Source organism: Apteryx mantelli, chromosome 18, assembly GCF_036417845.1.
Source record: "Apteryx mantelli isolate bAptMan1 chromosome 18, bAptMan1.hap1, whole genome shotgun sequence".
Lineage (NCBI taxonomy): Eukaryota > Metazoa > Chordata > Aves > Apterygiformes > Apterygidae > Apteryx > Apteryx mantelli.
The window spans coordinates 12,101,425-12,173,513 of NC_089995.1; the positions used below are offsets into that span (position 1 = coordinate 12,101,425).

Consider the following 72,089-nt stretch of genomic DNA (forward strand, 5'->3'; position numbering starts at 1 on the left):
AATAAATTGTACATGGAATCCTTCTATCCAATTTCCTTTTGTTTACTAAGATGTATGGCAAAGGATCGATACGAAGCTGAGTAGATAATTAGGAGGATGGTGGTCACTGGCTAAAGCATGCAGCGTATGAGAGCTGCACACACCCAAACTACCCATGCTGCATAGATATTCACTTTAGTTAAGCTTTCAAAGGAAAAAAAAAATCAATATAATCTCTTTAAAGGAACCTTATGTGTAGTCTGGGATTTGTACATGTGTCAAAGGATGACCAAAACTAGAACGTGGCACAAAGTGCGCAGAGGACACGCTCATCTTCAACCTGCAGATACACGTTTTTGCAAAGGATGAGGCTGGCTGCAGCCTGTGCTCCTGCTGTCACCATCTCGCTGCCAAAGGTTACTGTCCTGACAGGTGTGAGCTGGAAGGGTCATGAAGCTGCATTTTAGTGTGCTTCCAGCTGTGTTAGTTTAAGTAACCCATAAGAGTTCCCTGTTAGATGGATGGTATAAAGTTATATATGGAAAGATGTTACAAAGCTTGAATACAATGATTGAAGTTTCAGTAAATGGTTTGTTACAGGTTATGCAGTACACGGATTGTGCAGTGTGTCAGTAACTCTTCAGTACTACAGTTTATAATAATTTATAACCTTTTAGCTTAGTACTTTTTACCATCCAGCTTCACATATTATTAATATCCATTTAACATTTCTTAAAGTATTGCAAATTACTTACTGAAGGAACATTAAGACAAAGTGGGATAGATGAGTCTGACCACAAGCAAGGCCAAAGTTAAATTTGTATTAATCTAACATTTAAATGTCAGAAAGGAAATAAAGACATTGCTGACAAGACATTTTAATGTTATGCACTGCATGTTTCTCAAGTTGTCTTTGTTGTTTTTTGTTTATGAATGAGTTTATGCCTGTGCTTTTCTCCCTCTCTCTGTTCCTGCTAATCAGTGTGTAAAATCCCTCATTTAGGACAACTGATGAGTCCCCAGAGCCAGCTGAACCTTGGCAAGCAGTCACCTGTGTTAATGAATACTCATTTGAAATAATTTACATGAGAGATACAATTTACAATATTTTTAATGTAAATTTTATGAAAATCAAGCATAATTGGGAGTGAAGTCATTCTTTTCCGTTCCTTGGGGAAATAGCTGTGTGGGAAAGGTCCGCGTATTCCACCCAGTGCAAGCAGATATTCGGTTTCTGACAGCTTTGTTAGAAAACTCCATAAACTTTGGGCGATATTAAACAAATACTTTTATTGACTTTCTCTACAGTCAAAAAATCTGACTTTTTCTCATTGCTTCCTAGTGGCCTGACGTATAATTAAAGTTAACCCTGTCTGGCAGACTTCTGCTGTTGTGGACAATCCGTGCCTGGGCTGGAGCCCAGTCCTCACAACCGCGAGCAGCAGCGACGTTGGCGGCGCTCGGGAGGAGCGAGCGGGGGGATGAAGAATTCCCACACTCCTCCCGACCGAGGCTCTGGGAGAGCAGAGAAATCACAGAGCCTCTGAGAACCCTTCCCCTTCGCATACCAGGCTTGCTGCGGAGTTTAATAAAGAGACTAGTAAACCCAGTGGCTGGTATTCCCACTGTGTTAAGATCTGAACCCAGGCGAGACCCTTTAAATCTTCGGTAAGGCTTTAATTTCTTTGTCAGTGCAAACACAATTAATAAATTGCCTTTCGCAATGGAAGGCCACAAGCAACTCGATTTAAGGTACTTGCCGTCGCTGGGCTGTTAGCAGAAGTTTACAAAATCTGTATTCTGTACAGAGCCTCTCGCTACACGCTGGTGGGGATTTAGGCAAATGGCTCTGATCACTTTTTGAGCAGAGTGCCTGGCATTTGCCTTTTACCAGTCTGAAAGTGTTCATAATATTTGGAGTAAATGAACCTTCCCAATACCGAAATACAAATTCCAGATCTTTTTGCTTGTAGTAAAAAGAATGACACTATTTGATATCTTTTCAAAATGCCATCTGCAAATACTGTAATTAGAAATATACTTCTTTTCTAACTCAGTTAACGGCAACAAAAAGATCAAAAAACTTTGAGGTATAAATTTTCAGTAGACATGCAGCAATAAATGCTTAAATATGCACTGACTGAAGATAAGAATTTGCCTGTAGACACATTGTTAACACAGACATCAAATTAGCTTGACATTGGCTCAGTAATGAGTATTTAGGGCAAAACACTGAAAAATAAATGTCACTGGAATCAATCAGTATTGGAATATCTATAAATATATACACAGAAGTCTAATCCAGAAACAAGCAACTTCTACTCATGTTTAAAACTGTGATATACTGTAAAGAAGCTTCTATCGAAATTTTCAAGGGAAACTAACGTTTGGGTTTAAACTGGAACTTAGCTGATGCTTTTCTTGCAGCATTATAACAGAAAATGATTTATTTAAATACACGATAATAGGAAGCGGCATCCTGCTATAGTGCTAGCTAGGTGTATCGCAGCCTCAGTGCGGATAGTAACTCCAAACCTTTCCCCGGACAACGTTACCAGCAACAAGGTCTAGATTCCTACAGAAAGTCCTAAAAGATGCCAGCCATCAGCTGCAGCTCTGAAGGATTAAGCCCTAAGCTGACACCGTGCCAGCACTGCTTGGTTTGCTACTAGTATGTCAGGCGATCGTATTCAGCAGAGAGATTTTGAAAACGAAGCTGGGGGGTTTGGCTGGGCCAGCCCCAGCGATAACCGCGTAGGCAGCGCGGTCGAAGCCACCGACGCAGGCAGCGCAGTGCAATGTGGCTATTTCACGTGCACGTGGTACAGTCTGGGCTCGGCTGCTGCTGAGGTCGCCAGCATCGCCGCTCGATCAAGCCTGCAGGCGCACGTGTTGGGATCTGCCCTGGGAATACCGTCCTTGTGCTGGCTCCGGCTGGAAAGAGCGAACCGGCAGCGGTGGCGGGCAGTCGGGGAGCTGGAAGCGCGCGGGCGGCGTCGCTCCAGCCCTGCACAGCCAAAGGTCAGAGCGAGCTGTCACTCCCGAAGCTGCACGTGGACACGCTGCAGACTCCGATAAATTACATATAGGAAAAGGAGGGATGGACGGTGACCTGGCGCCCTGCTGCTCAGCCCTGCATAACCCCTCCGTCCGTGTTCTGCTGATGGAGGAAGGTCCCCTGATGTGCGTCTTCGGGAGAGGGAGGATGAAAAAGTCGCGTAGATGCTTGCAGGTGTCACAGAAATACAAAGCAAGCAAAATGAATGTTACATTTTTCACGAGCTAACATTACCCTGGATTCGCTTGACTTGCAGATGCAGTCAGTGTATATTTATTTCTATCTTAACATTCACTGTGTTGACAGTAATTTTGTTATGGACAAAATATTACAATCAGAACCAGAGTTTCCAATAAAGGATGCATTTCATTTATTGCTTTTTTTCCCTGCTATCTTCTCTGCTTCTCACCACCTTGGCCTACATAAAACAAAATTATTTGAGTGAATCATGCAGAGGCAAGGTAATTTCAGTGCCTGATACTGCAATATTACTATACAAAATGACATGTTAGCCTGGTTAATGGTTTATTTATTTTCATTAAATATTGATTATCAGTTGTTTATGCTGAGAGACACTTTCCTATTTACTGTGCAAGTAGCTATATACCTATATTCTTTTATGGCATTTTTTTTTCCAAGTTAACCATTTAGTCTCACGAATTTGCAGGTTTGGGCACTGGCTGATATCTGCCAGTAAGTTATGTGTGCCGTTCGCTATTATAACTTTATACCTAGTGTATTCAAAATCCGTGGACTGAATGAAGGTGTTTTTCATTAGGAGTCCTGCCTGCACTTTTCCAGGTGTAAAGGAAGCTGGCTCGGAAGGCTAGCCCAAATTTTGTGAAGGTTTCGCGGATTCTGTGACCCCCCCCCACTGCCCCCTGCCTGCAGTCTCACTGCGCGGGAGCCCCCGACGCACCGGGAACGGGACCGGGGGGGAAGAACTAACAGCACAGAGTATTAGAGAAATCTCTTCATTCCGGTAGAATTCATTCACTAAAATCAATTAGCACAATAAAAAAACACATGGGGAAGGAAGAGAAATTCTTAGCAGTTTTGTGCTGTGGGACCAGCTTATGGTTTTGCATTAGCATCAGCAGTAGAACTGGCCACAATTTTAAGACCAAATGAATCAGATGTCTGCATTTGGAAATACAGTATATCCAAAGTAATCTTTTTTGTTTCTTTTTCCAAAATCAAATATGGCTGACCAAGATTTGCATAATGATCCAAGGCAGCTCTACAGATTTGACTTTGCATGAAAAAGGAGAATAAGGGATTTCAAAGTTTGGAATAGCATAGAAAAAAAATCCACATTTACTGAAGAATGACACCTTTTGATTTTTAGTCATTAACAATTGTGCTTTCTTGCAGCTTGAACTGGTCCAAATTCAGAATTTCCATTGCAAAAATCAGAACAAAATATCAAAAAGTTATCTCACACTGAAACAAAATTAGATGTACAGAATGTCAAAAGCTCTTCATAGAGATATTACATTTGAAATATTGCATTCCAGGAACCTTGAAGTACTTTTTATAAGGTCAGAACACTTCATTGTCACATTATCCTTTCTAAGCTAGTCTGAAAAATCAAAACAATAGTGAAAAAATGATGGCATTTTGACCTTATCGAAACAAAACGTTCTGGGAGCTTTTCATAAAAAAAAATATTGGCACATGTTACACATTTGCAGAAAATCATTTCAGGGCGATCAAATCAGAAACTTTTTGTCAGGCAATGTTTAACCAGTACGAGCTCCATCTGTTCAAAGAAATATCTTCCATAGAAAATACTGCTTCCTTAAAATGGCCTCTGCAGTTTTCATCTTCTTTAGCTTGGCAAGTCCCGGAGATGCTTGTCAAGGATCGCCCTTAGACCGTGATGAAATAATGTCATGGGCACTGGGGGTGACATGCTGCACATATAATACGGTGAATGTAACTTCTTTTTAAAATGCCACTATGGCATTTTGAAAAAAGTAACCGATACTTTAATTTTCAGTTAAAATGTATAACCGTGATTTCTGTTTCCAGAGCCCTAAAAGTAAACAAGCTCATTGTAGAGTAATCTAATGATACGTTATTATGAGATTAGAATATAACAATAATCCACTTAAATTATTAACAACAGGCTAGTACTTCAGCATGACCCTTGACTTGATCTTCATTGGAAATAATAGCAATAACTGTCATTATAACGAGCAGAATTTGCATTTCAATGAAAGCTTATTAAAAAGGTTTTATATATTTTTGAATATAGATAAACATGTGCAGCATTTGCTTATAGGGAGTGCAAATGGTCAATAGACCCCTAGGGAAATGAGAGAAGGACTCCTGTCAAAACAATTAGAGCACACATTTGCATCAATATTGAAAACCCAGTAAACAAGTTTTTTTGTAGTGATAATACTGGGTTGCAAACCTGAACAATGAGATTTTCTGGCACGTTCTTGAAATGTATTGCACACACGGGAATTAAAATGCATTTTCTCTTTAAACCCTAGCATGTGCAAGGGATTTATGTTGTTCAAAGTCAAAACGTTAAATGGACACTAACTTCCTAATTCATCGAAGGATAAACACATGCTTAAGTCCACCTCTCCTTAGCAAAGCTCTTAGGAATGTGTTTGCCTGTGAGAACATGCTAGCGTCTAATGAAACCGACAGCGTGTGTTCCCAGGTACTGGAAAGGATTAGAAGAAAGGTCTAAACCTGGTGAAAAGACATCTACTGTGGCTTTATAATTTGTTTCCTGCTACAGATATCGTTGAAACCAAAATATATACTCTCACTATTTTTTCTGCATTTTGAATATACTCAATTCTTCTAGCATTAGTATTTTATGGTGCTTGAGACTGTGAAATATGTTTGCGCACTGAAGGCACACTTCTATACAAGATGAGCTGGCTGGGTGTCAACTCTTCTCAGCTTTCAACTAGCAGTGAAGTCTAACGAATGGTATTATGGGGTTGGTATCAACAGTGTTCTTGGTTCTGCATAATGTATTTAGCGAAAATATGGTACTTGGCAAATATGCAGTTAGGTACTGACCCTTTGTAATATATGACATCTGTGTTCTTTTGGGGACATATTATTCTAGTGGAAGGACTTATGCATCTCAGAATAATCTTCTAATTTCTGGGGTATTCTGGTGCATGGGTCTGGAAGTTTTCATTGTTTCTGGCTGAAGCTGCTCTATTTTATGCATTCCGTAAAATAGCACAGTGCAAAGGAGAGGGAAGTGTAAAATAATAAAGTCTGCTGTGAGGCAAGGACTGCAAACTTCTCTCTTTCATCTTAAGTGAATTAGCCCTTCAGCCAGAAAGTCTTACACTCTCTCTCTGTAATCCACTCCATCAATTAATACTTGGTAAAGCCCTGCAAAGCATAATCACCTCTTCAAACAAGAACCGAAAGCACCACACTGTTTCCACAGCAGAACAACCAAGATCATTTGAGGCTGCTCCTAGGATGAAGGAGCTACGTATTTAAACCAGAGAGAGGCCAGTTTTATCATAGGTGAGTTTTGTAGTCACTGAACAGCTAAATCTGCCTGGACATGACTTCCACCTCGCCCTGCGTGGCTGCGAGGTGCTCGGTCTGCCTGGCTGCCCGGGGGCTGCAGGAGAGCCAGGGTGTGAATCCCGGGAACAAGGAGGTGCTGCAGGACTGGGCGCCTGCAAGGCTGAGAAATGTCAAGACATTCCACCAAATGGAGCTTGAAGCATGGAGGGAATTTTACTAACAAAAGTTCAGGCGCTGAAAAGACCTAAGGCCCTCTATGGTCAGGCAGCAGCTGCGCAAGGGGCTTTAGTAGCTAAATGTTCAATATCTAAACCCAACGGCCCTTTTATGCTGCTTGGAGATTCCCTGGGCATTCCTGCTCTGCCTGCCACCTTGCTACCCTGCTTGCAATTCCCATGGCATGATAATCCTCAAAGTCATCTGGCTGACTTCCTCCTCAGACTCTCTATATTGGGACTGCTATTAAAAGATGCGATGAAAAGATGAACAGTCCATTTTTCCAGGACCTAGTATTTATAGTGTACCACTAACAGATAACCTGTGTAGAGCAAGCGGGAGTCCCTGGAGTCCCCTCTTGCACAGGCTCCCTAGCACACTCAGCAACCTTTGCACATTCTTGGAAAAGGAGAACTCGGTGGATGCAGAAGGCACCGTGGGGCCAGGTGAAGGTCTTTCATTAGCACAACCACGCATTGCCTAGAAAATGCGGCATATGCTTGTGTGACATTTCCACGACGTGAAATGCACCCTAGGACAACAGCTCGGGTTACCAGTCTTTAGCAGGAGATCCTGGAGCTGAGCCATTTGGCAGTCTTGGAGGTATCTGCAAGACTTTCTGGGAAACCCACTTTCCTGCAGAAAACCAGAGGTCCCGGCTGCTTCGCCTCGGCCTCGCAGGGCAGATCCGATCACTGCCAGCCGACCCGCCTGCAGCTGCGCGGCCGCGGGCTCGATCCCCTGCGCGGTGGCTGCAAACATTTGCGCAGCCTTTAGCACAACTCCCGAAGGAGCCCGCGACCTGGAGCGGGGGGAACCCTTTGCTCCTCGAAACGACTTTTTTGGGGGGGACCACAAGCCCTACGGGAGGGGGGCTGCGCTCGGCGGGGCGCCCGAGCCGGGGGCTGCAGCGAAAGCGGCGGGGGGGATAAGAGGGAGGCGCAGCGCGGGGGCGGTGCCGCCGGCAGCCCTGCCCGCGCCGCGGGGCTGGGGCGCTGCGCGGGGCGGTGCGGAGCAGCGCGGCCGCCCGCCCGCAGGGCTGCGCGGCTCCGTAGCGCGGCCGCCCGGGCTCGCGGAGCGGCGCCTCCAACTTTGCGCGGAAGGATGGCCTCCAATTTCAACGACATCGTGAAGCAGGGCTACGTGCGCATCCGGAGCAGGCGGCTGGGGGTGAGTGCTGGCCCCGCTCCGCGGCTCGCCTGGCCGGGGGGTTGGGGGGGCACCTGCCTCGGGTTTTTATTTTTTTAAATTTTTCTTTGCCCTCCTCTTCTGCAAACTGCGCTCTGCGGGTGCCTCCAGAGAGGAGACGCACACACGCGCAAAAACTTGGGGGGGGGGGAATGGAGAAAAAGAAGGCATCTAATTGCATATATATATATGCGTTGTGTACATGCGTATATGTACTATATGTGTTTTTCCCCACCGCCGAGATACGGGGGTCCTGCCTGCGGGGCAGGCTGCGCTCCCCGCCCGTCCCGGCTCTGCGCTTGGTGCCGCGGCCGGGCAGCGCTCGGGGCAGCGCCGCGGCCGGTGCCCGCCCGGGGGGAACGGGGCAGCGCCCGGTGCCGGCAACTTTGGGCCGGGGGAGGCTTGTGCGAGCGGGGGGCTCTGCCCGGCGCCGGGAGGAGGAGGATGGCCGGGAGGAAGGCGGCGGCTTGAGGGGTCGGCGCCCCGGGGGCTGTGCCGGGGGTCTCCCGCCGGGGCGGGCTGCAGCCGCTGGGGTCCTGTTCTTCTTTTACTACCATACGTTCATAGTTCTAGTTGTAGCTGCTGGATATACAGTAGTGGCAGGTCGGTTCCCTACGGTACCTTTTTTGGTGTTAGCTCTTTTAAAGCACAGCCTGTGCCTGCCCTTCCTGGGGTGCTGCTACCTGTCCTCTTTAACAAGCTACCCAAGCGGCTGGAGATGAGACTTGCGTGCTCCATGCCTCCTGTCTTGCTTCCCGAGCCTGCGTGGCTTGAGGGGGACTTGGAGCCAAGGAAGGCTTTGTGTATATAAAATGCTCTAACTGGTGTATTTGCCTCAGGACAGGAGAGTAACTCATTTCTAGTGGTTACCAAGAACTGATAGGTTATTGAACTGGCAACTGTGAATTATTCATAGCATGAATTTTACATTGGGATTTGTTACAGGGGGGTTTAACTGGAAGTTTTTTTTCCTGGCTTCTTATAACTAATGTTTCATTATCTTGCTATATCCATGTTCAATGGTTTCTGTACGGTTTTGGTAACCTCTATCTCTGTAGTTTGCTTAGAGACTGGAAAGCATTTTAAAATATTCCAGCAGGTAGCTTTTTAAGTGGAAGATGATATACCTGGATTTGCTGGGTGTAATTCATTCTTTATGAACTGTGTGATTCAGTGATAGATGGAGATAACTTTATTATGAGAGAACTTGCAGTAAATCTGGCAGGATTAGCATATTCTAACTATCCTGTTCTAACTGAAGCATTCAGTTTGTTCCATCATAAATGAAGACTAAGATTAAACGGTGACACATCTCTCCATACTGTAGCAGTGATACCTCATGGACCTGTGAATAAGGCACATCTACTGAGATAAGCTTAAACTCTGTTAAAGCATCTGACCTTCCTTTATCAAAGCTTTCCAAAACCCTCTTCTTGTGGGAGGATGAGGAATGTGTTCCTTGTCCTCTCATTATATGCAGATTTGACAGTCGAATGACAAACAGAGGAAGAAATGGAGAACCACAGTGAGCTTGTAGAAGTGGAACAAATGTTAAATGCTTTCTTTGAAAAGACAGTTTCTTTATTTAATCTTACTTCTTATTCCAAAGGCTTGTATTGTATTAAATGACTGAAAAAGAGTGAAAAGGGTGGTGGTGGTGGAAATTGATTCTGTGAAGAAGTCTAAGCAAAGTGCCAGGGAGTGGCCGTGGCTGTAGACCTCCTAAAATGAGGAGCTCTGCACTTGCCCTTAGCTCCAGGCTTGCTGTCCTGCTGGTGCTCCAGTGTTGCGGAGAAGGTCAGGAGGCAGCTCCGGCTGACCGTGACCCAGCTGTTGCCACTTTAAATCTGGTGGTAGAGGCCCGGGGCAAAGAAGCTGAGGTCACCTGTGCAAATCTTGATGCCTCCACATGTTTGAAAATAAATAGTCTTATTAACTGTAATGCTTTTCTCTCCTTGTAGCTCTCAACTTAGAGTATTGGTTCACTCACTAATTACGTGGAAATAAACAGTTGAAATATGGTCACAGATTCCTTCCTGTAACTTGCACTTTCTATAAGCTTAAGTTCAGAGTGCCCTTACTTACAACATCTAAGTGAAAGTGAGTACTTGGGTTAATTATGATTACCCTGAGCTCTTTAAATGCAATGTGTTGATTGCTGCAGCAGCCTAACTGTCAGCACTCACTTCTCAGGATGCAGCCGCAGCTATGGTGTCCCCTTGCTGCTCTGGGAATTGCTTTCCCTCCTTGATGCAGGTGTGTGTGTGCAAGGCTGATACTGAAGCTGGCTGAGCACCTGGTGTTGCCACTGGGCTTTAGGAAGAGCTTTATGCAATATTACTAGGTGGCAAATGAGAACTCGGCTCTTCAGAGGAGAAGGAACTATGCAGAGTTTGTTTTCTAGTAGCTAGACTGAGGAGGGGCATTACACCCCTGGGAGTTTGAGGTGACATGAGAAGGGAAAATATTTTTACAGACTTGAAAGTTTCCAGTTGAACACATTAAAAGAAGAACTTTATCCCCATACCATGAAAATTATAGGAAGGAGAAGCTTGCCTCCAGCCTTATGTAGGACTCCTGTTTAATTGAGAAGGATTTCAATACTCTGTGTGTGGTGAGATGTAAGTGGGAGTTATTAAAATACCTTCCAATATTATGGTGGCACAGCTATAATCAGTGAATTGTCTTTGTAGACTGAATTCAGCTCCTGGGTTTTCCTCTGTAATGCTATGGTAATTCCATCACCAAGGGAACTAGGAGTGGAGCTTGCATCTACAAATTATCTCAAGAAGTGACTTTTCAGAATAACTGGGGTGCAGGTGCTTGATTTGGAAAGAAAGGGATGCAGAAAAGCATCTTGCTCAAAACCAAGCTGCACTCCTGTAAAAGAAAAATGACAATTCTGATAGGCCCTACTTAATTTTAAAATCTAATTTGGGCCAATTATAGTTTTGTACCTGGACTATTTATGTACACTTTAAATATTAAATTTGCATATTTAATTTAATAGAATAGTTTCCATAGCAACACTGGTAGCACATGTGTCTTCTGCAGAGCCAAATATATCCAGAAGAAAGGGTGCTGTTCTTGATTCTTTCCACCCTTATAGGGGAAAATATAAATCCCTCAGCCAATGATATTTCTGTTATGTCATTAGCACTGACACACAGAGGAGACTGTCTTCTAGAAAACTGCTGGCAGTATAAATGCGCAACATTATAGGCTTCCTTTAAAAAAAAACTTTATATATATATATATATATATAATCAGCTTTGTTCCATGGGCAGTACTTCCTAGAGTGACCACTGGGCCTGTCTTTTGAGTAAGCAAATGCTCCGCTATGCTGAGTGCTTCTGCTTGCAGTCACCTTTGATCAGCTCGAAGTGCTTTATAACAATATGGGAAACACAAGAGTTTTGGTGGCTTCTGAACCTAAAATGATTTTTTGTCATTGTGGTTGTAATGTCTTGTTCTGTGATACAGATGTGACCTTTACGGGGGGGGAAATATATTGTGGGGGATGTTTTCTGTCTTTAATAAAAAGTCTAATCCCTATATCTTCATTTTTAAGGAAAGGTCCGTGTGTACTTTTTGTGAACACACTTGGACTTTATTTTGGGCTGGACTGGTTCAACTGAGTGTTTAAAAAATTGGAACAGGAACAGATCTTTGAAACAGAGGACTTTGTTATGCTGGCGAGCCTGACTCTCAGCTGCTGTCGTTCTCAGGTTGTTAAACTGGTGCTGACTCAGATGCTCCCCTCAAAGGTGGTCCTCATCCACTGAGCAAGTAGATTGTGGTGCTCTTGCCCAAATGCTTGATTGCAGCACTCTGACACCACCTAAAATCTGTTGCTTTTATGAAGAGCAGGATGTGATGACTTAAGATTCCCTGGAAGATTTTTCAGAATGAAAACTTGCCCAAAGAGCCTTAAAGGGAAAGGGGCCCTCAGACTCTGAGCTCCCTTCCTCCCAGGGTGAGCTGTGTGCACTGGTTGCAACCTAACACTTCCACTGAGCTGCCTGTGATTAAGGGCTTAGCTTGCCATTCCTGCACCCACACCTAAGCTCTGCTTTGCTGGAAGGTGTGTTTCAAGTTTGAGGATTATAGAGCACAGAAGCTGCTCTAAGGATGTCTTCTCCTGCCATGATTGCAACTGTAGTTAGAAGTAAGAGCTGTAGGCTCAGAGGGACAGCAGGTAATTCCCTGCAACCTTTGCCTCAGGCTCTGCCAGGGCAGGAGTGTCCTGGGGTGCAGGCCCAGAGCTGAGGTGCCATCTGTCCCCCACACAGGGCCTCGAAGATGGTGCTGTTCCCCTCAGAAGACCCCGTGGAGCCCATAGGCATCTGGGCTGTCCCTGCCTCCTGATATCTGAGAGATTGCTGGAGCAAGACGCCATGGGGTTAGCTGTCAATCCCTAGCTCTTGGTTGCTAGTAATACACTTGGAGTGTCTTATTGCATTAAGTGACACAGTGCTATTAGTGTCAGAGGGAAACATCTTTGATGAACTGCAACTGCCTTAAGCTGTATCCAGCTAAAAGCAAAATAGTGCTGGTCAGACAGAAGTGCCTTGGAGAACCAGCTGAGATGGGCTGGTGTGGAGCAGAGATGTCTCGGGTCAAGCTATGCGTTTTCAAAGCTGGGCAAAGCCTTGCAGAGTCTGGTTTGACTCTGCACAATACTTCAATGACTAGAAGCATTGGCTTCCAAACATGTTCTCTCATCTCTGCCTTCTTAGGAAACTAAGTACCTTCCTCCCATTTGATGGTTTGGCTGCAGTAGCCTATGTTACTGCTTTCCAGGAGATGTAAAATACCTTACTGAGTATACCTTAAGATAGTACAGGTTTGACTATACCCTTTCTCCCAAGCTTTGTCTACTATAAACACATCTGGCTTGGGTGCCAGTATTTCCATTGCATCCCTGTTTCTCTTCCCGAAAGCATTGATTTTTAAAGTCGTCAATAGAAAAGGTATATAAAGACTTGAACTTCATTCTGCATATGGTGATGTTTGACCTCTTGTGGTACAAGGTGGATCAAAGCTCTGCATAGGCAATATGGGGAGACTGAGTTACTGAACAATCTTCCAAGAAAAATCCAAAGGCAAGGATAGACTACATCCCTTAAAAATTTAAGGCTTAAAATAGATGTGGAGCCATCTACAGTAGTTTGTGCTCTCGTGCTCTTTCCGCTGTCCTCAAGCTTCCCTGTGCTGAAGCAGTCCCATCTGTCTTGCTAGTAAAGCCCTTAAACTATCTTTATTCTGAAAAACTGTCTATATGAAAGATCTGTGTCCTAACCTAATAGTAATCTAGGCTGAAATAAGGAATGAATTATGGTTAAAAATTTGAATGTGCAGTTTGCATATTGTGTTTCAGTTATTCTAAAGCAAAGGAAATATAATTCAGCAGTTGTGATGCTTTCTGCTTCAGCAAGCTTCTCTTTAACATGGAAACTACTTATGTTAGCTGGCTGACTGGCAAAATGATATTTCAGGTTGTCTGTGTCTTGATTCCGTGGCAAAGATGTAAGAATTGTAATTTTACAACTTCAGTTCACACAGTCATCAGAGAAGTAGCCTATCTGAGCTTATATGCACATTTTCAAAAAGGATTCAAGAAAACACTAAAGTTCAAACACATCTTAAAGCACAATAGGAAATACTAAAATAATTTGCATATGAGAATTAAGATTTGTATTCTAGAAGAAGATGAAATTTTTTTCCTTTAAAAAAGCATGATTATTAAAACTGGAACTGTCTAAGACAACATATGCGGTTGAATTAATATACATAGATTACTGCCTCTGCATGGCAAAAGTATTTAATACAAATAATCCTGGCCATTTGATGTATGTTAGAAAAGCCTTACAAAGCATTTGTCTTTCTGGAAAATATATTACCTGTAACATGTGATGTTTACAACCCAGAAAAGAATCTTAAACTAAAAATAATGTGTAGAACTTTCAAAATTGGACATTATTAACATGGAGCCTGATTTATTTTATGATCTCCATGGTTTTATGAAGGTACTTCTGCATATAATCATTGGAGGTCTGGGAGTTTGCTCCACAGTTTATATTACTATCGTATTGCTACAGGCTATTAAAAAATACTCATTTGGGAGGATCCATTGACTTTAATGGAGCTGTGCTAACAGCTAAATATCTGTTCCTAAAAACCAAAGTCTCTGGAAAGTCTTCATATATCTCTTTATCAGAGAATAAAGCACATGGAGAGGAACAATGTGGATTTTTAACCTAACAGTTTCTTGTACCTTTGTCTGGCAAAGGAGACGCTGCTAATGGATTTCTGCAGATTCCTCCAAGTCTCATGAGGTGTCTTCCACTTTGCACTTACAGACGAGCCTCAGCACTGTTCTTGCAGTCATATCTGTTTAACAACACTTCTAATTAAATCCACAGTCTGCACAGCCTGCTCTGTGTTGTGTGTAACCCCATCTGTTGGAGGCACCTCCTTGTTATGCAAGGAATGATCAGCCTCATCTGTCTGTTAGAAAGTGGGTCCTCCATGGAAATTTGGGCCAGATCCACAAAAGGATCTGAGCACCCAGAGCGAGGGTTAGCTGGATTTTAGTAGCTGAGGTCCACAAGTGTGTTTCTGATGCTTGTGTTTGTCCATGCAAGTTTCCCAGGGATGCTAAGATCTGCCAATGTCCCCCAGGATGCTGACAAGCGTTGGGTTGTTCAGCATCTGGCATGTTCCTACAGTCCTGACTATGGGCTTTTGTCCCCATTTGTTGGTGGGGGCTGATTTTGTGGAAGCAAATGTATAGAATGGAGTTTTAAACAGCTTTCACTATTTTTTTTTTTTCTCATTATTTCTTATGATTAGGGTGCCCTTGTGTAAGTGGCAGGGGACAGCCTCCAAATACACACCTGAGCATCTGGCTGCCCTTTCCAGAGGGGCTGGAAACAAAAATCTGACTGCTAAGAACTGACTCCTTGGAAGGGACGGAAGGGGAAAAATCAGAAATTGTGCTTCTGAAAGGAACTGCATGCATCTTGCTGGTCCATGGATCGGCACGTAGCATGACATGAAAGGCGGCTGTGGCTGCCAGTGTTCTGAACATGGTCACTTAACGCTGCTCCAAACCAGTTTAACCATTTGTTCAAGTCCTGGTCATAGGAAAATTGGGGAGATAAAAATCAGTGGTAACTGTAAGAAGGCCTTTTATGAAAGATGTGATGACTGGAGCTACAAAAGTAGAGTTGTTCCCTCTTTAGTATTAACCTTGTTAAGGGCAGAAACTGGATCAGACTTCTTTGCTTGATGGGGCTGACTAGCCCAAAAAATCATAATCATGTCAGTGTGAAGGAATGTGGTATATGTGGTGTCCTCTGCTGCAGAACTAGGGCTCTCTTATAATATCCCATAATAGAAATTTGTAATAATTTGGTCTTCAGTGGGGCAGAGAATGGAGCTGAGTTCATGACTTCGTTGCTAGTTGCTTATTTCTAGGAAATGCTTGCTTGAGTGGAGTAATGTGAGCTGTGCTAGCTGCCAGATATTTCTGGACTGATTTTTAAGAACTCAAAGAAAAAAGAGTTGTTAGGTTTCTGGACTGCTTCCTGTCTTGACTAATACTTTACCTGCAATACTGAAGAATTTTACTATTTTAAAAAGCAAAAAAATTCAATGAAAATCAGGAGGTTTTTTTTTTTGTATTTTAGAGTATTGCATGAAAACAGTGGCAGCATGCTGGATTTAAGAGGAGAAATGTAATTTTTTTTGCTGTAGATTGTTTCTTAGAAAGTTTACATTAATGTTTACTGCACCCACTTACTGTAGAAGTAGATGTGAAAACTTCTGGTTATTGCATAGAAGTTTGGAAAAACTTTCATATAAGGCTTTATTTAAGAAATCAAAAATGAGAAAATGGAAGTTTTTAGCTCCAGTTGAAATTGATGGTTGTCAAAAACTGGAAAGAGTTGAAGCTTTCAGGGTTTTCTGCTTCTACTGACTTCTGTAGAAACACCATTGAGAAGATTGCTGTTGAACAGTTAAAATGACATGCACTTTTACAAGTTCTGCCTAACACGGTTTCTGCAAAGCCTTGTGGGAGGAGCGATAAGATGGGGGGAGAGACAATCTGCAGGACTGGAACCATATGGTTAGAGACTGGTGTTTGAATAAGCATGCCAGAAACCTAATATGAGGATTTTGGAGTATGAGCTGTGAACACTGGAAACAAGAATAAAGCAAGACCGGGGTGTGGGGGGGGAGTTGTCTGCCTGTACCTACACTTGAAGCAGCCTCATTAATCACGCTCTAGTGTTCACCATACAGCTGCTCTCAGTCTGGAAGTACTGAGACAGCAGAGAGAAACTGAATATTTTCTCTGTACCAACTTCAACCTGCAAGATATTAAGCCTGTTGGATACTCATATTTTTAGAAAACTGCTAAATAAGGTGTTGGAACAAATTCACATATATTAAGATTTCTTGGTTCATTTCAGTGGCAGCAGGGATAGGCTCTAGGACTCTTTTGAGCCTCTGTCCCTGAGCTGGGAAGGGGAGAAGTACCAGCAAATGTCCTGTGAGACCTGCTGCAGCTCCATCTGGCTGCTGGAGCTGGGTCTGTCAGCCCATGGACAAGTTGGTTCCAGACGTCCTCTGACACAAAGTTAATGTGACGTTGAGTCTAATAAGTCAGTAGCTATCTTGATGGAGTTACCTCAAGTACTGAAGCAAAGGTCCTTGATGCCAAGATTGCGTTTCCAGAGTGAGCGGACAAGAGCTCTGTTGGGCAGCAGCTGTTCGGCTTGCATCATCTGCGCGTTGGACAAGGGACTGGCGCTCGGTGCTGTGTTCAGACCGAGCTGAAAGGAGGCTTTGCCTGTCTTTGTTTCTTATGATATCTTGACATTGCCTTCTAAAACAGAGCAGAGAAGCAAGCCTCTGATTTCCTTCCCATGGCCCCCACTTTTCATACTGTTTTTTCCTGTCTTTGAGTTGCATTTTGGGGCAGCACCTGAATTTTTTGGGAAATCATTCATAGTCCAAGATGTTGTGATCCAAAGCTGACTCAAAACTGAGCTGGCAAACTTTGAGGTTTGTGTGCCTTGAAAATAGGCAAACCTGATCTTTGCGACTGTGTGCAGGCAAGCAAGACAGCCTAGGTTGGTTCAAGGAGACAAGCTTAACAACTTCTCTAACTTTTCCTGTGAAAGACAGAAGGTGCAAGATTATGTAGATCATGGTTTGGAGTCTGAAATAGCAGTTTTGATGGTGACCTTTTAGGAATAGAAAGAGCAATTTTCTTTTTTGATTTTCCAGCATATGTCTTCCACTAAATTAGCTTCCATGTTTTCTTTCAGGTTCTCATTGTTTTGCTTCAAAAACAGACTGTCTGCCTGCCAAATATGGTTCCCTTCATAAAGGAGGTAACTAGTAAACAAGAGATTCTTGCCAATGCTCTATCTAGTTTCAAGGGTGGAGTTCTTGCTTCAAGTCCAGTGCACACCTGAGTGGGGTGCCCATGTTCTTCTGCTTTTATCTCAAACAATTCCCGCGTCTTCTGTCAGTCACCTTTCCTGGCTGTTCTCCTTTCCTGCTATTTGCTTTTTCTTTGTTAGACAAAGGTCTGTACATCTTCTGCAGCTGGCTTCTAGCTGCTGTGCGTACAGAAGAATGCGCCAAGAATAACTGAATGGTGGGAAACCAATTGTTACAAGGTGAAGTTTCCCCCACCCCCGGTTGATGCCTTTCCATCGTCAATTTGTTATATAGTGTGAAGCTAATTCTGCTGCTGGTGTAAACTGGCATTACTTGATTGAAGGTAGATCGTTGATAAATTAGTACATCTTGCAGTGTCTGTGAAAGCCTTTAAAAGAAAAGCAACAGATGTAAGGTCTGTGCCTGAGACTGACATCTTAATTTGATGTTTCTGTAGTTTTAGGTATACAGTGAGTGTTGATGGACTGTTCCTATTATCTTCTTGTCTGACTTCAGTGGTATTTCTGACAGCACTTGATGAAGGTTCAGGCTATTGGAATGAATATAAATTTTTTTATTTCCTTTACTGAAGATAATGTAACTTGTTTCAATTAAAAATATCAATACAGTAAAATCACTGGTGCCCCCCCCCCACATAACCTTAATGTAGTAGATTAAGTTGTCCCTTTACTTCCTGTATAATGTTTATCTGGGGAACCATCAATGCTGTATGATCAGCAAAGGGAAAAACTACTCTTAATGGTCTGACTAATGCATCAGCACCGATGAAGATAGATGTTAACTGATTGTGCTGAATTTACCGCATACGAGTGAGCGGCATGCTCTTGGCACAGTGCTTCCATGGTAGAATGCAAGTAGCCATTCTGTTTAATGAAGCAGTGCAAAGTAAGAGGACAGTGTTGTGCTTAGCTTTCGTAGACGCTTTCTAGGCAGCACTCATACCTTGCTGAGGCTGGAGTCTGCCTAAATGTGAATGAACTCTTGAGCACTTTAACTTCTGCTACACTGAAGTGACACGAAAAATTAACGGAAGCTGGATTTGTCCCTTTGAAGTAATGTGAAGTCTGAGCAAATGCCATAGGACTGCAAGAGCAGGTGGGAAGTTATGTACCAGGGAAATATGGCTCCGGAATCCTTATTTGATCCGTCTCTCTTAGGAAGTAATTAAGAGTTTAAAAAAAAAAAAAAAAAAAGCTGGCCTCAGTTACACCTTTGGTAGAAATCCTAGTGTCTAGTCGTTTTGCTTTTCAAATCATTGCTGAGAAGAAACTTGTGTGCAAGTTTTGGTTTACACTGTCTAAAAGCCTGGCATTATACTTGGAATGCACTCTGACTGGAGAGAAGCAAGATGCTTTTAAGAGGAGACACTTTTCATCTGGTTAGTAGCTTTAAACATTCTGGCAGGGCAACTGCACTCCGTTATACGTGGGTTCATCAGTTTGTGCGCAGGAGCAAGTCCAGCTACTGAGAGCAGGCCCATGGGTTCGCTGTGCGACTCGAACCCTTTTGTGCGCCGGCCTTCAGTAATTCAGTGCGTTTGAGATCGCCGCTCTGAAGTCAGTGCGCCGTAGTGCTCGAAATGGGACGTGCGCTTCGATTGCTGCGGGCTCTTTCCTGCAGCAGCTTTGAGCAGAGCCTCGGTCTGTCTAGCAGTCTAGGCCAAATGATTTCAATTACTTGCTGCAGTCCTGTAAGGTAATGCTGAAGTGCTTGTTACCATGATTTAAGGGGCTGCAATTCTGTCACTCTTAACAATGCACTGTATTTTGGTGAAGTCCAACTTGCAGTGATTCACTTGGTAGCAATATTTGCTGTTTCATGCAAATTCATCTTAATTTTAAAACTGATCCAGCTCCCAAAGGGGTTGGGGGAATGACCCATGGCTTGCTGCGGGGTTGTAATGTCAGGAAAGAAAATGTGGAAGGAATAAGATAGGCTGACCTTGTGGCAGGGCAGTAGGATGGATTAACGGATACCTTGAGACTTATTTGAGGTGTGGAGAGAGAGAGAGAGTGTGTGTGTATGGGGATGGGAGGTAGTGTAAATTGTACTAAAGGATGTGACGTTTTCTGAAGCTTGCAGTTAAACTAGCTGGTGAATGGCAAAGAATGACAACAGACCAAAAAATACTGTTATCTCTGTTAGTTATTGGCTTATACAGCATTTGTCATCCTTGGCTCTCCAAGCAACACCTAAGGCATAGTGAGTGTCATTAACTCAACTTATCAGGTGGGCAGGTGGTGACAGGTACAGCTGAACAGCTCAGGTTATACACTGAAGACTGAGGAATTAAAGCCCTTCTCCCATTTCTGGCTTTGGGCTGCTGACAGTTTGGGGCGATCGGCAGAGATAAAGGCCAGGTTTGCATATACTTCCTGCCTTTCTCATCTCAACTTAGGTAGTCTTGAAACTGAGTCCAGCTCTGAAATGCAGCTCTTACAAATGATTGTGTGCTGTAGGAGGCTGAAATGAAGCCTGTTTCTCAGAGCCTGAACAAGCACAGCTCATCTCCGCATGCGGAGCGAGGCTGCCTGCGCCTTCTGGACATGGAGCTCGGGAGACATCCCTGTTCCAGCTGCTCTAACCAGGGAGCTTATGCTCTTGCCATAGTGGCGAGTTCCTGTTATTAAGATTAGTGCATATGTGGTCTGCAGCCTTTTTGCATTTCATGTGCTAATTAGCCAGCTCCATGAACTGTTAATGAGCTGTATCTATGCCATTTTCCTCTAGTTCCCACATAATTAGAGTAACCAAGTCAGATATTGAGTGACCAAAAAAGACCCAACCCCCAAACCATAATTCATGGTGGCACTTCAAGTTATGCAGCAGTTATCTAATCCAGGACAGCACTAAACTGGGTTAATTCACCAGCCCAGTCTAACAGCCTGACCCGGCAGAGCAGCACATCCGATGGGGCTCTGCGGAGCGCAGAGCCAGCCTGAATTGCCTGCACAGCCAGCTTTTAGTCTGCACGGAAACCTTTACTTTTTTCCCCCCCTTCCTTTAGCTACTAAAGTCCTAGACTGATTTCTCACCTATCCAGTTTCATGCCTAGAATTAACTGTGCTCATATATAAAGCTTAGCAGATGTTCAAGGCACCAAATTGGATGCTTAGCTCCACTCTGACTTTTTTAAACTGTCACTAGCAAGTGAGGACTTCTGCTGTAAATGCTTCTTGGCACTGGGAGGCACTTTGCTCTAATGGCCTAACACAGCCCAGAGTGATAGCCTTTTCTGTGCCTGATGAAAAACTATTACTGTGAAGGCTGTAAGCCCATAAAGAAGGGCCTTGAAAGTAGGAGGATATTTTAGGTAATTATCTCTGTCTAAAGATACTGCATCCAACTAATGATTTCTGCAGGAGAATGGATTGGAAGTTGAAGTCTTGCTTTTAACTTTTTTCAGGTCCTGAAATGCTAGACAGGCACTAGAGAAATTGAAAAATGGAGTCAGGTTCTATATTTCCTTCCATCGTGTCAAACAGCATTGCTGCTTATACCTTACATCTACTGTGTAGTTTGTTACACACTGTGCAGTTTATTTACACAGGAGTTTGTTAACAGGTCTCCTGTAACTCGCTGTGTGTAAGGAATGCTTGCCAAAAGCCACCATGCGCTGAGTAGAGAAGGAAAAGAATAAATGACCCCTTTGCTGCATGCTTAGGATACTCATGTGGGATGAACAATTACTAAATAGCAGTTCTCTCTTCTTAATTTACATTTTACATTAAGCAGGTATCACTGGCCTGTTCTAGGTGCCAACCTGTTGTGTGTCCTGGTTGCTCCTAGCCTATCTTGGTGCATGTACTCAAAGTCCAGATGCTGTTGTAGGTGTCCTGCTGAGTCTGGCTTCTCTGCCCTGTCTGGATTGGGCCCGTAGTGTCCTCTTGAAGCCCTCCTGAAATCCATGGTGGAGAAAGAAGCAGACTTCTCTGATAAAGTGCTTCAGCACCTGGCTAGGATCCCTAATTAAGATGCTGCTAAACTCTGGACCTTCTGGCTGTTATGTGCATCAATAGTTTGAAGGGGGGACATTGCTTCTAAACTACCTTATTGACATTTGCAGGGATTTGCTGTAAAGGGTTCTCTCAAACTCCTGGGTGCCCTTTTTAAAAATTCTATTACCAAGGAGGAATGCATCTGGAAATCTTTTCCTGTCTTTGCATGAGCTCAGCCCATCTTGAAATCTGCCAAACTTGACCTGTGCCAGTGGTGACGGCAGCGTAGCATGGATGCGAACTGGAACAAAGGCTCCATTGCTAAATTGTTCAGTAATCTTGGGCAAGTCATTTTATGCATGAAAGGGTGGATGCAGGCAAGTCTTTCTATTCTCTGTGCTTAGATTGTGCCTCTCCTTACCCTGCAGTGAATCAAACTGAGCCCTATTTCATGGCAAAGAGCATTTCAGTTGCTGGGGGTGTTTTGGAAGTAAGTAAATCTTGTGTGTAGAATGAATCCCCCATAACCCTCAAAGACCCCAAAATGGAAAAAAACAAAAGTTCTAGTTGTGCATTTTGACTAGGGTGCCAAATGGGAATGACTCTCTAGCCTCACATCTGGCTCTCCAGCACTTTAAACTGACGCTGGAGAAATGACAGTTCTGAGCCTGAATCTTTAATAAAAAATACCACTTTAGGTTAATGCAATTTCAGCTGGGAGGGAGAAGAGTAGGAAAAAGTCCCATCCTGTTCCTTTGTTCCCGCCCCCCCCCCCCCCCCCGAAAGACTGATTAAAACACTTTATCTTCTAGATCAGCAGACTTGCTTTGTATCATGATTTAATGTGTGTGAATAAAAAGGTATATAAATTCATCAAGATCTGCCAAGCGTTTTTAGTTGTCCACTGTCTTATTCTGGCTAGTTCTAGCCAGGGTCAAAGTCAGGTTTTGTAACTTCATGGCAAAGCTTTGCAGTGTTGAGCAGTCTTCGCTTGTGCCTGTTCAGGATGCACAGAGATGAGGTTGCTGCTTCATTCCTATTAGCAACTGCAGATTGATTCTTCTTATTTTAAATATTGTTTCTGAAAATGTAGGGGAATGAGTGAGGTTTATTCATCTATATAAATCTTTCTTGAGGGAAGGAGGAGAAATCTAGATTATTTTCTTTAGTTCCCTGGAGAAGAGGATAGCTTGATATAAAACAGCTTTGATTTATATAGTCATTATAACCTGATCACAATGAATAGTGCAATATCACTTGCTTGTAACACTAATATTAATGGATATTCTGGGAAAGTAAAATTGTCCTGTTGCCAAGTGCAGCTATATCTTTACAGACAACACGTGGACAACTTTGCTGCTTATTTTGCAAAGCCAGTGAACCAGTCTACTTCTCCATGCACTTTTAAAGTCACTCTAAACAAATTTCAGGTACAACTTAGGTACATTTGCAGCTATAATTCTTCCTAGTAATCTCTCTGCTTATAATTTATAGTTGTATTGTGTGGTTTTTTTCTTCAGAATGAAACAGTGCTGAACACAGCTGCCAATAGTATATGGGGACAGTATCTTTATTTGAGATGAAGCAGAAGAGACAGCTGGGCTGGAGAAGTAGAGGCAAATCACAACCTTATGGAAGAAATAAAAGTATTTAGTTGGAGTTAGTGATGTCCCAGAAGAGTTGTGGAGTCTTCACTAGATTCCCCAAAACATCCCATTAAACTTGATACATAAGGCGGCATATTTGGTGATGCCTAGACCTTTTTAATAGAAAGCTGTCCTCCAGCTGTTCACAGAAACAGCTACCTAATGGAGGTTTACTGTTTCAAACATGTCTGAGAAATGGATATAACTAAATGATTGAGTTACAAGCTGGATTTCTGGAAATATATATATATATATTTTTAAATGCAAAGGAAAAAATTCTAGATCCAGTCACAAATGTGCACCTGCCCCGGAATTCTGTTTCAGGGCCCTTTACTACCTTTGAGTCAGAATAGTCACCACTGCCTCTTTTTACATACAGGAATTAAGATACAAATATTTAATGCTACCTGGCTGACTTAATGTGTGGTTAAAGAAAAAAACCAAACACCTCCCTGTTGGAAGGGATATTGTATATAAAATTCCAACCCACTGGTTGTTCCCTGACAAAGTTTAGTGCAAAAACCTCTCAATTTTCCATGTGCAACTGAAGTACTTCAGTGGTGAGTTGTCTACAGTCTTGGATAAAGGAACAGTGTGGCTTTTAGTACAAAGAAGCTGAGAACATACTATGAGAAATTGCTTATGTTACTGAGTTGTCCTTTAGGTTATCAGAATTGCAGAAGTCAAGTTCTTGGCAGTAGCCCAGACTGTGAATGTCACCCTAAGCTGCATGATAGCACTTTCATTTACTGCTTTTAGGAAAGCAGATCTGCTGTTTATTCGACAAGAAGTCCCTATAAATGCATGCCACTGGAATTTTTTTGTTTTGGAGCAGAAAAACAACACAATAATAAAATGGGGCAGCTTTCCCTGAGGCTTGCTCGTTGGCAAGACAAATTTGCCAAACTATACTTGGTACTATTCTCCTTGACCTCTCTTTATCCCTGTTAAATAACAAACAAGTACACGATGGGATTCTTTGGCCCTAAAGTGAAATAGGCTTGTTTTGCCTTAGTGCATTGGCTATTTTTAAAAATTTAGCTGAGGAAATATATGGCTTAGAGTTTTAATCCCCCACCCCCTGACCCAAGATACAAAAAATAGCATTACCCCCAAATTTTTAAGCTACGTTTGACTATTCCTGGGCACTCTTTTTAGATCAGCTGCCGAACCAAAGTGTAGAGCGGTGGGGGAAAATCAACTTGAGCTGAACTGCAAACTTTGTTTTTTATAAATTCAAAGACTTCTGTTTCCTGTGCAGAATTTTCATGTAGCAAAGAATGAGATTTTTTGAATGTTTGAAATCTAGCTCTTCTTTTCTGATCAGTTTGGAGGTGGTAGTGGCTGACATGGCGCTCTTCCTTGCTCATGCCTGTTTTTACAGTAGGTCCAGGATGCAGGCAATCACGCAGGACAACAAGGCTCTGGCTTCAGTTTCCTGCTCTGCATGAGAATATTTCAAACCATATCTGAACCATGAAACCCAGAAAAGTCGGAGGGAAATCTTTCCACTTTACTAAGCCGAATGGTGGCCAGTTGCAGCTGAGGGTAATAGCTCCTTGCCTTGCAGTGCATTTCCAGCATCAGGAGAAGTGGTGGGGATAACTGAGGAATTCTGCCCGGTTTATAAGGCATAGTACTGAGAGGCAGCGATCCAAATGCTCAGATTGCATAATTCCTTTGAAGTCACTCCTCCTTCAACTTCAGTGGTGGTAATGACTTACATCAGCTGATCTTAGGAGCCAAAAATAGAACTGACTGATTTGACGTGACCTTGGACACACATGTTGGATCACCTCGCTGGCTTTCGGACAATCGACTTCATACAGTCACGTTGTTATTTCCCTAGAGTTTTATGGTGTTGCCTGCTTGCTGGGCTGTTAGAAGTTGAAATTTTCAGAAGAGATCACAGGAAGTAGATGCTAATTTTTATGATATTTGAATTAAATTTGGGATTAGGCTTCTGGGAAGGTCTCGCAGGGAGTGCTTTGGAAGTTTCAGGAGGTGTGCTGCAGAGAAGAGCAATAGCTGTCGCTTGCATAACATCGGATCCCGATTTGCTCTTTGGATTATCTAATCATTGTCAGTGCAAGTGTTTGAGGTGGAAGTAATTACAGCAGCACTGTCAACTAATTCCTATTCATGGAGTAGTGTGGAAAATGTTGATTTGAGGGATAAGTGAGCTAAATATTCCTGACTGAATAGACACCTAAGAGCATTTGGGGCTGGTTCTTGTTAGAGCTGTTTTGACAGCAGCACCAGTGTAAACAATTTGTGTGTTACCTTCTACTTGAGGAAATATTGACAAGTCTCAGACACGCACTGGATCATGATGGCATCAAAGAGCTAATTACTTGCTCTATATGTAGCTCGTAACAGGCTCAGCGATCAGCTCTCTGTTCTTGGGTGCGACAGTCTCTTCTGTGCATTGACTGCATCGACTGGGCTTTCAGTGCTGCGAGGCAGGAGCTACTAAATCTGTCATTGCTAGAGGTTCAGGGTCTTGTGCAGTTTATGTTCAGTTGCAACTGTGCTGGGCGGTTGTCTAAGAAGTTCCCTTATAGTATATGGGATGCAGAAGTGTTACTCTGATAATAGTATCCACTGTTGATGGCTGTCTTATGTTTTCAAAGATGCTAAGCAGGCCTTAAGTGAAGGAACATATCTTTTTAGTTTGTTTATGTAACTCAGCAGACTGGAGTTAAACATCAGATCACTGACTTCAGCAGGAGTTCAAACTACTGTATATTTAGGTACAAACTTATTTGTCTCTAATCAAAATAAAATACCTTATTCTACAACTGTAGTTTAGTGTATAACTTTGCTCTAATTAAATTCTTTAATTTTTCTTGCCCCCCCCCAAAAAAAAACCTAAACAAAAAAACCTCAATAACAAAATGTCTGTTTTGTTGCTATAAATGCCAGACAAAGCTCCATTGAGGGCTCAATCACACTGAAGTCACTGGCTTTCTATTTGCATGATTTTGGGAGAATTGAAAACTCTCCCGAGAGACTTAAGCATCTCTATTAACTTAACATCCAGTAACTCTAATCATCGACCCAGACCGGATGGGCAGGTACTACACTGACAAGCAATTTAAGTCTGAGCAGAAGCAGTTGTACTACCGATGGGTTATAGCAATTCATTGGACAAAGGTCACTTTGTAGATAATGCTTATGGGAATTAAGGATTCATTGCATGCTGTTTATCCCTTAAAGTGTGGGCAAGCCTCCGGCTGGTGCTGAGCTGGGTAAGCAACACCTCATTGGTAGCAAGCATTGGTAGTGTAAGAGCAACTTTGAACAAGATGCGGTAGCAGTAGTGTTAACCAGGCAATGGAGCCTTGCTGATAGCGTGGGCAGCCTGTTAACCTGCTGGTACACCCAGCTGCGTTTCGATACCTGGCGATTAGTTTGTAGGTACCAGCAATGTAGGTCTCTGTTCATCAGCTGTGGAGCAACAGCTCTTCTGATGAGAATGCCATTACTTAGATGCAAAAAGAGGCTTCTCGTTTTCTGTGAACTACAGTATGAGCAGTGGAGGTTAGTTTCGTAGGGAGATAGGCCTCAGCCTCACTTATGTTTAAAAGTGCAGTAGGTGTTAAACACTTTATTTAATCTAGGACAAAATAAATATTAGGACTCCTTAACCTGACAATGCAGAAAGCTAATATGCTGGCCGTTAGCCTGGAGATGCTGTAGAAAGAGTTGATTAGCTGATACGTAAGGAGGAGGAAGCTCAGAGGAGGAACCTTTATGACCTGAGCAGCTTTCCTCCAGTTTTATCAAGTTATGATGAGTAATGTGCCTTCCTTTCTTCTCAGGTACTTTAGTCTGGATGATCTTGTGCTGATGGTGCTGGTATGACATATTCCAGTCTTGAAGTGTGTGTGTGTTTTTTTTTTTTTTTGGTTTTTTTTTTTTTTTTTTTTTCCTCTTAGAGGAAAAATTGTTTTAATTTTGGAACAGAATCAAAACTTCAAGTCCAGTATTTATTTTGGAGACTGATTTAGCTTTTTTCATTCTTGAAGGTACTTAAATGTAGCAGGTTCTTCCCAGCTCTTCTCTAATTCTGATTTAAATCCAAGAATTGGTCTTGGTGCTGCAATATTCAATTCTTAAACTACGACAATAAAATCCTGATAGCACCAACTTCTAGTCATCTACCATGCTTGAATGGAGTCTGGTGTCAATAGTGCCTACGCTTCATAGTGGTGTTTGGAAGGGTGATGACAAACTTGGATCTGTACTCAATCAGAGGCAGAACAAAATTCTTTATTTCCTTGTTAGTGTAGAAAATAATTTTCCTACTCTGCCCTGTGTGCTGCTGAGGTCAGCATTGCAGCTACAGCTTTGAGATGCTTACTGACCTGAAGTGCTTCTGAGTGCAAATATCTGAGCATGTTCCCGTTTTGTGGTTGTGTTGTCCTGGGGCATGTTGTGTAATGCCTAATGCATTACAAGAGGATTCTGTTCTTCTCTATGGGCCTTTAATGCCTACAGTTAAAAATACAGCTTTTTTGAAAAGCAAAAGGACAGAGTATTCATACAGAGTTGCAGGAGGTTTTGGAAAGCTTTTGTTGTGAAATCTGATGAGGTTACCTGGGCCCAGCAAGCAAGATTCACAGAAGGAGGCAAAACTTTCTTCCAGGATAAGCTGGTACATATTTGAATTCCTTTTTTGGTGGTAAGCATTCATTTTTGGTCAGTGTCTAGTATCTTGAACAATTCGATTCAAGCTTTTGCATTCAACAGAACATGCTGTTGAGTGGCCAATAAGCTGGAAAATTGGATCAAAGTCTTGATAGGTTCAGCTGCTGCCTGGCATCCGAACAGCCTGCCGGTGTGCCAAATGCTTCTCCAGGCAAGTGGGCCAGGAATGTGAGTGCCCACACGTGAGGCAGGATAATAAAACCAGGGGGATAATGTGGTTCCCTGAACAACTTTACGGAAACAGCTAAAAGCCAGTGGAAGAAGCACAAGTAGTCAACTCAGTCATTTCTGGGCACAGAAACAAAGTTATGGCTACTTTTTGCAGGTATGACTTGTATTTTGTGCTCAAAGTGGCTGGAAACCCATCAAGGGTTCAAAGGATTGCCTTGTCAGCTGGTTACCTGTTGGGTTACCTGTTGGGTGCTGGCGCAGTTGGAGGTGGTGAGATGTTTTTAGTGGGTTTAATCACTGATCAACTCCAGTGAATTTGAGCTCTGCCAGAGCTGTTAACTCTGTTTGACAGTGACTGATCAGAATTTCTTCCTTGAAATCACACTAACTTTAGCGGAAGTTTTTATTTTATTTCTAACTTAGCAGGTGTTACTTTTGAATTACTGATTAAATGTAGGCTGTAAACTGTTGGCAATGCTTAATTCTTTCTGCGCAGTTATCTAAGCTGAGAGGCATAGGTTTAAATGTAATAGGGTGGTAGAAAGTACAACACAGTTGAAGAATAGATGGGTAGATTGCAGGAAATGGGGGGGACAAAAGTTTGAGGAAATGAAGTGGCTTAATACTGTGGATGGAAAGGTATTTTTCAACCACTGTGCACAGACAAAATCTGTCCCAAGTGACTTAAATTTAAATAGCAGACCCTGAAAGCAAAATTCCCAGTGGTCAGAGTGGTCTTATGTTCTGCACATAAATGATCTGGCTTTTCTGTTACCCAGTAACATCCTTTCTGCATTGATGTTACAATTGTAAATGCCTATACAGGTAATCTCTTGTACTTGTCTGGTAGAAACTCCATTCCTGCCTGTCTGCTCAAGGTTTCTTCATATCTGCCTTAAGCATGCAAAATTGGAAATGTTATCAAATTAATTAAAATGGAAAGTGTGTTACCTTAAAAAACGAGAGCTGTTTCCTGGAAACCCTATATTTGCAAGCATACTGCCTATAGCTTTTTCTTTCCATAACCTTTCATGCAGGCATGCACTATCTTCATAAATTACGATACAGGCAGAGATTCTTAAAGGAAATGGTTTGCAACTAACCATTAGCCTGTGTGTTTTTTTGTTTGTTTGTTTAAGTCTAAGCTACCAAGAGCCATTAATTGTAGCTCCAGAGCAACAGCTGATTTATGAGTTTAACTTATATGTGAATACTGGTGATATTCAAGTCATTGGAGATGCCAAGTTTATTCTCTTGTATCTCTAGATTTACCAGAGATGCTGGTTAGTATTCAAAAAAGCTTCAAGCAAAGGTCCAAAGAGGCTGGAGAAGTTCTCAGATGAGCGTGCTGCTTACTTTAGATGCTATCACAAGGTAAGACTTGATTATATGCTTGTTTTTCAACATTTGTTTTTACATACAATAAAGAATAAAAACTAAGTTGCCATGTATTATTTGGACTGAAAACTGGAACTTATTTACTATCAAAGTCCTAAACCCACTTGTATGTTCCTTCACTTGATAATGTAGCGGCAGAGTGAGCATTACCTCTTTTGTGCTTTCCAGCTAGTACATCTTGCTAAGCTAGTGGAATGTCTCTAATATTTTTATAGAAGAAGTCCTTTCTTCTCCTCAGCCTAATCCTTTTTGCTTTAGATCAGACATGAAATACTTCAGAATGACTATTCTTAGTCATAATTACAATAACAAATGTCCAAGGTAACATGGCATGAATTCAGAAAGCTGGGTACTTAAGACAGGTTGCTATTTTACTAGGATTTTGCATCTGTGGGAAGACGCTAGACACAGAAATGAAGGGCAACATGATTTTTTTTTTTACATGAAAATTTTTCTTGCAGTTGTGATGTGAAAACCTTTGCTAAATTCACTAATATGGAAAGAATATAGTTTTCCCTTTAATAGCTTTGCTGAAGTTTTGTGCACTATTCATATTCATCTGAGAATTTACATGTGTAATTCTCCTGGACATGGAGATGAAAATAAGAAACTCTTTAATTTATAATCGTTGTTGGCAAAAAGCTTAATGCATTAGATCAAGAATTATGTGCATAAATTCCTAGGAATCGGCAAGCACAGCTCAGCTTGAGGCTGATCTATGCTTATTCATTTTGACATACATTTAGGAGGAGATCTTGAGGGAATACTGAATCTGAATTCTGTGATTTATCTGCCTACATGCCACAACTTGTAATTGATTGGTCATAAAACCCTGTGGCTGTTTGTACTAAATCATGCTCAGAAATAGTTTATTCAAACTTATATTAAGCAACTTTCAAAAGTAATGTAAAGTGTATATTTTGATTTGTGGGGATTGCACAGTGTGTATATTAAACGATTTCCAGCCCTGCATGGAACTTGCATTTCTGATGGCATGGTTCTGTCAACTATTGATGCAAATCTTCATTTCCTCTATTGTACTGACACAATGCATCAGCAGCACATGCACCACTGGTGTGAAGTTCAAATTAAGTAGTGGATTTGAAATCCAAGAGGGATTTAAATAAGGCTGGATTTTCTTTTTCAAGAAGATATGTAGGTTAGCACTTGCCATTTGTCGCATATAACCTAGAAGCAGTTTCCTGCATCTGGATCTGCAGACTGAAGCACCATAGAAAGCTCCATTAACTTCAACAGATTTTCAGCTTTATCAATCAAGTTCCCATAAGCTTAGTCTATGTTACTTAATGTTCAACTTTTTTTTCTTCTATACATTTATTATCTTCTCTGGTAGCTTATTTAACAGGAACAAACAATGATTAAACTCCGTGGCCTTAGAAGTTACTGGGAATTGCCTGGTTGAACTGACGCTTTAGTAACAGCAAAATTTACGCTTTCAACTTTTGAAAGCTGTATCTATAAGTTGTCAGATATGTACTACTAAGTTATAGATATTAAAGCAAAGCCTAGTCTTGACTGACGTTTTGATGAAAAAGACTTCAAAAGTAGTAAAACATCTTACATGAATATTTTGTGCCTAACCAGAGAGCAATTATTTTTATAAAGACTTAGCAATCCAGGGTTTGCTTTAGGATCATGGTCTAAGCCTGAATCTTTTCAGATTGCTTTAGGAATGAGAACAAACTTTTACATTTTGGAGAAGTAAAACAAATTTAATGTAGAACACTTGAATGCAGCAGGTATTCCTGAAAGCTGCTGGTTCTAGCTGGAGTGAACTGACCACTTCTTGAGTCCCCTTTTGTGGGGGGAGGAGGAAGGGGAGAGTTCTGAATCTTAAGCTGAATACCTGAATATACTTAAGATCTGGGCTTCTGTCTCTTCCCCCCCCCCCCCCTTCTCTCTTTTTTTTTTTCCTCTCCTGTCTTGGACCTGCCACACTAGACTAGAGCTGGCAATCATTCTCTGAACCCTTCCCGTAAACTTCCTTCTGCTTCAGGTCTTGGGTATGTAGAGCTGAAATAAGGCAGGTAAAGTCAAGGTTTCTACCAGACAGCTTATAGTCTGCCTGTATAAAATGGAGAGATCTCTCTTCCCAACACCATATCAGTCTGGATGTTGCAGATGAGCCTGCTGATAGCTGTTAGGGATGCGGATGGGCTGGATGACTGGGCAGCAGGATATTCATCTGTGGGAGCTGACTCTAACGCTGTCATCACTGTTCTCTGCATCTCATTTCTCTCTGCATGCTCTGTAAATGAAGCAGTGCTAGAAGAATTGCAAGTAGAGCTGTTTAAGCGCAGTTATTGGGCCCTGTGGGCTGTCATTCACCTCTGGGGTGTTGCCATTTGGCAATGGGGCTCTGCAGCGTCCCTGTTGTTTCACTGAGATGGAAACTGAGGCTGTTTCCTGGTTCTAGAGTCAGTGACTATAAAAGTTGACAGGTCCTGCTTATTTTTACTGAACCTAACTGAGAGGAAGTTGATGAATATTAAATAGCACTTTCTGACAAAAATGTGTTAACTTACAAAAAGAGAACATGTGGATAAAAGTGATTTTTCATCTTCTCTTCTTAAATAAGCTTTGTAAATGTGTGAAATTCTAAGGTGGTGAATGATGCAAATACTTCTAACAGTGTTATGCAATGAGGTGTTAAAAAAGGACGATGTGTCACTACTGCTGTATAGTTGAGCTGGTTCTTATAAAAAGCATAGCTGATAATTAAAAAATGACTAATATGGCAGAGCCTTCATCTAACTTCAAGCCAGTTTTTTGTGTATCATATGCTGGGTATCTTAGACCCAATGGATGGTGCTATGAGTACTAGTCGTAGCTGTTGCCCTCATCTGTAGGCACCTAGCCAGGTGTTGTAGGAGCACCTTGATAGTGTGTAGTCTCTTTGACTATTCTGATTTTGTCACCTGTGGACAAAGCTGCTTCTCAGTCTCTGACAGTAAAGTCAATCCTACAAATGAGAAGACCAGTCAGTCCTGTTAACATGTCAAGTGTCACCGTGTCAAAAGCTTGCGCTAATGAACCTAAGGATGAATGCAGTGCAGCCTGATGGATGATACTGTGAGAGAAAGCCTTCCTTACAGATTACCGATGTTCAAGGAATGTGGTTGCTAACCTCCTACCTGGGGTCTGAAGCCTGATTCTCAGGCTTTGAAAGCAGCATCAGGTCTAGAAAACTGAGGAGTCCCTGTTTACCTTATTAGTCTTGGGAAAGTTTTAATCCATCATAAAAATGTAAAGGACAGGAAAAGAAAAATAGTAAATGCAGCTGAACTTTCAAAAGCACCTGCTTCGCTCAATGAAGTGTTAAATTGTTGGGGTTTTTTTTTCTGTGATGAATTCAAGTGCAAATGTTATTTCAATTTATTGAACCAGGAAGAGTCTGTCTAGAACATTTGTCCTGTTGGCATTGTGGTGCCTCTCACCATATCTGAACTGCTGTGGACTGAGACTGCAGAAGAGCTGCTTGGTGACTTCGTCTGGTCAGGGTGTCTCCTCTGTCCACTGGAGTCCTGGGTCACAGTGTGTCTGCAACACTGCCGAGCTGGGGTGTGCGCGTGTGCCTACGTTGTGTGCATGCATGACATCGGTGCCCTGTTGTGCAGCTCTGCGCCAAAAGCTGATCTTCGACATTTTTTCCCACTCAAAGCTTGCTGGCGTAACCCCCCTTTTCTCTCTGTCCTGTGACTGGCTCTTCCCACCTCTCATTTTACTGGCGACAGACTTTCTCACATACCTGTTACACCCCGCTAAAGCACCAGCAGTCTTGGATCTCGGTTGCTGTGAGCTGGGGCCTCTTGGATCCTGCCGGCAAGTTGATAATGTTTAGTTAGCTCAGCTTAATGGACGCATCTCAGAACTAATTAAATTCATTCTTTATTCCAGGTCCAGAGACCTGGACACCGCTTTGTTAGGCTACTTTAAGTCAGGGTGTGCTTGACGTGATCTTTTTGTATGCACTTTCTCAGAAATTGAGTGTGTGTGTGTATGTATATATTGAGAGAAAAATCTCTATTTTTATATAAGAAATCAAAATCATGCATTCACTGCATCTGCTTTTCCTTTAAATCTAATGCATAGGCTAGAGGCTTAGCAAATTCACTATCTAGAAAAGTTTAAAAGAACAAAAGAAATAAGTACATTTCGTATGATATTGACCTATAAATACTCCATAATCTTGTTTTATTTTTTAAACGTGGGAAGGTTAGCATACTAAGGATGTGGGTGGGTGGGGTTTTTTTTTAAGACACAAGTCATCTGAGAACAGTCATCTGTAGCTTATGAAGTGCGCTGGAAATCTGCATTTACAAAGCAAATTGTCCACTTAATTCATCTGGTCCCACAAGGGAGAAAAAATAATTAGGATCCAGGCTACAAAATCTGGACAGAAAATTGCCTTTCAGGTAGCTGTCTAGCTTTCATTTGGTAAATATAAATAAATAATCATCTACAAATTACCATATGCTTTAAAATAATATTGGGGCAATGCAGAAATAAAATTGTTTCTCTAAAGGGCTTTTGACTTTGCAATGTACCAGAAGAATCATTAATATTCCAATATAAAACCAGCTAATAGCATACTGCTGATGGGAATATACTGATTCCTCAAGGGGATGTAAGTTTTAATCCGTTTGTATTAATCTTGCCTTGAAACAACAGAAGTAATTTAAACAGTCTTTCTGTCTAGTTATGGAATAATCCATTTGGAAAATTGAATTGTGTAATTTGTAATTGTTTTCCAGGCTTGCTAATGCAGAACTGTATTAGTAGCAAATTAAACGTTTAAAGTATGACCACTCTGCTAATAGCTGGCTGTTAAACATTTATTTTAATGAATACTATCACTTACTATGAATAAAATGTCTGGTGTGGGACTTTAAAAGAATTAAAGCAACTTGTCAGGACACTTTGGCATCTTTATTGCAAAGCCGTGAATCAAGGCTCATGGCAGATCTGCGGAGCATGGATGTGCCACTTGTGCAGAGAAGGACCCAAAGCTTGTCGCAAAGCTCAGGGTTGTGGCTCTGGTGCCCAGCTCTGCCGCTCGTGCAGCTTGAGGGGCAGTTTCTGGGAACAAGTAAAAAGTGAATCTCAGTCTGGTAGTTGTTCTTGGCCTTAATTTTTTTTTTTAAAGTATGCTATGTTTACATAGTTAAATGTGTACAGGCAAGTAGCATAAACAGAAGTGGGCTGGAATTGCGGCAGTGACTGCAAACTGTGCACCACCGTAGTCCTCACCGGGCAAATATCCAGTGGGCCAAGAGAGAAGGGTGAAGTCTTTAAGGTTAAAACACTAGATATTTGCAAACCATTGAAAGTGGCAGTTGTGTAGACAAATATTCCCATGTGTTCTATACTGAAACGCTACTGGTATTTAAGAATTATATACGTAATTCAAAGGCCTGTGAAGGTTATGTTTTGGTAAACTCTGCATTTGACATAATTTTTGAAGAGAATATGCTGGCACTGAGATGGAAGAATTTTTGCCCGAGTGTATCTGGTCAGGGTGAAGCTCTGTCTCCTTGTAGTGTCAGTTGAGAAATTAATGATTAATCCCTGTTCCTGACTCTGAGCTCTCACCACGGTAGCTCAGCAAAGTATTTTAGTTTTCAATCTAGTGTAATGTATTTCAGTTATATAGATTGTCACCTTAACATAAAGCAGGCCTGAAAGTAAAAGGGAGAAGTGTGCAAAGTGTCTTTTAACTCCTAGACAAAATAATATTCCTCTTACAATTTCACTGTTAAATACTGTCTTAGGAGTGTATCCTGTGATTTTTTTCTTGCCTTTTAGAATTAAATTTATAAATATAAATTATTGTATGCTTTTATTTGTCCTAGACTGAGGAATTAAAGCAACCATGAAAACACTTTCTTGCAAGATTTGGGCAGGAGGAGAACTGTTGCAAAAATGCAAGGAAGAGAGCTGCAGCATCAGATCCTTGCAGGTGCTCCGTGTCTGTTCCTGAGCTCTTTCCAAGAGCACAGTAGAGGGGCTGTTAGCAGCCTGCCACTTTTGGTGCGAATTCAGTGCGTATGTGCCAGACACTCTCAACCATCTGTTGCATAAGTGCAAGCAACAGGAAGGCGGTTTAGGCACCTGGGATAATGATGGTATTTTGAAGCATCTTGCTGGGTGACACAGCAGGGCAAATATCAAGTGATCTTTAAACAATTTTCCCTTAGGAACGCAGGTGTGCTGTCGAGCCTCAGCAGCAGGAATAACTTCTTGGCTAGAGTTGAATCTTGCATGGAGGGGCTATTCCCATCTTGGAGTACCCCTGAATCGCTCAGAAGAAAACTGTAGCAGCTCAGCCTCAAAAAGCAGGACAGGGCAGCTGTTTGTTGATTTATGGCTGGCAAAACTGTAGATGGGTAACAAGGTTGTTTCTCGGGCAGAAAGCATGCATGAGCAAACAGGCTGGAAAGCCCTGAATTGACAAAAACTCCCCTGTGTGACATGACTAGTGCCATTGATTTCCAAAAGATTCGCAGGGTGCCGTATTTTGTCAAACTGTTACTCTCCCTGTGTGCACAGTGTCCTGCACCAAAGAAGAACTTGGTGTGAAACCAGCTGGGAAGACAGATAGCATACCTGTTACCATAGTTATTTGGACCTAGATTGGGGTTAGAATAGGGGGCTACGTTTCCATCACCTTTTGAAGGGAGGTGTTTCAGTGTCAGCTTGTGCAGTTGTACAGAAATGAATGCCATCAGGAAATCTTCAGATGCATGTGAAGAATTTCAGAAAGACTGTGCTGTGTGAAATGCCATTATACAAGAGCTTGCAAGGAGTCAATGCAGCACAAAATAGCCTCAGAGCTGCCAAATGTTGTATCCACAATTTCTACATATATACATACCTTTTTTTCCCCATTTCATGGATAAAGCATGAGCTGCAAATGATTTGATGATCACTTAAATTGATGAAAATACCTTCAGTATTCAGTAGTTATCTTCAAGATATCACCAAGGGGTGAAGTCACCTGCAACTTTATTTGTTCAGGCTCCGAGACAGGACTCTCGGAAGGGATGTATTTGTAATACATTGTACTATGCCTATGCAGTATAGTTTATTCTGCATTTGCACAGCATATAAAGTGTTCCCTAGAAGCACCTGACTTACCCACGCTGCAGAAGTGTGCAGTACTTATCTCGGGTCACTCTTCTGCATCTCCTCCCTTATCCCAACATATAGCCCTCAGATGGGGGAAAAGTGCATGGGAAGGGCTGTATGACAGAGACTTGTAACTACCCCTTGAGTATTAAGTTGTTCCTCATGCTCTAGATGTACCCCTGTTGTATTCCCCTTCCTCCCTCCCTTCCCTGTATGCCCACCCTGCAGACCTGGGGAAAAGCTGGTCATCCTGAGTTCCGCTTGCACCAATGCTGGTGACACTCGTGTGCTCTGCGTCTTCATTCTCTGCTCCCATGTTGACAGAGGGAGAGATTTCACCTGTAAAGATGAATTACTGTTGGTTGATATCTGAGCAAAGCAAAATAGACCACTGTAAAGGTAACAGATGAGAGATAAATAATGGTTTAGATAATCTGTTTTGCCTACTTCATAAGGTAGTATGGTTAGGAGTACCCTAATAAAGAGTAAATGTAGGAAAAAGCATAATCAAATGAAAACAATTTTTCTGTTCAGAAGGATGATCTTTGGGATTTCAAGCATGAGCTGCATCCTGTAAAATTGCTATTGGGTTGCATTTCTCTACCTTTAAGACTACTGCAGTGAAGTACTACATAGCCTTTTGAGAGGAATTGATAATAAGAAAGAAAAAAAAAACATTGCTGTTCTCAGCTCCCAAACAGTTGTATTGTTCTGTCCATGTTTCTGTACTTAGTCCCTTCAAAAGGGAAATTCAGAAGGAGTTTTATGCTGTCTTGACATCAAGTCACCCAACAACTATGCTTCTGTCCACCTTGAGTTTTGCACAAATCTGCAAAGATCCACTGAAATGTGAGTCTGGCATAAAGTGTCTGCCCTTGCTTATAGGGAAGAGAAGTGAGAATCATGTGTTGGGCTGGTGCAGGAGCTGGTGTAGGGGGAGCGGAGTAGTTGCAGCTTGCCACACTAATGACACAAGACAAGCTTGGGAGGTAGACTGCGGTCCTAGGGATGCTGGGCATGTGGAATATAAGATGCACAAGACTGGAGTCCTAGTAACAGAAGTGTTGATCAGAAACGTGTTGGTCCTTGACTGCATAAAGACAAAGCAGTGTTTCATTTCATCCTTCTCATGCTTCCAGCAGCGGTATGTGCTTCTGCTCCCATCTGGCCCAGAGGTGTGTGACTCAATCTGAACACAGGATTGTTAGTGCCACTGTTTCTCCCCAGCGCCATGCAATAGCTTGCGACCTCCCATGCTGCCAAGTGTGCTTTGCCTGCCTCGCTGGGATGTCCATTGCCTGCCTCTCTGGGATGTCCATTGCCTCCCTGCTCTGCCGAGCGGTGCTGCGAGGCAGCGCGTGCTGCTCGGTCCCCAGGGGTTCAAGCGGAGCATGAGCAGCGGCTGAGCAGGTAGTGCTTCAGAGCTGCCTAACTGGCTTTTAGCTCTGAGCTCGGTGTCGGTGAGGAGAGGTAGTTTGCTGTTCCCTGACTAGTACAGACCTTTCCTGACCTCATTTAAGCCCTGCCATAGCACCCTTGGGATTCATCGCGCTAGAGAACACTACTGTGTTTTCCAGCAGTAGCAGCGTTAAATGCTTGATTTTAAGAAATGAGCTTTTTTGTTGGAATGGATCCTAGATAAATAATTCATTAGCAAAATGTACGGCCAAATTCTGCTACTGTTAACGTGGACTTGGTTAGGTATGTACTTCATCATTGGTCTGATTTCGTTAGCATGCAGCAAATGTAAATTTGTTCGGTATAAATGTCAGGGTAGCTGCTGTCCTGAGTGAAAAAGTCTAACTCTTCTTTTGTCTTGCATTTGAATAATTTTGTGGCATATGAGAAGAATGAGAGTTGAACTTGGCAGCTGGCAATTTGTGCTTGACCTGTCATGTGCTGAGTACGATGGGAATATGTTATGACAGATTTGTCATGTTTAACAATGAGTTTGTCGGTGTCTTGTTAGCGCTGGGGAATGTGCTTCTGTCACAGGACCTCCTGTAAGAGTAAGAAATGCTCATGCAAAATTAAGCACAATTAGGAAGTCTCGGTTTTGACACTTCTTAAAATCTTGAACCTGGAGGCTATAAAAACCTGATTTCTAAACTTGGCAGCTCTGGCAGAAAGCTTGGCATGTTCTCTGTGGGATGTTCCTTTCATTTTGGTGCTTCCTTCTGTCATCGTCTGCAGAGTGAGCTTCCAGACACAGGCTGTGCTGCTCACTTCCTTTATTTAATATTTATTTTTTCTTTAATGAGATTGCCCACTAATTGCTCTCTGTCCCTTCAATTCAGTGAGATTACCTTTTCAGGGATCTTGCTCTGAAGTCTCACTTTGGCTGCCCTTTTTCTCTTGCTAGAAGGGAATGGGCAGTAACTTGATTAGAAGATGCTGGTTTAGGATGAAAAGCCCCGGAGATGCAATGGGTATCCTGGTGAGCGTCAAGGTGCTCTGGAGAAATGCTACTACCTTTTGCTGGGCCTTACAGTGCTGATTACTCTCTGTAGTTTCTTAATGTTTCAGATGAAACAATTGCTGTATTTCTGTATTTAGAGATAGTATTACTTGGTACAAGATCATTCCACAAGGTTCTAGTCTGTGCCACCAAAGGAGTGAAGGTACCTGTTGGGTATTAGCCTAAATGTTAAAAGGAATGAAATAATGAAGAGTGTTATTTATGGGCATGAGGGTGAAAAACAGGTATTAGAGAGATACAATGTGCCTGCAGTATGTATTTACTGAAGCTATATGTAACATAAGATTCGTGTTCAGTTTTTGGAATGAAAGCTATTTTTCCAATTGTCTTTTGTCAACCAAGCAACAGAAATCTGTCTAAAAGCCTGAATTCACTTTGTGAACTTTTAAAGCATTTGGATGTCTAATTAAAAAAACAACTAAAAACATGTTTTTAGTTAAGTGGACCATTCTTACAAATCTTCAACTTTCCATTAAAAATGGCTTAGATAGAAGTTTTTCACTATTCTTACAGTTTTGTCCTCCGTGAAGAAAGCTGTAATAGAATCTGCTCCTCCAAATGGGTGGATTCTTTAGGCTTTTAGCCTCTATTTGCTTCTGCTACATCAAGTTGGTTTTCCTCATGCTCTTCATCTAAATTTCCTGAACTGAAGCAAGCACTGATTCTTCTACCAGCCTCTTGGTTTAAATCCTGTTTGTATTGGGTTACACTGAAGCTCGCAAACAGATAGGGGCAAACTGGAGGATGTGGCTGCTTTGTTGCCCAGCGTCTTCAAGTTGGTTGTTGTTGTTGATGTATATATGTATATATTTTTATTTATTTATTTTTTCAAGGCCCTAATCAGAACTCCAAATTGTGCTTTTTCAGGTTACAGAGCTCAATAATGTGAAGAATATATTGCGACTGCCAAAAAGCACAAAGAAGCATGCTGTTGGAATTTATTTCAGTGATGACACATCTAAAACCTTTGCTTGTGAGTCAGGTGGGTAAAATGGCAAAGCACATTAGAAAACATAGGGGCTTTAATTGTGAAATTATAAATGTATTATACCTACACACAGATTTTCTGGGCATTTATACAGAACTTGAGGCAGATGAGTGGTGCAAGGTGTTGCAGATGGAGTGTCTTGGAACACGAATTAATGACATTAGCCTTGGAGAGCCTGACTTGTTGGCATCTGGAGTGGAAAGGGAGCAGAGTGGTAGGTACATAAAATGTTGACCGTTTAAATCCTTATTGATTGCATTACTTTGAAGTTTTTGGACTGTGATATGAAAACTAGAAGTAAGTTGGTGTAAAGAAAACTCTGTTTTTTCAAGCCATTCTTTTTTTATTTATTTTTTGTTACTACCAGAGATAAGCATGGTAATCTTATTATGGATTTTAGAATTATTTTGGAATAGCACTTTTCTTTCTCTGCCCTTGGAGATGGGGACTTTCTTTTGTTGTGTGTTTTGTTGTACAGGATCTGCTACAACAGAGTTTCAGTCTGCGACTGAGGCTCTTAGGCAACATTGTAATGCAAATAAATAATAGTAATTGCCTGCAAAACCTGAGTCCATGGCTACTTCACTTTTCTATGCAAATAAATTAATTATATGCACAAATGTGCTTGCAGTGTATTTATTCATGCACACAATTTTATTAATTGCTTGTAAAGGTCAGGATTATGATGGTGCAATTCCTTTCTGTATCTGAATGCATGCACAAATCTTTTGAAGCCCTTCATGCGTAGCATTTTGACTGCCCCAAATATTGAGTTAGTAGAAGAAATTGAGTGTTTGCTCTTGGATTAATTGTTCAAAGTGGAAATAGTCTTGTAATAGAGGTGGAAAATAGGAAATTCCTTTAATGACTTGTACATTTAATGGGCAGGGATTTTAGACTAACCTTTTGTTTTTCTCCCAGAGAGATTCAATGTGTATTTGATGCCATCCCCTAATTTAGATGTGCATGGGGAATGTACCTTGCAGATAACATTTGAGAATATCTGTCTTTGGGACATCCAGAATCCCAGAATAAAACTCATCTCTTGGCCATTAAGTGCCCTCCGGCGCTACGGACGGGACCCCTCTTGGTTCACGTTCGAAGCAGGGAGGTAGGTGTGTGTTGCTACAGTACGTTGCTTTCCGTGGTGGTGCTGGGTGGTGCTCTGAGCACTGCTGAGGACTGAGCTTACATTCCTCAGGGAGAGGCTAGTCTGTGCCCCCTATAAAAATGTAAAATACTTAAATGTAAAATGAAAGCAAATAAAGCTCCTAATCCCAGGCTGCAGCTTGAGTGCAAGCAGTTGCCAAATACAGGTGCCTGTGGGTGGAGGGGGGAGAGTAGATGGAAAGACTGGGGGAGTTGCGGTGTTCAGGGGACTATAGGGGGAGCCTGACAGTATTGTATATTGCTTTATAAAATAAAGCTGTACAAGAGCTAGAGAACTGGATGGACAGATTGGAAGAAGGGGCGCATATATTCCTGAATTTGTACAACACAGGCCCTTGGGCACAAGTGGCCCTATAGTAGGAGAGCTGGAGTTTAAAATTCAGAGCAGTGAGTGCCAAGTTGTTTCCCCAAAGCAAGCTAATATAATGGAGAAAGGCCTCTTGTTTTTCATGGGTTATACTCCTGTTTTCCCTCTATTTCACAAATGGAATAAGGAATTTGAAAGCATTTCCTTGTCTTTTAGAGACATTGTTCTCTATTGCTTCCTGCAGCTCAGTTTTAATGAGCCAAAGTGTTTGTGGGACTGAAGCTGGAACTTCTGTTTGTTGAACTCAACTGTCAAATGCTTTTTAAGTGACATGGATATATTATTTTAGATAACCACATTAAAGAATTACAACAGTAAAAGAAACAAATCGTACAATTAACTTACCTGGAAAAAGAGGAGGTGTTTAAATGTCCATCCTCCTTATTACTGCAGGATTTTTTTCTCTGGGAAAAAGGGTAGTTTGTGTGTGTGTACGCACACACATTTTTCAATTAACTGATCACACATTAGCCATGGTGGTAAGATGATGCAATTGGGACTGCTAAGGGTATGTCTTTAGTGTTTCAAGTGGAAGGCAAAACTCTGCTTTCAAAGCTAGGAAAGTTTGGAAGGAGAGTGCAGTTTTCCATGTAGAAGCGGAATTCTGTTCTTGCTTTATGTCCCCAGCCTCAGTATTAAAATGTCACCTGTAAGTTCCAGTTAAGTTTTCTTGCTTTTGTCGAAATGGATGCTTTGCTGTAGGCCAATAAAACTAGAACCACTTCCTGCAGGTCTTAGAGGAAGCTTGTACTCACCAACTAGTGTGCAAAATCAGTAGAATGACTTTCTCAGTACTCTTATGAATGGATCTTCTCAGTTTAATAAAATTTAACTTGGCCTATTTGAAAAATGCACAGGGAGGTAATATTTCTTCCCTTACCAGTGCTTCTGATGGCAAGCACAACATACAGGATCTTCTGGATAGTCACTAGGGTTCATTACAGGCAACGTTTAAAAGCTTGGAAGGTGGCGAAGACAGAGTAATTTTGGCACATTCATTCTAGTTAGGAGTGTAAACCTTTAAAATCTGGGTCTTGGGCATAAACTCTCTACAGTTTAAGAGATTAGTGCCCCTGTTGGCAAAAGAAGCACCAAGGTGTGTTAAAATAATAAGACTGGACTGGAGCTCTTAAGACCCAGACATAAAGACTTCTAGATAACTTTGTCCTGTATTTCAACAACCTTTGGTTTTTATTACTATCTGCGTGATAGAGCTTCTGCAGCAGCATGTTAAAGTTGAACTTTACAGATCACCATGAACAAGGGAAAACCTCACGTTTGGATGCTGTCTGTTCTTGCTTTGGCAGGATGTGTGACACAGGAGAAGGACTATTCATCTTTCAGACAAGAGAAGGGGAAGCAATCTATCAGAAGGTGCACTCGGCCGCTTTGGCCATAGCGGAGCAACACGAGCGCTTGCTGCAGAGTGTGAAAAATTCAATGGTATGGCTGCTAGTTACACTCGTTATCTTGCACTTGGCACCAAAGAACATTAAATTTCTTCAGTGTAATTTTTACCTTTTGATTCACAGATAGTAAGTGGTCCGATTCTTTTCTCTTATTAACTTGCTTCTGTTTGAATGTAATATTTAGAGCTGTATATAACTTGCTCTTGCTTTTCAAGATTCAAAAGAACAGGAGAAATACTAATGCCTTAGTCCTTGATTTTTGTATTTGCAAAACCATCAATAAGTGTTAAATGATGCAGAAGAGATGATCAGATCTTGTCAGTGCACATTTGCCATTCTCATTAGAGTCCCTTAATTAATCAGCATCATGAGTCTGGAAGCATTTCTCATCAATTTATTTGCAAAATGTTGTGGCTAATGCTCAGTTTGCCATTTGTTAATTGATGTCTATACTTCAAGGATGATTTGGAAAGAGTCATATTGTTCAAATTAAACTGCGGGTGGAGGAGAAACAAGATGTTGCTGATCTCCCAGTGGATCTGTTTTCCACAACACATGCCTTTTGTGTCTTACACTGCTTTTATGACACTTGCAACTCTTAGAAAATGTAGGACTGTAAGATGCAGAACTAACATACAGATTGAAACAGTCTGGGATCTCCAGAAGAAGGAAGGTATTTATATGGCACCTATACCTAAAGGGTTTCAGGCTCTGCTCTTAACTTTTTTTTTTCTTCTTATGAAGCCTTTGGGGTGAAAAGGAACGTTCTGTTTGTCCCGTGTGACAATTCCTGTGCTGTCAGTCCTGTGAATCCTGGGGCAGCGTTAGTATCCTGAAGATAACGGACTACTTAGAATGTGTAAAATGCTCACACTGGGCAGCTGTACAAGAACCTGCCTGTAAACAACATTTCCATTCTGGGCAATAGTAGTAGGTTTATATAACCTGCAACAAGGCTTATGTCGTATTTTCTTATTGCAAACATAAGTTCTGCTCTTATCCATACCATGTCTAATCCTTTCAGTAATTCTCCTAACACCTTGGTTTCAGGGATGAGTTGTAATGATGAATAATACTGGAGGACCCAGCAGGGATAGAATAGAAAATGCCGTTACTATTTTGGTAATTTAAAAGATGAGAATGGATGTTGAGGGAATGAATTGTCTTAAATATTTTTGTTGTTTTTCCACTCTCTTGGACTTGAGCCAGAGTTGGAAGCCAAATCCATGACAGGAAAGTGATTTCTCTTAATGTCAGTCCAGTCAGGAGTAAATAAGGGGTGGAGCAGTGGTAGAAAGGAAACAGTTTCCAAGTATCCAGACCAATTTTGTGGTGCTGGATAGTGCAGTTGAGCATCCTGGCAAATGGGTAATTCTGTTGTAGCTTGTAGGGCAGGTGGGATAGCTGAAATGGGAAAATAGCTGCTCTAAGCAAGGAAAATTCAAGTCTGTTTCTAAGTGATGTGGGTCATGTAATATTTTTTCTTTTCAACAGGAAAGACTAATGTGACTAATTACTGGTTGATCCTACTCTGTTAACTTCTGGCTATCGTTGTTGCAATACAGTCGCTTCTGTGAAGTCTGTGGGAGAGCTCTGCCTCTTTGTGAGGCTGAAGTACTAACTTAAGCCTGTCATATGAGGAATAAAACTGTGCCTGTGTGCATTTAGAGCATGTGCTTTTTCCAGGCATTTCTCGGTTGATTAGGAAGAGCTTGATGGTTTGCTTTCTTTCTCTCTTTCTTTCAAAAAATCTTAGAACTGGCAGGTAAACCCTGCAGCCAGCAACAGTGGTATTTTTCCCTTCCCCAGTAAAATATCATCTGATGCTGCTTTTGACTATTAAAAAAAAAAAAAGATAAAAAAAAAAAATCTAATCCTAGTTAGTGAAGGCAGTTTTTCGTCAAAAATATTCAAAATATCTAACTTGGGACAGATGGGTAGGTGATGTGGTTACTTATCAGTAACTAAATTAAGCAGATTATAAATAACCTAGTGTAGGTCAGCATAGCTAGCAAGGACTATTTGTAGCCCACCAGTATTAGAAGAGACTAACTTGTTGAGGAAAAAACACTTTCAAAAAAAACAAATTCAGTAACAATGATCTCCTGAAGTGAATAGGCTTTCAGGCAACTTCATATTTGGTGTTTTTACGTCCATGCAATAGCAACTTTAATACATGGTGTCTGTTGATGCAGTGCTGTAAAATTTCCATCTTACAAGTGCCAGTACGCTCAACAGATGCACAGTTGCTATAGATTTCAATACAGAGCAGCTGCACAGTTTCTAAAAGCTATTTCATGAACACTGTGTCCAACCATAACCCCTAAATCTGATTTTATAGGACCTAGAATGCTGTGCTGGGGATAAAAACATATTCCTGTCTAACTGAAAGTCATGTAGTTTAGTAGTGGGATATAATTGTTTCAGATGAGCCCATCTGCCCTGAATATGGGTTTCCCCAGCCTGTTATAAAAATGTTGTTTGGTTCTGAAATACTCAGCAAGACCTGGTCCCTTCTCTAGGGTTCAATGATGTTTGGATTTAGACCTGGATGATCTAAAGCAGAGGATCGTTATGTCAGTATAGAAGTCAGATGTCTCATTTTGCTGATTGCAAAATATGTTGTAAGCTGCATCTTCATCATTCAGAATGATTTATTTCCTCTATTTTTCTTCTTGAACACTTGAGCAAAGAGTTATTGTAGATAGTTGCGCTTCATGCTCCGCTGTCTGAGCTGCATCATGTTTCTGTCGCCCAGAATTATTTACCCTATGTGAATTTTCATGTTAGTGAAGCTTGAGCTATCATTTACAGAAAAGATAAATAAAAGTAGAAAGTAGGAAATGCTGGTGATGAGAAGTTAAGTCTTCATTGAGAGGGTCTTCTGCTCACCCCTGTAACCATGGCCACCATGAGGTGAGTGATCTGGAGGGTGATTCTCCAAGGCTGAGGTGACTTGTGGGGACAGTGACTCGCTCCAGCTCTCTCCCCACATGGCCGCTGTCCCCAGCCAAGAGAGCATGCACGGCCCAGGGACTGGGCTGAGCTTTAGTGTCTGTCATCTCACGAGCTTTATATTACGGTGCGTTGGTTCAGTGCATGAATGCAACTTGCTCTGGTTTCTGAAATGTGGAAAACTGCTGTGACAATGGTTTCTGAACTGGGAACCTCAACCCTGGCACTTCCCGTTAATGTCCTGTGGCTTTCTGGCAAGGCTTGAGCACATTCTGGCAAGAGTGTATAACGCTTTCACAGGTGGATTTCATTTATCTTCCTTTATGATGGATTCGAAGGTTCTCCTTTTTCCCCTTTTTAAAAAGGAGGAAACAGCTGGTTCTGCTTCGCGATGCATGACGCCTTTCTGATCATTTGGTAATGCTAATCTCATTCAACTACTTCTTTCTTCTCACTTTTGCACTGCCAGACAATGGAAAGGAAATATCTGTCCAAAATGTGGACGTGTGTTCATGAAACCCTGGTGGTTATGCAGTCGTCATAAGAACTGACCAGTGTAATGCTGAGACTTGACTGTTGTCATTTGTGCCTGGGTCATGGTTTAGGTTGTTTTAAGAGATCTCATTACAACTTGACATCCCCTTATAAGAAGTAATGAAAGTGAACTTCCCAATTTTGGCAGCTAAAGCTCAGTGCTGCAAAGAAGGTTACCATTAGCCAGCTTAATGGGCAGCCTGTTCTCCCTCCTGCCAAAAAGAAAAAAATCAGGAGTGCACTTTATACTAGGTCCATCTGATGTGCAAGAGTTTCTAAGCTAGAATGTGCTATTAACTCTGGCCATTTCCATAGGCATTTTTAATAGTAAGCCCCTCTTAAGTTTCAACTAACTTTTGAAATAAGAGAAGAATATCTAGTATTATCTAGTATGGATAATAAAAGAAAGCCAGTCAAAGCAGCAGCAAAGTTGGTAGTTTAATTTCTGAAGATTGATTTTTTTTTTTTTTCTTTTATTGCAGTGTTTCCTGTTGTGTGTTTGTCATGAATTTAGCAATTGTTACTTAAGCAATTATCTAAGTAATTTTCATTGATTACATGAATTTGCTTCATTGGGAAGAAAATCCCCTAAAGAACACAGTGCAATCCCTTCCACATGGGGATCCAAAGAAGAGGGTTTACCTAGTGCAAATGCAACTTGTTTAAAACAAATGTGTTTTGCTAGATCTCTGAAAATTGTATAGGCCAGCCTGAGAAAACAACCAAATCTAATAAATCAAATTATTCTTTTTTCTTCCTTTTCTGGAGCCATATTCAAAGTTAACTTGGGAGAATGAGGATTTTTAAAAGGCAATGTTTTGGCTTCCAATGTTAGCTTTGCTGATTGTTCTTAAGGTGGGATCCAAGAAAGAAAACACTTATTCCTCCTTCCCAGAGCCCCCAGGTCGTCTGGGAACCAACTACACCGTTGACCAGATTCATGCTCTGGCCCTGTGAACCTTCTGCTGTGACTGCTTCTCGGGGCTGGCTGCTGAGGTCTGCAGCTCCATCCCCTCTGCCGTGGGTTGTTTGCAGCTGCTGGCGCTGAGGGGTGGCTTCATGATGTGCCTCACTGCTCCTTGCCTCCTACTATTTCCTTTGGTTTAAGGACTTAATTTAATCCCCGCTGCACATGGAGGGAGCTGCATTTGAGCTGTTTGCCAATCTTGACCTCTCTTTGGCTTTCAGCTCTTCCCCTTCTCCCTGGGAAGATGGTGAGAGGCTATGGTTTGGTTGCCTTCCAGTTAGCAAATTACTTGTTATGTTAATGATACGTGGAGTCGGATGTCCTGTCCAGTGCTCTGCTTGCCACCGTCTTCCAGGCATGTTCCAGCATATCAATTCCAACTGTTTTTGAGCTGCTTTTCAGCACTGAGAGCCTATGTGGAATAAAGCCAGGTCGTTATCAAGTTATTCCTATCTTCTTGGTTGCCACAGAGATACAGTAGGTTAATTGTGAAATGAAATCAATCATCATTAAAGCTGCCTTTGCGCACGGTCTGAGGTGTTTAGATGAAGTTCTGTGTATTCAAGATGTAACATAATAATTCTTTTTGCTAGCTGTGGGTTTTTAATTTTTTTTCCTGCTGATTCAGTTCAGGAGGGGCACTATACTTCTGGCCCTCTTCTTTGTCTTTATCTAATCTACTTTCCCTAGCTGTTTCTCTTTCTTTCTCCTAAGATATCCTATTGTTTTTTGCTCTCCTCTAGTCAGCTGAACTGTTGCTCCAGCTCCCTTAACTTACCATTCAACTCGCCATTAAATGGAGCCACCAAAAAATTATCTACAGCTGGGAAAATGTCAGACTCGCAATGCTCTGCTGATTTTTGTTTCCAGTAATAGATCCTTAGTTGTTTGTTTCCATGGTGCTGAAATGTGTGTGGTAATACTGCAAGTCCTATTCAGGCTTTATTGAAGGAATATACATGGTACATAAATACATGGTATGATGTAGGTGGAAACTTGTATTGTGCAGAGTGATTCACATCTTACTGACTTAGAGGTGGGTGTTTGAAGAGCAAGAGTTGGCTTGGTTTATTTATTTTTTTGTTTTGTCTTACTTTCGGATCACAGGCACAGTGTCCACCATACAGAGAGGAGGTTGAGGGTGGATGGCCGCATCTAAATAACATCAAAATGGCTCTCTGCAAAGACAGCCAGCCGTTATCTCTGCCTCGTCTCTGTGCTTGACCTTTTCGTTTTCACTCTGAAATATACTGATATTTCTGTAAAAGATTTTCACCTCGGGTTCTACAAAAGTAAAATGTAAAAGCTTACTCTTTTCTAAAACGGCTATCGTTATAAATTTGAAAAATCAAGTGCAAGATCAGTATATTCGAACTGATGTTTTCCTGGGCTTCAGGGGGAGAATTTTAGCTGTACTGTGAAGCTTATTTTAAAATCTGAGGTTTTTTTTTTTTTTTTTTTTTTAATCAACCTACATATGCATGCTTTGGAAGTTCATGGAAAACTGCATTAAAGGGGTCAGTTCTCATATATTCTTTTGTTAAGCCTAATACAATTAACAAGGTCCTGTGATTGCATGAGAAAGCAGCTGAAGATGCTGTCTGGAGAGGGGAAGTGTGAGATGGGGCTTCCAGCAATGCACTCGAGCCCCGTGCGCTCTCCCAGCACAACTGGATGTGCTCTTTGGTCCGGGAAGTTAGCGTAAGGGTGCACTTGATCTCGTGTTGAGCTCCTGTGCCATCCAGCTGGCATGTTCCTCAGTTATAGAAGAGGAAAGATGGAAAGAAAATGCTTCAAAATAAGCAACAGTAGGTTGCGCTCAGCCATGCGAAACATCAGTCGGATTCTCGGTGTGGTGAAGCTGCAGTTAGCTTTGGGAGCTTTGCCTGTGTTGTTGGGAAACCTTCTGGCTTTGCTGCTAAAAAGGGATGGACCAGCACTCTCCTGTCTTCTGCTGATCCCCAGTTTCTGTTTCAGCTGCTTGAGTTAAAACTACCTTCAGGGGAAGCAGCCCTAGCCCAGGACCAGGGAAGCGCAAAGGTGAGCTTTGGTGTGCAAGCAGCAGTGTAGCCTCCTAACCTGAGCGGTGTGTGCCCGTGGGGCCCAATCCCTGGTTTAGTCACAGCTGCGGAGGGTGGACAGACAGGGGCAGGGAGAGGCTGCGGTGGTTATTGCATTAGAAGCTCTTGCAGGCAGTGGTCATGTTATTCTGAGAAAACGTGTGATAAACACGACTGTCTCCTTCACATTGGTTTACTGCTTTGCAGCTCCAGATGAAAATGAGCGAGCGAGCCGTGTCCCTCAGCGCCATGGTGCCCTTGCCCCGGAGTGCCTACTGGCAGCACATCACGCGGCAGCACAGCACCGGCCAGCTCTACGGCCTGCAAGGTAAGGACGTGGTGTGCAAAATAATAAACGCACACATTGGATCATGACACGCATTTTGGTACCATCTCAACTAATGCTGATGTGCAATCTAAGCAAGTTGCCAGTTGCTGTTTATGGCTGATGGAGGCAGGGGCACATCCCACCTTCAGTGGGTGACTTGGATTGGTAGGGGAGTTGTCATCAGGTGTTTCTTGATTTGACTAGTTTTCTGACCTTTTTAGATGGAGAAGTTCCTATTACAGTACTGCCAGTTATCAAGGTTGCCCAACCCTTCCTGTTACCAAACTCTGTTTTAATGGCATGTGATTTTTGCCAGACTATTTGGCTCTCCTCTCCTTTGGATGTCTGTCCCACACTAAGAATGGTGTGGTCTTCATTACATATTTTGTTTCCTTGATAACATTCAGTCAAAAAAATTGCATCCTTAGAACAGCTAAATTTGGGAGAGTATAAGGAAATGGCCATGTTAAGTGATTCTAGAGAATCATGGCTTGACCAACTTTGTTGCCACCACGTGTTGCAGCATGCCTTGACGACGGGCAGGGAGCTATCTGTTTCATATGTCCTTCCTGCTGTCAGCCCATGGGACTATTCATTCTGAGAGATTCCTGCACGAAAACCTGAGGGCCTCAGCAAAGGTGGATTCCCCACTAGACCCCCAGGAAGTGTCGGCACCCTCTGCTCCCATGGTGGTCACCAAGGGACATCTAGCGGTTACTGGGCGTATGGCTGGGCACCCAGCGTGGTGTAAGGTGGGGGACGTGGGACTGCTAACCAGGGTCTGCGGGAGCACTGACTGACCTCTTTCTGCTGGGGAAATGCCTGTTTAGTTCAAAGCATGTTTCAAAATTGTGCTTTTTATCTTCTGAGATAAAGGAGGCAAGTGGAAACGGCAGCACCTTCCAAGCAGTGCTGTTATTCTGTGCCTCATTCCCCAGAGGCACCGCTGGCGTGACCTGTGTCTGCCGGTGCAGAGGTGCAGGTGCTTAGTGCCTCCCAGGAGCTGGCCCTAAATGTGCGTCTTGTAGTTGTGCATGCTTTATTAAAAATTAAAAGTCCCATCTGTATTTTAAAACGCACTCTTTATGGGCTGGCTGAATTAGTGTTGGTATGGAAGTCGATGAAATAGATGTAAAATAAACAAGGCGGTAAACTTGTGCTCTGTAGGGGGAAAAACTCAGGAGTAATGCTAGTACTAACGTGGAGATATCATTTGCCAACATGAAGCATTCAGAAATTGCTAGTCAGATACTTTAAAAGATCCTGGTTTAGAAAAAATGAGCATCTTTGGAGTTCTCCCCCTCCCCCCCTCCTTATTTCTTTTTTTTTTTCTCTCTCTCCCCTCCCTTCACAGGGTAGGACTTTCTCAAGGAACAATGAGTTAAACATTTATTTTACTTTTTTTAATAAAGCTGGAGACTCCAGGGGTTGGAACCATCAGAACATGAAGCATCACAAGTTGTGATTAAAAATTGAAAGTGCTGGCAGCCCTGAGATGTATAGCCCTATTCCATTCTTATCCTCTGATTTTCAGCAAATTGTAAATAAAGCTAATCATATTTCTTCCCTTTTTCCTTTTTTTGAACACTAGAGGGGGCAGGGAACACATAAAAAGCCCTAACTGAGCCCTGCAAATGTTTCAGAGAAGGGAAGAATAATAAAAGTAGCACTGACATGCCTGTTTAAGCTTGTTCAATAAATTAGGGCATGGGAAGATGACCTGCTGGTGTCAGCCTGTGACACGCAAGAACAAGACTGCTGGCAGCACTCTGACGCAATCAGTGAAGTGGTTTCATGGTGCCTTGCTATAAAGTCCTTTATTAAAACAATAATTCAGCCTTGAGGTGCCGTAAAATAAGTAGACTGTATTGGTACAAACATTTAGGAATATTCAGGAAAATAGCTTGCTTGGTAAACTGAAGAGAAGGATCCTAGAAGATTCTCCTCATGAGCGTGGGTGAAAGTCTTTAGAAAATCCTGGCCCTCAAAAAATAAGCCATGCAGACAGCATTGCAATTAGGAGACTGAAGTTATTGTCTCTTTCAGCAGTCAGGGCTACTATTTCAGTGGTATCCTGAGCATTTCTAATTAGATTAGGTCACCAAAATCTCAGAATACTCTAATTATTACTGGATAAGAGGAAATAATCAGTGTAAAGTAACTGCTATACTGAGTTGTATAATTCCCATATATATTTAGAAAGAGAGAGTGAGAGAGAGTGCAGCATTTTACTCACTGAATGGTAGACACTATTGAAATTTTGTATGCACGAAGTTTCTCCCATCTAAATTGGAATTTATGGGATTTGAATTGGATCTCTTCTCACTTTCTTATACAAAGGAAAAAAAACTGGTGCTAATGTTGTGAAATAAAAGGTGATTTTTCATTTTAAATACCAAGCTGGAACACTTTTAAATTAATTTTCTTGAAAAAACTTCTTGTTAAAGAACTGTGAAAGAAAGTCCAAGTCTCCATGTTGTTTCTGAGACAGCAGCAGATTGAGCAGATACAGGTGTAATTAAAAGGCTGTCATCTGTAGTTCAGAGTTACAATATGCAGTTTTATAGTGGACTATTCCTTACTAGTGTTGTTCTATTTTTGCATCTGATTTGGAGAAGACATTTCTAGCCCGATGAAGCTTCATCGAACAGATACTTTTCCCACCTACAGATCAGAGCATCGATAAAGGACCGTAAAGAACTTTACAAACTCTTTGTCTTCTGCCAAACTGCCCCCATGGATGGCCGTGATGACAATAAGCAAGGATGGAAACACTGGAAAAATTCAGGTTGGATGAAAAATTCTTGCAATACAAAGCTTCTCTCTTTTTTTACCTTGGCAAAAGTTAAATCTATTCTGTAGATAATGGGGAAAAAAAAATAAAAAATCAAGCAAACCCTCCAGTGTTTGTTTTGTATCTTACAGCTGAATGGAGAAGAAATCTCTCCCTAAATGTTCTAAATGTTTTTGTATAATATGTACGTTGTAAATAACACGACTTCTCTGTTTTATAGTAGTGTGGTTCCACTTTGTCTGTTACCACTGTGGTTCTCTGATGTGAACTCTGTAGGAGTCTCATGCTTTGTGTTTGTAAAGCTTATCCTTTAGTTATGAACATTATTGTTCAGCCTAATCCTTGACCTTTGAAATGGTGGCCAGTTTTAAGCAGTTATTGGCTATTTCTTTTCCTGTTTGAAGCCTGATTAAGACTTGATTGATTTTTTTTTCTTCTTCTTTTAAAAGCACACTCTCTATTTCCTGTATTTATTTCCAACTCTGTAATGTTTAAAATAAATTTTTCCCACTTAAGTTGTTGTACTGCATTTACTGTCGGTAAATCAGCATCGTATCAGCTATCGTGCAGCTGTTATTGTGCCAGAAGGGAGGATGGAGTGGGAAAACAAGTGGTTTGCTCTGGGTCCCTCCTCCACAACCAAAGCAATGCAACTGCTCTTCGGGGATCCTAGTGCAATAAAGTAGCAGATTCAACAAGAATCTCTCAATTCCACATACAATTTTGTGGCAGAAAACAAATTTGTTTTGCTTGACAGCATCCTTGTTATGTCCTACTTTTGTAAATTGGTCTCAGCACCTTAATTTAACAGCTAAAGACCTTTCAAAAATAGTTTGGTTGACTCCTGTGTGCTACACCAAATGGTCAGGAATTTATAACTGCTGTGGATAGAAACCTTTGATTATTCCGAAAACACCTGAAGCATTGCATTTAGCTAAGCATGGTTAAATCAGTTTGTTAACAAGCTCTTGAGTGAGAATGCCTTGTCAGGTTACAAGTCAGGCTGATCGCCCTAACCAATTATTCCTACTCATTTAGCAAGCTTAAGGACCGGATCTTATTTTGATTGTCCCAGTAGGGAATTTGGTGTCTCTGCAGATTTTCAATTGAAAAAAAAGGCATACAATTTTAATGATAATTGCATCTATCCAGGAGTGGAGAATATTACGGCTAATCTATCAGCAGATATACTGGAAGAAAAGAAAAAGAGGGTAATGGTCAGTATGGGTTTGTAGAGAATGAACTGGTTCAGCATAACTAACTTTTTCATACAACAGAGATAGTCTTATGGTTTGAGTAGAAACAGATATCTTAACTTGACTTGAACTCTGAATATGAAGTTTTATAAAAATCTGGGAAAACATGTTGATCATGACCCTCATGATGACTGTAAAATAAGTTTACTTATATTTTAATACTTAATACTTTAATACTTTAATACTTAATACTTATATTTTGAGGGAGCTGTACTCAGAGCTGCTGTTGGTGGTTGGCTGTCGGAAGAGCAGGATATCCAGAGTGAAGTGCTGTTCTGTCCGGCTCCAGCCAATGAATCACCTGGGTGAAGCAATAAGGAATATGCTTATTAAAACTATGATCTGGACAAACTTGAGAAATTCAACAGGGACAAGTGCATCTAGGTGAGGCTAACTTCCTCCACGAGTGCACGACGGGGAGAAAGGCAAGAGAGCAGCCTGTCAGAAAGGACTGTAAAGGTTTACAAGTTGAACAAGAGTCAACAAGGTCATGTTGCTGCAAAATAAATGTCAAAAAGTAATTGGGTAAAAAAAGTATTTAGCCTTCAAGACAGCTGAAGTAATCCTTTTGCTCTGCTGAAGGTTGGCGAGGTCTCAGCTGGAGTGCTGTAGCTGGAGTGGTGGATCCCAAACTAACATGCCCAGCTACCTACAAATAGCTGTATGCTGTTAGTGTTGACAGTTTGGGATAGTTCAAGCATTTCTTGGGTGGTACTGTGTGCTATAGAATCAGGTTTACCTTCCTTTATTCAATATACTTTCCTTCTGTGAATAAGGGAGGAGTGGAAGTTTCTAATTCAATTCAGTCAGACACTTTGTTAGTGTCCTGAAGTAACCGGTTATTCTAGTAAGATTTTTACTGGTTTGGGTTTAGTATCTGTATATGAGTTTTATAAACTTATGATCATTATGCAAAACACTGGAAAAATGTAAAATATTAGGTTTCTACATCCAATAGGGTTGTGCTAACAGAACTGAAGGTGAGGGAAGCTTTCCGAACAGCAAACTGATTAAGCGTGGGGAAGGTAAATAGCAGCATTTGTTTCTGAAGGAGAAAAATCGATACACTATCCTGGTTCAAGATGCACTGTAGTGCTAAGATGAGCTTAATTTATAGTAAATAAAGATTATGTTCACTTTAGTTCAAAGCTGGACTGCTAACATAAGTGATTGAAAAAGCATGTTATGACTAATAGGTCTTTATCTTTCAGGTTTACTTCTGCTAATGTATTCACCTTAGAGCTGACAGCATCTGCTGTTTTATCATGGATATGACAGTTCAGTAAATGCTTTTTTTTATTCACCTTTCACTCATGCAGTGATTGATATAGCAAGACTTTACCTGTGGTTGAGCAGTCCAATTATAAAGAAGACAAAAACCACTCTAACCTTGGCCTTTAAATGAAGGGACCTTAAATCAACCAGATCTGATATTTTTCTTTCTAGTGAAATTGTCTGTGATGGGTGGTAAAAATGGCCTAAAAATAACTTTGCGTTGAAATACTCTGCACGTATGACATGTAATAGCAAAATGTTGCCTTTTTTTAATTTGTGGTACCTATGAATACATCAGATTAAGTGACTTATCTTTGCATCATCACTGACTCTCTTAGCTGGCAAGGACATTAGCTAAGGCAAGCGAAGGGGTTTGCTGCTCAAATAGCTATTGGCTTTATGGTGAGGGAAAGGTTTTCATTTTATTTGGAGGTCAGTTGTTTAGATGGTACAACAGACTACATACATAAATTAGCGATGATGTGATGATGCTTTTGTGCATGCCAGTTGGGTGCTGCTGGTGGCTGGTAGCCTGGGGAAAGCAGATGTAGAACTGGAATGGAAATGGTTCAAGTAACTGAGCTACGCTCTGAAAAGATGTACTTGAGAAAATATCTTGCAAATCCATTAGTAGAACTGTGGGGCTTTAGGTTACCATGGATTTGAGGATCAGTGTGGTGAATCCTTGAGAATTATTTTTCTCCAGCCTCTGCCATACACACAGGCCATCCACGTTAATGAGACTTTACAGTTTTTTGAACTTGTCCTGTGTGTAAAAGGGTGGTAACAATTTGTGGGCTAGATTCAACTGCCCCTCCAAATTCTGTCGCTCCCTCTTATATCCTTCAACCTTGTTCTTTCTCAAATGAGCACAGATCTTCCTAGATAACTTTTTCAAAGGCACAGAAGCATTCTGCAAGGTCATCCAAACCAGCAGCTTCTTGGCTCCGTGTCACCTCTGCCATTCAATGGCTGTAAGTAATGCTGTGCTCTTTATTGGGCTGCGCTTCCTCAAAGATCTGACAGAAGTGTCAGACTCTGGACTTTCATCCCACAAAAGACCAGTGACCAGTCTGCAAGTCATAATAGAGGAGAAGGAAGAATATGTTTTAGGGGTAAAAGAAGTGGTCTGAAAATGAAGTGTAGGTTGCTTACCCCACTTCAAACCCATGCTAAGAAAAGTCTTTCTATGTATTGAGCAGGTATGAATGAGCCAGCTAGTAGCAGCACAGTGAGTAAATGGAGATGAACCAGACTGCGGCAAAAGTCTGCAGATAGTAATGATCTTAAAAGGCTAATCTTGGAATCAAGTCCATTAGGGAAAAAAAATGTCATAATGTCAAGACTTCAGATTTCATTTCTTTTTTGTAGATATCTTATTACAGGTAACAATGCAAATGCCATTATCTGAAACAGCACAGAGGGCAATGTAGCTATTGTAAATCATTGTACTGCTGTGAGAAATAGGATGGCTAACATCCTCTCCACTTTCATTTTATAGACAGTGACAGAGTCATGCAAGGACTTGCCAAAAGTTGTTCAAGGCCTGTGCGCCAGATGAGAGAACGGTCTGGTCCGTCCACCTCAATGTGCATCTTGGTTCTTCTCCCTGTTATCCTTTCTCTGTAGCTCTAGCTGCTGGTCTCCTGGAGTATTTGGATGTTAAGAGAAGGTCCTCTGCTGTTGGAGGAAGGCCCTATACAAGATGAGATCACTTTAGAAATATTAATAGAAACGTGGAGATACTTAGTTTAGTTATTGTGTTTTCTTGGACTGGCAATACTTAGTTCCTACAGAGAAAAAAAAGTATGTCATAATTCAGTGAAGTGCCAGAGTCTTTTTGGACAGGTACATGAGCATGGTCTATATGCTGCAACTGGAAAGGAATAGATTTCAGACTGGGCATTTGACATTTCCCTTCCTACTACCTGGGGTATGCAGCCTCCGCACCAGCGTTGTTCCTTCCTTGGGACAAAAGATTCTAAACTTTGAAGTGGCAGCCCTAAAGTTTTAATTTTTTAAAAGCTGTTTGAAAAGAATAGCCACTGGATGTTCAGTAGCATGCTAAAAAACTTCCAGGAGGCTGCTCTTGGCCACTGTTAAATGCTTTCTAAGTGTTCTTGCTGGGTGCTTTTATTTAGTAGCAAAAGGCAGGCTGCGCCTGGGCGCACACATGCCCTGTGCTCATCAGACAGTGCTTTGCTAGGTCAGACCTCCAGCTTACCCTCGACTTCATGCTGAAGGGCTGAGATGAACTTGAGAGGCTCCATGTTGCAGTGACAAAACTCTTTTGGACAAAAGAAGAGAAGCAAAGGTGCAAACACCAGCTCTGAGCACCCGCAAAAGCAGCGGTGAAAAGGTGCTGGAGGGAGCAGGGCCTGGGTCTCCATGGCCCGGGCTGGCCCAGCGGGATGGAGGGAGGGCCCTTCGGTAATTTTTATTCCCTGCTGACAAAACTTAATTTATAGAGTGGACTTCCCCACAGTAATAACTCAAGCATGAGGGATTTTGATCATGATTCAGGCAAACTGAAAGTCAAGATGTTGAATGCATGTGTCAGAAAGCATCAACTGCTTCATATCATTTGAGTAACAAGTTGCATAAAACACTTTAAATGATATTGTAATTATGCCTCCTTGAGGGCATTTCACAGAACTTTCAAAATAATAGGAAAAAACTCAAAATCTCTCATTTCTTACTAGTCAAGATTATGTTTCTGGAAGCAGGTTTTCTATGTTCAGAAAGTTCTCTGACTGATGAGCTGTCTATGTCCTGGGATAGGGTTGAGGCCTGGGGCTTTTTAAATAAAAAATGTTGAAAGATGTTATTTTCATCATACTTCAAAACCTGCATTTTTTTTTTTGTATAAAAGAGACCTTATATTTTTCACCCAAGCCAGCTTTAACAGGATAACTTTTGCTTCCTTGAGGGATAGGTGTTTTCGAAGTGGGTTGTTTCAGTGTTTGTCCAAGTGAAAGGGTTTTATCTTTTGTGTTTGGAAAGTTGTTCATATTTATTATTAAAATTGTATTTAGGTTTGATTTCCCTTCTCATACCTAACAGCAGAAGAGCATCATTAATTAATATTTAAACAAATGAACATCTCGAAGTTTGTGACTTGCAGCCATAATGCTGTTAATTTTAATAATCACACAGATCAAATTAATGCAAGAAGTTTTGTATCGGAGTCCTGTTGCTGAGCAATGCTGGAAAAGGAATAATAATTCTGCTGCCTCAGGCACTGAGATCAGGGGTCACTATGTGATATTTCCATGTATTCATTAACTTTCACAAGGGCAGATTGATCTTCTGTTTCTGTGAACACTAATGAACAGTTTTCTTATTTTTAGGGAATATTCTGTCACTACTGCTAGCCATGTAGTGTTTAAAGAAAAGCTCTTTTCAAACAAAAGGCTCTAATTAGAATTTTAGTATCAGCTGTATTGATTGCAGTGCACTTTTGCAGTGGATTTACAAATGCCAGCAAATAAACTTGACAGGGAAAAGTTTGTATTGGCTTTCTCTTTAGTATATAGCCTACGTGTTTTTTTTTCTATTTCTTGTTAAATCCAAAAAAGAGAATTAAGTGCTGAGATATTCTGGATGGTTGGTTTTATACGTAAGTATTTTCCTAGCTGAGTCTTTTGAATATTCAAAATAGTTCTGGAAATCTAGGAAATAAAAGGTGTGAGGTGTTCCTCTTCCTTTAAGCTCTAAAAAAAGTTTTAGTCTCTCTTGTGAAATTAATTTCTGGTCTTAATCAAGGCATGTGCTATTGAAGGCTTTGCCAGACACATGAATATGAGAACATGAAGAAGGGAATACCTAAAAATAGCTCAGATTGTGTTTGGCTTAGTTCTTGTTTCAATAGGTCTGCTTCTCTCAAGGGCTACAGATTATCCTGAACCTCCGTTTTTTAAGTGCCAGTGTGATCTGTGCCTCAGCCACTGGGTGCCACTGTTTCCACGGGAAAGTGGAAAAGGGATTTGGTTTATTTACTTTATCACTGTCTGCTTGGTTCTCTGATCTTCTGCTAAACTGAGGTTTATAGCTAATAAAGTAAAAATATCTCACACTTTTTCTTCTTTATCTTTCTTGTGGCACCTTCCACCATTTCTTCCCTATCAAGCCCATATACTTTATCTCTTACGCTGCTTGCATAGAAATAGAATCCAAGTGAAACATTTGGGTTATTCTAAAAGGGATGTCTATGGCTAAATCTTATATTAAAAAAAAAAACCACAGTGAAAGTGTACTTGTATTGGAGAACTATAGGTTCCTTTTGTACAAGCAAAAAAAGGGGTGAATATCCTTTTCTGCGCACTACCACTGCAGGTTTTTTTTCCTGTATGAACAAAATTGAGGGGGGTACCAATGTCCGCAGTTTGCTGCTGACTCGAGGGAGTTGTTTCAGCCAGGCAGGAGCTATTCTTTCCTAGGGGGTTACACATGCGGAAACTGGGTAAGGTAGACGTAGTTGGGGAACAGCTGGACTCGCCCAAATTTCTCCTGCCGCTTGCCCCAATCTGAGAAATCAAAGCGTGTGAATGAGCGCTGCCCCCGCTCTCACGGCCGGGCCGCCTGGGTTCCCGCAGCACGGCACAGCCCTCCCTACGGCCAGCGGCGCACTGGGGCGCGGAGAGGAGGGACCTGGGGCTTGCCCCGAGGAGGAATGTGGGTTTGCTTGTTTTCCTTACTAAATTACTGCTGATTTCTGTTACTCTTTTTTTTTTTTTTTTTTTTTTTTAATGAGGTCAAGCAGTCCTTAATCTGGAGGTGCCTTTGGAGATGAGCACAAAACGCATTCAGGTCCATGGGATCTTCGGCCAGCCCCACAGCTCGTCTCCTGCAGTAGCAATGGTAGCATAAATCACGTTAGTCGTAGTCACCTAACTGCAACTGGTCATCTTGGATGCCTCCAGAAAGCCACCTGGTGGCTAAAGAAGCAGTGTAATTCTGAGCAAATCCGTCTCAAGAGAACAGTGAAAGTGGGGAACGCAGCAGGGTTTTGCTACTCCTGTGTTTCAGGCAAAGATAACAACCCAGGTGAAGGTTTTTATAATCTTGGATGAGGAAACTAGCTGTGTTTCTCTCGCTCCCTCCACCCTAGCACTGCCCCACGTGCCTCATCACAACGGCAGGATGGTTTAATAGGTGCCTGCACAGTTTCTCCTGCAAATGGGTTAGTTTTTCAGCTCAGGCTCTACTTGCAGTGTGGCCTGGGTGTCCCATTTGATTTGCATTCCCCATCTTAAAAATGGCAATAGCACGTCCTCAGGCAGGAGCCCTGGGGATAAATGTTCAGTAGCGGTGGTGCTGTTTCCAGAAACAATACAGTAAGGACCACATAAAATAGTGTGAAAAGGACCTTCGGTCCTGTTGGACAAATTATATTTTAGATGAGGCATAAAACAGAGACTAACTACCTGTGCTCATTAAGAAGCTTTTGGTATTTTTTTGAAGATTTAGAATTGCACCCTAGCCACATTTAAACTCTGGCAACTGTCTGAATTTTGTCTTTTGTAGATTGCCTTTCCTTTATCTCCTGTCCTATACTTTTATAATGTGCTGTGAAATTAAAAAAAAAAAAAAAAAAAGTAGCATACTCCACCCCAGAGGTGAACGCATTACTTAGAGTATGAAAACATGCTTGTCACTTTTTTCCCCAAAGATGGAAAATTATAGCTTAATAAGATGCTGTCTGTATTTTGAGATCTGTATGAAAGACATTACAAAATAAAGGCATGACTTAGCTAGACTAGCAGAATTTCACTAGTTAATATAATTTATTGTATCTTTCTCTTTGAACAAAAGGTGCTTAATTTTACGTAATGTGATAAAATGTATACAGGCCAAATGATCTAGAAAACTTTGATGAAGACGGTACAGCCTTTTGGAATATATTGCCCATGAAGCTGAAGTAAATAATTGCATAAATACTTCTTTCTCCATAAGCATGTAAAGACTCAGCCATACCGTATTAATGATGCATGATCTCTATTTTTGGCACATTTAATAAAATGAAAGGATACCTACATTTAGCATAAATGAAACACACAGATGTTCTGTAATGCAGGAAGGCAGCTCTTCTGCCCAGCTGAAATATTAGGAGTTGTTGGGACCTATTAGAGTTGGAGAGCTCTGGTGCCCCTTGGTGCCCTTGATTAATGTCCTTTTCCTCATGTATTTGACACACAGTGAAGACCAGGCCAGACGTTCATCTGCTTTTTAAACCTATTGGGGGTAGGCCCAAAGGATTTCTATACGTTTGGATGTTGGGACGTCCCTGGACATAAGCATCAAGGAGGAACTAGAGCAGCTCAGAGGCAGTCCTCTTCAGACAGATCCTCTGCAAAATGACCTCGTCCCTTCGGCCGGGTGAGCGGGCAGAGCGAAAGAGCCGAGTCTGCCCTTGCTCCCCACTCCACCTCGCCCCACAACCGTGGCAGATCGCAAACCAGAAAATGTGGCCCAGGCCTACTTTGCGGAAATAGCAGTATTTCTGGTATTTCACTCTACTCAGTCCCTCCTCAGTACTATTATGCTCATGCAGCTATGATAAAGACTAAAAAAATTAAGTCCCCCAGCCTCCAGTAAAGTGCCTGGAGCTCATCCTGTCCATCGAGGGGACCCGGCTGCGGCCGGCCCTTCCTGCGCGAGGACAAGTGGTCGGGATGCGGACCCTGGAGGGTCCTGGGGTGCCCTCTTCCTGCTCGGATACCAGCTCTCATGGGTGATTCTCAAGAAAAAAATCTCCTTTGTTTTTGTACAAATACCCTTCCACCTGTTTTAACGAGCAAGCAGGGAAATTGTGGGGGCCAACGAAGCTCATACAGCAGACCTGCAGGACAGGACCGAGCAGGTGGAGGTCTCCCATATCTCAGCAGAAATGTCCTGGCCTTCATTCCTAGCTGGGGCTGCTGTAATCCTCCGGAGAGATTTGGTCTTATTCCCAGGAGATGAGTGCGCTGGGAAACAGACTGGGCGAGCGCTTGCTGGTGGTCCCTATAAGATGTGAGCAGCGTTCCTCTTGGTGGCTGGGAAAGAAGATTGAGCGCAGTAGCCAGGCGGATGCGCCCTGTTAGACACACCGTCGTGCAACCTGCTGCGACCTGAGCTTATTGCGCGTTCTTACTATTTTATTCCTTTTCTTCTCTAAGACATTTGCCGTTTTTACAATATCCCTTTTCAGTAACAAACCAAAAGAAGATTCTGTTACTTATAGCATTTGTCCCATGTATTATTCAATTGACTTGTTTACAGAGTGAAACAAAATCAATCCAAAGTTGCTTTTCCTTTGCCACACGTGACTGCCAAAGCCTTGTGGAAAATTGCTTGAATTGCGTGATCTATCGCTCAAAGTGAGAACAGAACGCTTAATTAGAGTTTAATTATCTTGAAAGATTTGAAGCTCTTTGATTACTTTTGTTTTACTTCTTAACTTGCTCCGAGCTCTCTGTTGAAGAGGGCCTTCGTTTATAGCAGAACCAGGTTCGTGGGTTGAAACGGCACAGTTCAACACATGACGATATATTTTCTCTTCAGTCTCGTGCTTACATGTCCATCTGTCTAACTGACCTCGTAGCAAGAAAAATAAAATACGCCTCTTAACTTAGGCCTGATCCTCAGAGCTGCTGACTAAGTATGTAAAAGCCATCTGGGCAGATGTTATGTTCTGTTTCAGTCAATGTTTTTGAGCCCGGAGATAGAACTCACTGAAGAACTGTGATTTGTGCTATTGAAAGCCACCACTTACTTACCCATTCATTCAGGAGCTGCTAAAGCTCTCAGATTCCAGTGCCTGATCTCGCACTAACTGATCTGAATAAAAGTTTTCCCATGGGGATATTTAGGGTTTTTTTGGTTAGGTCTATTTAACTTGAATTAGTTCCCAAATCTGGTTTGCTGCAGGGCTGCACTAAGGCTTCTGCTGGTGCAGAGAGGGTCGAAGCAGAGGAGGGGGGAATGACAGGAGAAGACTGCTTTTGGCGTCAGTGCCGGGTCACGGTGGCTTACAAAGATCACTGAACTGTGGTGTGAAGCCCTGTTTGATTCAGAAGTGAGACAGAGAAAAGGCAGATAGTAAAGCTCATGGGCAGATTTTGATGCTGAAAAATCTTAACCTCTTAAATCTTAATGTCATTCAGTGTTAAGAGAATTTTTGGATTTGAGTTTTGCTCAGGTTTTGGATTTCTTTAAGTTTCACTTTCATTTTGCCAAGGGAGAATAGGATTATTCATTAATTTCTAACAAGTTAGTCTTATGCTAGTTTAATGATGACAAAGATTTCTTGCTGTCAGATGGGGAGAATTTGGCTGAAAAAGCTTCTTACTTATAAGAGTACAGGAATTAAGAACCCATTAAGAAGATGCATTTGCAGAGGGTTATTTTTCTCTTTTGCATATTATCTTTACCCATGTTGTTTTACTGAGGATTATTTAAATAAAAGAGTATAGCAAATTATATAAGAAAAGGTTACCTTCAGTGTCAGAGTTCCTCCAGGCTCACTCCTTGAGCTACACAGCCAAAAATAAAACCTGACATTTGAGCAATCCCAGGTGATGTTTGTGTTATTTGCCATAGTCACTTCTTAATTCAACCTTAAACCAGGAAAGTGAACAACTGAGCCACTGAAGGCAGCAGGAATCCTTTCCATTGATATTACTGGGCTGGATCAGGCAACCATTTATTAGCACTCTTGGGATTACAGGAAGTCAGCATCGAATGACAATGGCATTATTACTGGCTGTCACTGGTAATGTCACTGTGAACATTAGGTCTGTAGCACATAAAATGAGGCAAGAAGTCCAAGCAGTGTAAGAATAAAGAAAGAAAATCCTAGGAGAGAAAGGTTCACAGTGCTATTTTCAATCTGTTTTAATCCACTAATTTGCTAGTAACAAATTTTTATGTATTATTTGATTATATTTCTGTGCCAGTTAATTTATTTGGTCATGATTAGGGTATTCAGAAGAATACTAGCTTTTTTTGTTTTATCAGAAAAAACAAGACTAATGTGTCATTACCCGTGAAAGGTTGTGAGCACTCCTCCTGCTTTTGACACGTGTTCGGTTGAACCTTTCCTACCCTGTGAACCAAGAATACAAACTCAGGTACCCAGGCAGGTACTGAGGATGTGGTTTCACCTGCTTTACAAAGTGTAGGAAGATTTTGCAGATTCAGGACTCAAAATATATTCTCTGCTTGTTAGGGAAAACTAGATTTATATCATCTTCTAATTCTATTGATTTCCAGTGTTGAACTGTAATGCTACTTCTGTTTCCAGAAGCAGTATCTCATCCAGGCCTATTGCAAAGGAGAAAGAAGACATAGACTGGTCAGAAAGGGAGAGAGAATTCAAAATTCATTTAAAAATCATTCAAAATACATCTAAGAAAGCTGGATGTAATTAAGGATGAAAACCTGTGCTTAAGCAATACATTAAGCTGGAGACAAGTTGTTTTATGATAGTAAAATATGAGCAAGCTTTTTTTTGGTAGCCGCTACTGCAGTAGCTCTCCAGCAAAGATACCATATGGATCCTTTGGATGCATCTGTCAGTACCTACCACCTATCTGCAACCTCTGCTCTTTGACTACTTGGAGTTATTAGAAGCAACTGCAGGTTAAATCAATTTTTGGCTTCAGGTTGGATCAAACACTGTTTCACTGCACAAATGCGTGTAGGATAGGAAATCTGGCTGCTTCTTCTGTGGGCAGGGAAATACCATACAAACCAGCAGACGTTACTGGGAGAGGAAGACAGGAATTGAAACGCGTGGGCAGTACGTGAGAAGTTTAAACCCTGTTCCTGTTGTCCATGCACTTACCTGCACATTGCGCTGTTCCCTTTCCAGCTTCCTAAACTGCAACATCTCTTTTTCCCCACCACCACAGGGAATACCCTGATCCAAAGCGCTTTCTGATGAAGCTCATTAGGAAGGAATCATTCAGCAGAATGTCTGTTTGTTTTAACAGCAATAAGACGTGAACTATCACTTTATAATTTATTTTCTTGCATTTCACTTTTCAACAGTTCTGTGGCTTGTGAACAGGTCAGTGAGCAGCTGCTGTTCAAAAACGCCAACAAATATTGTCTCTGATATGATACACCAAGGTGTGTTTTCACAGTGGTTCAGTGAAAACATCCTGATGGGACATAAAGAGCCTGTGTCATTCCAGACCTAGCAATTTGTTATCTGATTTACATGCTTTTATTTTTCCTTTGTGAAAAGCCAGATTCAAAGAAGTTGGAGAGTTCCTCAAACAGGTAATTGCACTGGCTTTCCCAGGCGGGCGGGTTTGAGCGCTCTTGCTGCTGAATGAAGCAGAACGTACTTTTTGACATTGCAACATATTTGAACTCTGCTTGTTTTGGCGCTTTATGTGAGGGAACATTTCTTTTATATCTCTCCTGATGCCTTCAAAAAGGGAATCATCAGCTGGAGCTGGAGGAGCTGGAAGTACTGTAATTGTCTAAGTGCCAAACTCGGATTAGGGTAAAAAGAGGTGGAATAAAAGTAGATGAACCACACAGCATTAACATTTAAATGAATATCTCAGTAGCTAGGTGTACTGGCATGGGGAGAGTCTGAGCTTCAGGATGTTTTAGTAAACTCAGACTTGCAGGTCTGAGTCTGCGATAGGGAGCACTGTTATCCCGGTGCACAGAGCAAAGGCTGGATCCTAGCGGGAAGGTGCTGGCCCAGGTGTCATGAGGGCGAGTCTGGCATTTCCTAAGTTGTGGGTAGCTCTCTTCCGTAGGAAAATCATTGCCCTGAGGTAGGTGAGGGTGAAAAAGGGACCCAGGGGCCCAAGAACCTGCTGTGGCTTCAGCAGAGGTGAGAGAGAGCACTCCTTCCCATCCCTCCTATGGACCTTATTAGACAATTTTTTTCCTGTGAAAAGTAGATGGAAGGGGTCTCTCCACATATTCTCAAGAGCACTAAGAGTTCTCCCACTTTATAATTTCCTGTCAGAACCAAGTTTCTACCACTCTAGCGAAGTGGGAACCTCCTCAGAGAACAATTCGGTCTCTGAAGTGGGCAGCTGGCCATCATGCGATGCTGCACATCTGTTAAAAACATGAGCAAGAGCGGCAACTAGCACTGCTTTCCTTAAAATAAAGAATTGATCAGGCACCTCTGAGTGAAATAAGGCAGGCATGTTGTTTTTCTTACCCCGATGAAACTTGGTGGAGATTTTCAGCTGAAATATTGTAATATCACTTGTTTTCCCCTTATGTGCTGTCAATTTTGAAAAACCATGCACTCAAGAATGAAAAGTTCTAGTTAGATTTTATTTTCCCTCTCTCTTATCAGCAGCCTGCAGGGTCCTGCTGAAATGCCCTTTTATGCTATCCTTCACCGGTCAATCAGCTGGTTACATCATAAACACCTATGGGGTATCTGAAGCATACAATGATGTAAAAAATAGACAAATGTATCAAGATGTCTATTTCTGCCTAAAATACTGGAATTTCCATCATTCTTTCCATTTTTTCCCCCTTCTCCAAGCATCTTCTACAGCATGCAGAGACATATTTTATTAAAAGAGATTTTAGATCACAAAGCAATAGGTCAGTGCCCACCATCAGAATGAGAAAAAGGTATTTATGATATACTGATACAGATCCATAGAATCAAATGCTTTTGTCACTGTCATAAGCCACAGCCTTAACAGCCTTTTGAAAAGCATGGGCTTGATAATTATTTTGTTTTATAAAATTACACTGAATTTTGGAGAACCTTGCCCATTGAAGCTGCTTGCATTATAAATAAGGCAGATTAGGGTGCAATTTAAGTGGTGCAGGCCTAGCTCAGGGGAGCATCCCAGATCTTCATTTCATTTTGCTGTTACTGATGTGTTGAGAAGAAGAAAGAATTGATTGCTGATTTACATGCTTTGTCTTTCATTATGTTATATTTCTGCTGTGCAGGGGGTCACAACAGAGTCTATTAACAGCAACCCAGGCAGAACCAGCTGATGTTCTTACAATCACATCAGATTCTCTTCAAAATTGCTGCTAGTTGCTTTTTTCTCTGTAGTTGTCTCCAAAGTTTGCAGTCTGTTCTCCCAGCCATGACTAGAATTTTAATGGCCTTGCAGCCTGTTGTCTATTAGGGTTTTTATTAGTATTAATATGGTCTGTTTTTTAGCTGTCTGTTTCACTATACTTAATTCCAAAATGTTTCTGAAGTAGAGGCTAAAGGGCTGCTCTCAAGCCACCATTTGCTGAGAGTCCATTTTAAAGCCATTATTATAAGCCTCCAACAAACCCTCGTATTAGTTTATGCGGCAAAGACTAAGGACACAGCCAGCTGACTCCCCACCAGAAAAGATGTTTAAAAAGATCTCAACACTACAGTAGACACCTAAATAAAAGATTTGTCAGAGCAGTTGCACCTCACTGCTGAGACGTACTGACTGTATGCAATCTGCATTTCAGTTTGCACTGTGGTTACGGTCTCAAAGATCGTTAAGTTACTACAAGCTTTGTGAAAACCAGATGTTTTCAGCAGAGGGAAAGGCTGAAATATGAACTCAGCTCTTACTGGACACCCACGAGATCCCGACAGGGAAAGGTGCAAGTGGAGCTGCCACCTGACTGTTCACCCCCAGGACACAGATCCCTAGGAAACGAGACCCCACTAGTTGTGTTGCTTGTAAAAACTATTTGTTTAACCTTGCTCAACTCCATGTTAGAAGATGATTTAAGGAATGGATAGAGAGACAGTGTTGGAGCCCATCTGGCTGCCAGCTACCCACAACAAAGAGAGTTTTCCTGTAGCTTTAATTAAATAACCCTTTTCTTTTGAGCCCAGCATCCTTTCGTTGTCTTTGTTCGGGGCTGCCAGGCCTGCAGAAGTACAGCCGCTGTTCTTTTCTGCACAGTGTAAATCCATGGAAAGCAGGACATGGGGAAGACATGACAGAAATGTGGAATTCCTGCAATGCGTCTTGTAATTTGATATTTAAGAAGAAAAAGAGATTGTTCTGCCCTAACAGATCAGTTTCACCAGATGCAGCTTTCATAAGGACGTGAACAAAAGCACACGATACCAAAAAGTCCCTTTTATAACATGCTGACGACAGGCGCTCTGCTTGGGCAAAACTCCCACTGATTCCTGGCATCTTGGGAATTTCGACTGAATGAAATTTTAGCATTGTCCTCCCTCTTCCTGGTAGTTCCTGAGCAACACATAATAGTGTAAGTTCATTACTGCCATCAGGCTATAGGAGGCTTCATTAATTTGATCTCTGAGCTCCCTTCCTTAATTAACAGTTCCTTATCTCTGTAATGTTTGGAACCGGAGCCTGACATATGAACCTTTTGCCCTAAGTTTGGATGAACTAGGCTTTGATTAAAGCAAATCTCTGGTCCACAGGCTGTATGGCATAAAAAGAACAAAACAAACCAAAACACAATTGCATTTGAAAATAACTTTGACATTCTCTGGTGGAAAGCCTAGTTTCTGTCTCTATTTTTGCGCTATTTGTTTCTTGCTGTATTTTACTTGGCTAGGAAAGAATTTTTCTTTGGTGGAAGCCAGGCAACACAAGAAGTCATCCTTTATAATTTACACGCAGCATGAAATGCTTTATTTTCTTACTGGCTTCTTTCACCAGCCTGCAGCAAACATTTATCTTCCAGTTGCTCTAATGGGATATGACTTGTTGTGACATCATATTTTGAAAAGCGGCGATTTAGTGGGTGTGTTTTATCCCCCCTACCCCAACATGCATATGTTATGCAGAGGCTCTAATCATTTAAAAGGCAGGGCAACCTCCTGGTGATTGGAGTTGCTGCCAGAGGCTTCTCCCCACTTGCTCAGCCATGACTTTGCACAAGTCCATCATAAATAAACATCTCCTGCGTCAGATGCATTCAAGATCATGCAGAATTCCCTGGCTCTACAATAATGCAGGGCATTGTAATGCAGATCACTGGCGGGGTATAAGTTACAGAGAATTAGCTGTACTGCATTAACATGTGCACTGAAATGCACAGAAATGAGAACATTGAGTTCCCTGTATTATTTTGCTTGTATCAAGTATAAAAGGCCAAAGCAACACACTGATAACTTAAAGAAATATCCATTTCCTCCCCTCACAGTACGGATCGAAGATAGAATTCGTTCCATCAGGGAAGCACCCTAAGGAAATTCTGAGCTGTCAGTCGGAGCAGTACTGTATATAAAACATCTCTGGCTGTATTAGTATTTGTGCCATTCCTGATGAGAGTCTTTAATCGTCACCATCTGATTCAGGGGAGACTGGAACATGCTATATTTTCTTTCCTGAACGAATTATGTAGGCATCTGTTTTTTTACATTTGTTTATTATTTTAAACAAATAGAGTTGGTGCTGAGCAAATCCTATATGCTGTTTTCGGGTGGGTTTTGCAAGTTGCGTTTGCCCTGCCTGAAAAGAATTCAGCCCTGGAGGGATGGCTTCTTCAGGACCAGCACTTCCCAAGGCGAAAGCCATCCCATCCCTTCCAGGAAGGGTGGCTCTGAAGGCCTCCAGGGCTGGAGGGGACATTGCCGTGTTGCAGGGTGGCGCCAGCTCTGCAGTCCATCCTGCGCAACCATCCCAACTAGTGACCCAGCAACACCTTGACACCTGGTCTTTGCTCTCAAAAGTGGTGCTCCTCATAAAAAGAGGGGGAGTGTGCAACAGGATGATGAGCATCTTGATTTGTCTCTCTCGCAGATGAAGCTACACGGTACATAAGAGATGAATAAGCAAGCGGGGGGGCTGAAGGCAGTATAGCTATACTAACACAGGGCTGCATATGGGCTAACTAGCCCCGTGCTGTGCTAACAGAGCGGTCACGGAGGGAGACCAGGACGGTGGTCTCCAGTGCTGTACGTGATACAGACCTGAATGCCTTGGGCTACGCAAAGCGGTGGTAAAGCTTGGAAACTGCTGATGCTGGGAACAATCAGCACTAGCAGGTGCTTTCAACCTGTGTTTACAGGTCTTTTGGGTGTCCTCGGCTGCCTCCCCAGGGCTCCCCAAAGGGCATGAGGAAAGCGAGTGTGTGGTCACTCGGTTTACAATTGCACTCCCTCTGGAAACTGCTCAGGGAATCTGTGTGTTGCAAAAAGGTTAAAAAGCAATGTGTTTGGGGGTCGGCAGTGCAGAAGGGAGAAGCAGTCTCTCGTGATCCTCAGGCAGCTGTTACTGGGAGGGAAAAATTTCTCTGCAACTTTCCCGTTTCCCCTGGCTTTACAAAGAGACAACGTGCCTGGTGCAGTAGTGTCTAAGTACGGCCACATTTGGGACAGTCAGTAATTAACCCTCTAAGGGAAGGATTCAGCTGCCCTATTTAGCTCCCGCACCATAAGCCCGCTGTGAATGATAACAGGCAGCCTGACAGGTTTGGGAGTAGGAGTGGCTGTGCACTCCCACAGCCACACTGGGGTAATTAAAATGATTTGTGGCACACTTGTTTCATGGCATGAAATAGCGAAGAGAAAAAGCAAGAAATATGTACTATGCCACGTGAAGTTCATCATTGCTCTCCAGGCAATACAGGGCCAAATTCAGCAACGGTGTAACGCTGTTTGCTTTGCCAGAATCCCACTGAGGTTATATTAAGCCCACTATATCTACTCAGCATGTAGCAAGCCAGCGGGGAACTGGTTTAAAGAATTTGTAAGAATAACAGCTTTTTCTCATTAGTCATTAAAAAAAAAAATCCCCACAGCACAAGCTACAAAAGCAATACATGTTAATGAGAGCGAATTGTCATTGTATTTGACAGGCTTGCCTAACCACCCTCCAAAGAGTGTCTTTGGTGCATGTGTTTAATTTTTTTTCCCCACTGTCTCCTCAGGTCTCTTTGCTGGCTTGCTCTCATCATGCCTCTCTTGAGCTGCAGTCCTCCAGAGCCGCGTGTGACCTTGATTCAGATTTATTTTTCCTAGTTCACATTTCCACTAGCTCCAAATATTCATTGACCACCCCTTTTTTTTCTTTTCCTCACCTGCAGTTAGATCTACTTCCCTCTCATTCACAGCCCCATTGCTCAAGGAAAAGTTCTTGGAAATTCGCAGCTTCGGGGTACATTTTCAAGTTGTAGTTGGTGTCGGTAGGTCACAGGCTAACTTTAGGCACCTAACTTCAGTGCTTTGCCCAGTCTCTCTAAAATCCCTATGCAGTCAGTGAAGGGAGAGGGACTCTCATGTTGAGGGTGATCTGAGATGTTCTGCGCTGTCTTCTGGAAGAGCTGCTTGTCCTCTTTCTAGTGATAATAGAGAGTGAAGGGTGCCTACGCCAGGCACTTTTGGCGATATGACTGAAATCAGATGGTGTATTATGAGTAGTTATTAAAATGCACAAGTCAGGCACCCACATGCACAGAAATAAATCAGTTCATTTAGCTCCATCTTGACCAGTCCCAGATTTACTGGCTAGAGAGGTGTGGAGCTTGCTAAGTGGCTGTTAGAGCTGTCGCGGGACCATGGCCATGGGGCTGCCCAGTAACCCCACCTTCTTCTGGTCACACAAGAATCTTGCAGTTACCTCTACACCCTTAAAAACTCAGACCGGAAACCCTTAATAAATGTGTCCTATGTTGAGTAACTGGAGTTTACCCAATATAGTGACATTACTATCGTATCCCTTGTTTCCCTTCACCAGCGGAATCAATTTTTAGCCATTTGTAAGCGTGACTACCAGACACACAAGCCTTACTTCTCCCAAACTCTCTTTCTCATGAGATCACTGCAGTTGGTTCATATTTCAAAACATAACTTCTTATATTTTATCTTTCCTTTTTTTTCAGGCATCACTTATTTTCTGTTTTTGCTTTACTCTTTAGCATGTGGAAATGCCTAGTGTTTTCAAAGAGCACATCTTAAAAATCAGAAACAAAGAATGTCCTGTAAAACAAATTGTCCAAGCGGATCGTGACAGCGAACCTGCAAAACTTGACACCTGTTGTGTGCCCAAAGCTTTTGGATATGCAACAGCTGTTTAGTGGGTCATCCAATTAACAAAAGAGCACGTGCAAGTGCCTATGCCATTTCTTAAGAAG

At 41.9% G+C, this 72,089-nt stretch overlaps 1 protein-coding gene across 1 annotated transcript; it reads left to right on the forward strand.

The window, feature by feature from the left end:
* Window positions 1-7,882: 7,882 nt before the first annotated feature.
* On the forward strand, window positions 7,883-52,962 carry DOK5 (docking protein 5). Its single transcript, XM_067307635.1, has 9 exons — window positions 7,883-7,948; window positions 29,181-29,288; window positions 39,808-39,922; window positions 40,002-40,142; window positions 40,850-41,039; window positions 42,773-42,908; window positions 49,308-49,370; window positions 49,598-49,718; window positions 52,337-52,962. The coding sequence occupies exons 1-9, from the start codon at window positions 7,883-7,885 to the stop codon at window positions 52,402-52,404; spliced, it is 1,008 nt and encodes a 335-aa protein (XP_067163736.1). The 3' UTR covers window positions 52,405-52,962.
* The last annotated feature ends 19,127 nt before the right edge of the window (window positions 52,963-72,089 follow it).

Bases quoted from the DNA above. Each gene is read 5' to 3' on its own strand.
- DOK5 (XM_067307635.1), top strand. From the start codon at position 7,883: ATGGCCTCCAATTTCAACGACATCGTGAAGCAGGGCTACGTGCGCATC. The intron at 39,923-40,001 runs GTGGGTAAAATG...ACCTACACACAG, and splicing joins AACCTTTGCTTGTGAGTCAG to ATTTTCTGGGCATTTATACA. The intron at 49,371-49,597 runs GTGAGCTTTGGT...ACTGCTTTGCAG, and splicing joins AGGACCAGGGAAGCGCAAAG to CTCCAGATGAAAATGAGCGA.